We start from the raw sequence: 72,089 nt of genomic DNA, 5'->3' as shown, positions 1-72,089 counted from the left end.
ATGCACTAGACCTATTCTGGTTGAAATTTGTGTAACATTTGCGTATGCCTACCTCTGAATGGAGTCGGTATGGATGACCACCGGATTTCAGCCCGGTGGATGAAATCCCGATGCTGGCAGCCCGAAGGGAGAAGATCCCAACAAGGCAGGTAAGTACCCTATCCCTACCCCTCTCCCGCCCTAACCCTAACCCTCCCTTAGGGGTGCCTAACCCTAACCTCCCCCAGGGGTGCCTAAACCTAATCCTCCTCCCCACCCTAAACCTAGCCCTCCCAGGGGGTGTCTAACCCTATCCTCTCCCCGGTGTTGCCTGACCCTAACCCCCCCTTCCCCTAGCCTAACCCTAAGTACCCCCAGGTGACCTTAAACCTAACCCCCTCCCCGGGTGCCTAACCCTAAGTACCCCCAGGTGACCCTAAACCTAACCCCCTCCCCACGGCTATCCGCTCCCGATGCCCGGCTTAACTATGATCGGTATGCTGGGTGTCGGGATTACGTTGTGGGGCTAATGATAGGCCTCGGTGTTTTGACTCCTATCATTAGTCCCATGCCAGGATTTCACTGTCGGGACATCGGCGGTCAGCATTTTGACCGCCGGCTTCTAGACTACATACCCTCTGAATAGGCAGCAGTTCAGTGATAGGCCCACGACATGCCCACGGAAATATTATGATAATTGTTAATTCCCAGTTGCACTCATTAATCTACAAGTGGAGGTTCGTCTGACTTCTGTGCACAGTTACGAAAAATTGTAAATTGTAATTGCAGCCACTTTCAGTTCTGAATTATATTCACTCACATGTACATATACAGCTACATGAGCCCCTATATCTGCATAGTCTTCCAAGATGTGGAAAATCAGCATCTTACATGGAATTTAAGCAAAGACGGCAGCATCGGACTACATCTTCCATGAATGCTTGAAATGTACTGTGCCTTTAATAAGCGTAATCAGCTGCATCCTCCCCTATGTATCGGTGTATAGATTTTCCCCTTGCTATTTTATGGCCTATCACCCAAATGTGCTATTTTTGAGATACTAGAACAATCTTCCTGAACTCCTGCAGATAATCTCAAAGATTGATGCTTCTAATTACATTTCGATAATGGAAGTATGCACTATATTTAAATGCAGATCTTGCTGTTCACCTTAACGTGTTGCCGATTGTATCTATAGGAATGATATGTATCTTTTAAGACAATTTCATATTGAACACAGAGTTAGATTTTTTTTTTTTGTGTATTCTTCTCAGTTAATGTCTTGTTTGGGAAAAGGCCCTGGATGATATGATTCAGTGAACTAATGTGCATAAAGTATCTGAAAATTACCTTTTTTGGATTTTAAAATGTCAAAATTGAAACACTAGAGATATTCAGAGAGTCACAAGTCAAATAAATAAATGTTTCTTTATGAAGAGACATAGAAGACAGGTAGACTAGACTCAGTGGTTCTGCCGACATTACATATTTTGGATGCAGAACATCACAATACCCCAGAGACATAAAGTTCTCTAAGTCATTATAAAACAACCTATGCTTTCTTGTGGATGTCAAGTGCAGTAAAACATTGCTAGTTATATTTTCCAGAAAATTCTTCTTCAAGAGTCTGATGTAATCCAGGTTAAACATTTGGGCATTGGGGGAAGACTACAATAATAAAAAAGATATTGCAAGAGAGGACACAGATCCTATTGGTATTTTTCCTCATAACAAATAAATGCACTCAGACATTGAGACGAGAGTTGGATCAAGGTTTTGGATGGACCCAGGTACTGGAGGCCATGGCCACTGCAGGGTGCATGGCTAAGCGCCCTCTATTAGAGATGTGCTCAGACACCAGTGTTTTGGTCTTGGTTGTGGTCTGACTCCTAACTCTTTGTCATGTTTCGGTTTTGGGCAAGCCACCTCGTGTGTTTTTGTTTGGTGTCAGTGGTGAAATTCTTCAAAAATGCATAAAACAGCTAAAATTATGTAACGTGGATCTGGTTTTGTTCCTATAGTATTAATTACATCAATAACATTAATTTCCAGTAAATTTAGTCAATTTTGACCACCTCACAGCACCTGCAATCACACAAAATATGCAGTTTTTAGATAAGAGTTACAAACTTGGCAAGAAGACTCGAGCCCGGACTCAGTTCTACTCAGTACCCCCGAGAAAGGTCTGGTCTGGGACTCTGCTCGACTCGAAACCCCAAATTTGGGTGTGTTCAGCTTTCAGCAAAACCAAACCAGACATCTCTAAACATTACTATGATACAGGCTGCTGTTATGCATTGAGGACCTTGATCACAGTATCGCAGGGGCCATTATTACCTCTCCCTTGCACTCCCAGGGCCATGCAGAATGTTCCTGCAGAGGACAAAGTGTGGCTTTCTTTGGTAAAAAATACACACTTTCATACAAGACAAACAGGGTAGAAAACATTGGGATCAGTATATTCCTTTTCACTTCTGGACGATCTGTGAAACAGTCCACGTTTGTGTCCTGCGATAGATTTTCCATCACTTCTTCTATTTTTTGTTGAAGGGTTTGCCCTTTGACAATTGTGTTGTATATTAGGGAAATTCTGGCTACAGGTGAGCTGGGCAGAAGTGGTGCAAGAGATGAAGGAGCACGTGGCTTCTGTGGTTCAACCTCAGCCATGAAAGATGCACCACTAAGCCTATATGGCTTTGTATAATTTGCCCACTTATTCTTTGTAAAACAGAAACCATTACTTCCATTAAGACATTTTGCTTCTCTTCTGCAGTTGACAATCTACTGTAGGCAGAGCAGCCTCAACACCTGTAAAGGCAGAAACACAGTATTTACACAATATAAGTAAATTATGCAAAATGACAATATCTGAATCTAAGTATTTACCTAGTAGAGCTTTTGCTTGTCACTCTTGGTGTGCGAGTTCTTGATGTTGAATCTTCATGAGATGTTGATTGTATTCTATTACCGATGCTCTCATGGACTGGATCTCCTGGAGAATGTCCTAGAGATGTCAACAGGCTTTGTGACTGGTACAGTGTCTCTGTTAGTGGTATCTGTTATATGGGGCATTGAGGGTCCAGCCATGAGAACAGTGGTGAATTGTGTCCTTCCTCCACATCTTTGAAAATGAGAGAAACAATGAGACATTGCTAAAGTTTCTGGTTAGAGCTGTTAGCGCTATATGTGTGGATTTCAAGTCAATAATATATATCTGTTCCTGAATTACAAACAATATAAAACAACTTATATTGTTTATAAAAATGCATATGTCACGGCCAGCGTTTCTCGGCATGGTAGTCACCGGGTAATACCTGTGAGGTCGTTATGGTGGGGGGTCTCTGGCAACAGTGCTGGTGTTTGGCGAGTGGCATTGGCTGCGCGTGGTTCTGTGCGGGCACATTGTCTCTAGGCCTGGTGAGGTCTGGCGGTGTTTCCGTTCCGTTAGCATGGGCGCCGCCATCTTGCTCGTGGCCATGTGATTCCAGCTGTCCAATCCTGGAGGGACATGTGCTCATTCCAGCCAGTCACAGCGCGGCACTGAGTATTTAGGAAGGTGCAGAGCCTTCCTTCCTTTGCCAGTGCAACGTGTTTCTCAGCTCCGGCTGAGAGAGAGTACCAGTGCCTAACTGCCTGTCTGTTTACGCTACTAGCCTGAACCTTGCCTGCTCCAAACTGCTGGACTTACCCTGCACCCTCCATATACCTTTTCACCTGCCTGAGTACCTGAACCTGCTGTTTCCCTGCACCTTGCCTCCATTCACTCCCAGCTGGACTTCATTACCTCTGCCTGCATCAGTTACAGCTCATCATACCTGCATTCGTTACAGCTCATCATACCTGCATTCAGTTACAGCTCATCATACCTGCATTCTGTTACAGCTCACCATACCTGCATTCGTTACAGCTCATCATACCTGCATTCTGTTACAGCTCACCATACTTGTATGCTGGACTGTTTCTGCCTGTCACTATCTGGACATTCTCCCATTAACCCCCACTACAGTTATCAAGTGCACTTTAGTGCTATACCTGGACTTTTTCATTTGTCATTCCCATGCCTTCTAAGTCACTTATTGAAAACTCCACTTTTTAATTTAAGTCTGCTTCTGTGTCTGCTCCTATCACCACCCCGGATCCACAACAAAATCAGAACCTCACAGCATAATTTTTGGCACACTATTTTTGTTGAAAATGACACAAGGAGGGGGGCTACATTGGTCAGCTGGTTAGAGTACATTTTTGGACACTATATAGATGTGTCCTCACTTACTGGTTCCGTACACCATATGGCACAAGACATCCTGCATAACTAGGATGCTTAGCATACCATATATATCTTCCATCTTTGCGTACTAGAAGCTTTGCAGGCGCACCAAAAATGGCACAGGAATTGGTTTTCCACACGTACATTGTTGCATATGAAGCACAACGGAACTCAATGTGACCAAAAGCCGTGGCCGCTCACATCGGAGCCCTTTTTACACACCTTCAGACTCCGTCGTTCACAGATGTACAAATGTCACAAATCAAGTTGATCAGTGTAATTTAGCAATGTAGTTTTGTCACTTCTATGTCTTTTATTTATGTAAATAAGATGCACATTTTGAGTTTAAAGGACGCTCGGTGTGGCTGAGTCGACTGGCACTTGGCGCATTGAGAGGGGCTATTTGGCGCAACTGAATTAAAACTAGGGATGTGCAGGCTCGGATAGGTTCGAGTTTGCACGTGGAGTTCGGATTTTTCCCTCCAAAAAAACGGAACTCAGAACGAGGCAAAACGTCATCTTACATGGACGAACATCATCATTCCTGGACAAAAGACCAGGAATGATGATGTTCGTCCATGTAAGATGACGTTTTGCCTCGTTCTGAGTTCCGTTTTTTTGGAGGGAAAAATCCGAACTCCACGTGCAAACTCGAACCTATCCGAGCCTGCACATCCCTAATTAAAACAGTGAGAAAAGACATACAGCATATATAGTTACAGTCAGAATTAAAGAAAGATTATGCATTTTTTAGTCATGGTTAAGTTTCAAAAAGTTTGGGATTTTTTTGTACTCGACCAAAGTACACACCTTTCCTTTCTTGCTTCATTTGGCACAAGAAGCCAGCACGGTTAAGACACTCCACGACGAGTAGCAACTTGATGGATCCCAATATTTTTTTCCTGCAAAAGTATTCGTATAAAGTAGCAGATTAAAGTAGCACATTGTAAGAGAAATCACAAGGCGTGGCTACTTCACAGATTCAACGGCATGGCTAATTTTGCCATACAGAATGGCTAGATTTTAGGAAAGATGTATGTGGACACATCTGTATCACAGGGCCTGATTCATTACGGATCGCAACTGCAAATGCAATAGCGATTACGCACGCAGTTCAACTGTGATAGTGTGCTAATCCATTGCAATCGCTATGCCGTCGCAGCACAACATAAGGACGCCCACTTTACACACATCCGTACTGTTTAGCAGGACTGCGAAACCATCGGTAACATGGAGTACCATCAGAGCTTCACGCACATTTGCACAAGCTCTGACCTTACTCAGAAATTGCTAACCTCATCGCACGCTATGAGACCTCAGGCTGCATACGGCATCGCAGTGGCTAATTTATGCACGCCCCTGCAATGGCGTTAAAACACACTGACATGCCTGCGTTTAGCCGACTACCCTCCATCACCACCCACAAATGGCACTTGTTGTCAATCACTCTGCAAAGGGTCTGCATAGTCATTGTGATCGCAGTCCCGATCGCAGTGGCCGGTTCGCATACGCGCACTGTGATGCATGGGCAGAAAGCAACAATCAGCCAATTGCGTACGCATAAGCAACTGCAATCCAACCTAATCAGGCCCACAGTCACCACAGCCAAACCTTAGTAGCAACAGCCGTGTCACCATGATTAAGGTGCCATTTTGGTTCCTTTGTTTCTCTGTGTGTTTCTCTGTGTTTTACTCTGTATGTGTCTCTGTGTGTTACTCTGTGTGTTTCTCTGTGTGTTACTCTGTGTGTTACTCTGTGTGTTACTCTGTGTGTTTCTCTGTGTGTTACTCTGTATGTGTCTCTGTGTGTTTCTCTGTGTGTTACTCTGTGTGTTTCTCTGTGTGTTACTCTGTATGTTTCTCTGTATGTTACTCTGTGTGTTTCTCTGTGTGTTACTCTGTGTGTTTCTCTGTGTGTTTCTCTGTGTGTTACTCTGTGTGTTACTCTGTGTGTTTCTCTGTGTATTACTCTGTGTGTTTCTCTGTGTGTTGATATATGTAATGATAACATCAGCTGTACCCATAAGTGACGCATCCCAGCCATTCAATGTTCAGGACAGATTCATTTAATGCAAAAAATCATGTGGTTCTCCCATTTTGGGGTGATCATGTGGTTCTCCCATATTGGGGCAATCCTGTGGTTCTCCCATTTTGGGGTGATCATGTGGTTCTCCCATATTGGGGCAATCCTGTGGTTCTCCTATTTTGGGGTGATCATGTGGTTTTCCCATATTGGGGCGATCCTGTGGTTCTCCCATTTTGGGGTGATCATGTGGTTCTCCCATATTGGGCAATCCTGTGGTTCTCCCATTTTGGGGTGATCATGTGGTTCTCCCATATTGGGGCAATCCTGTGGTTCTCCTATTTTGGGGTGATCATGTGGTTCTACCATATTGGGGCGATCCTGTGGTTCTCCCATTTTGGGGTGATCATGTGGTTCTCCCATATTGGGGCAATCCTATGGTTCTCCCATTTTGGGGCGATAATGTAGTTCTCTCATTTTGGGGCGATCATGTGGTTTTCCCATATTGGGGCAATCCTGTGGTTCTCCTATTTTGGGGTGATCATGTGGTTCTACCATATTGGGGCAATCCTGTGGTTCTCCTATTTTGGGGTGATCATGTGGTTCTCCCATATTGGGGTCATCTGTGGTTCTCCCATTTTGGGGTGATTATGTGGTTCTCCCAAATTGGGGCGATCCTGTGGTTCTCCCATTTTGGGGCGATCCTGTGGTTCTCCCATATTGGGGCGATCATGTGGTTCTCCCATATACGGGCGATCCAGTGGTTCTCTCATTTTGGGGTGATCATGTGGTTCTTCCTATTCTGGGGCGAACCTGTGATTCTCCCATTTTGGGGCGATCATGTGGTTCTCCCATAGTAGGGCGATCCAGTGGTTCTCGCATTTTGGGACTATCCTGTGGTTCACCCATTTTGGGGTGATCCTGTGATTCTCCCATTTTGGGGTGATCATGTGGTTCTCCTATATTGGGGTGCTGAAGTGATTTGAGCCGCAGTCTTCCAGGTGTGCTGAGGCATTGTTGTACATGGGCAGGAGTAGTATATGAGGTATGTCAGAGTGCATGGAATTTTCAATGTGATTTTTCCAGAACACAAGATACATTTTACATAAAAAAATAATAATTTATCTTGTACTCGACTTCAAATATGTGATGAATATAATTTGGCAAAGCTTAGTTCAGCATGACAGATGACTAACAATGTCACCTTCAGTATAGAATATGCTTTCATCACAGTTTGAGAGGAAGTCTTTAATAGATAAAAAAAGCAAAAAAAAAACAATTGCATATGGGAAAAAATTATCTCTAGTGGTGGGATGTACTAAAGGGGAAAATGTGGTAAACCCCCCTGAAAATGCAGTTTCTAGACGGTTTACCGCATTATTCATTGGGTAATGCCATCTTCATCTTAACTACGGGTTTCTTTTCAGGATGCCTCCCCTGAGAGAGATCCAATCTGATACCTCCCAGCACCCCCCCATGATCCGCGGCCTACTGCGCATGCACAGAAGGACGACAAAGGGACTTCTGAGTGCAAAACCCACTAATACCTCTGTCTGGGGACATCACAAAGGTCAGCTCTTGTTGGGAGAGCTGTCCTTTGTGATATTCTAGGTACATGCTGTGGTATGTACCCAATGAGAGGCAGGAATAAAGGATTATGGACAGGAAAAAAATGTACATATATGTAAAAAAGTGCTGCAATAGATGTGCATCCAAAGTAATGAAAAATATACCTATAAAGCATTTTTTTAAAAATAACCGTAGACACAAAAGATAAATATAGTCGTATTGTTTTACTTTACTTCTCACTAATTACCTTCTTTAAACATTTTTATGACACATGCACAAATGTCTTATGCTAAATGATGATAAATCATGGTTAAAGAGTTTAGGATTCTAATTGCCACATTTGCTAAAGATAAATATAAAGTGTGTAATACAGTTTGCAAAGTTTGAGTAAATTAAGAGCAATTCATATTCCGCGACCTATATTGTGACAATATTAATCTTCTAAAACAAAGGCGCCTTAAGCTATGAGCCCAGATAAACTCCATCATTTGAAGGCCACATGTAAAGGGGGAGCACATATCCCCCAAGACCCAGAAAGTCTGCTGAAAGAATAATTAATTAATTTTTTTTATATATTTTTTTGTGCATTACTAGCACTGGGCAAATTTTTTTTATATGGTTATTTCAAAGTTACTAAACAGGATGTATTATGATTAATTTGTCAAATTAATAACCTGCAAGTCAGAGTCTCTATTTGTATCCATCTCCTTAACCCTTTACTCACATTACCCCACTTTACTTTTCACATTTTTCAAAAAACAGAGTTTTTTTATAACAATTTCAGGGCCTCATTTATCAATGATTGATATTCTTGTTATCACTCATTACTAATAATATTTAATGGTGCTCCAACCAGTCATCTCCTAACTGTCATTGGTTTCAAAAATGACAGTTAGGAGCTGATTGGTTGGAGCACCATTTTATATTTGTAATGAGTGATAATAAGAATATTTTATTTTATTTATTTATTTATTTACAGTTTCATATATAGCGCAGCATATTTCGTTGCGCTTTACAATTGGAAACATAAATAGAACAAAACTGGGTAATAACAGACAGATACATAGGTAGGAAGGCCCTGCTCGTAAGCTTACAATCTACAGTATAGGGAAATAGGCATTGATACACAAGGATAGATGCTATATATTGCATTTTGATCCAACCAGAATACAGAGTTTCTTGGTGGTGATTGCCTGTTTTTGGGAAAGCCAGTAAAGAGACTATTGCAATAGTCAATGCGGGAAATAATGAGTGCATGGATTAGAGTTTTTGCAGTGTCTTGTGTGAGATATGGTCGAATTTTGGATATGTTTTTTAGATGTATGTAACATGATTTTGAGACAGATTGAATGTGGGAAACAAAGGACAGTTCAGAGTCAAGTATGACACCTAGGCAGCGAGCTCTTGGGGCAGGGAGGATTGTTGAGTTATCAACAGAGATTGAGAGATCAGGTTGGTGTTATTGGCCGATGGAAATATTATTAATTTTGTTTTAGAAATATTAAGTTTCAGGTGGCGAGATGACATCCAAGATGAAATGGCAGAAAGACATTCAGTGACACGGACCAATACAGATGGTGATAAATCTGGGGAGGATAGGTAGATTTGAGTATCATCCGCATACAGATGGTACTGAAATCCAAAAGAGCGGATTAGTTTGCCAAGAGAGGTGGTATAGATTGAGAATAACAGAGGACCTAAGACAGAGCCTTGCGGTACTCCAACTGATAGCGAAGAGGAGTCAGAATCAGAAAAACGAACAGTAAAAGAGCGATCAGAAAGGTAGGAAGAGAACCAAGAAAGAGCTTTGTCCTTAAGACATAGGGATTGTAGTGTTTGTATGAGAAGAGAGTGGTCAACAGTGTCAAAAGCAGCAAAGAGATCTAGAAGAATTAGTAGTGAGTAATGCCCTCTTGCCTTGGCAGTGACCAGATCATTTACTACCTTAGTCAGTGCTGTCTCCGTGGAGTGTTGGGAACGAAAGCCAGACTGAAGTGGGTCCAATATAAGTTGTGTGAGTTAAGAAAGTGTGTGAGGTTTGTGTAGACAAGTCTCTCAAGTAGCTTGCAGAGGCATTAATGAGGCCCTCAGTCCTTTTACACTGATCTCAATATCTAGACGGCTCTTCTCTTTGTGAGCAAATATGAATGTAATAATAATATCTGTTAACACTAACAGACTTCAGAAGAGAACAATGCTTCTAAAAGACCTAAATACAGTATATGAAAAGTGCATATAGCTTTTATTCAGGAAACACATTTCACTCACATACTGTACATCCAGAATTGAAAAGCAAAAAAAAACATCAACTTACATTTTACTCAACCTTGGATGATAAAAATAAAGGACACAGCTATCCTAGTGAATAATCTCACAGCGCTCAGAATCGCTTTAATCATCGTGGACCCACAAGGTCTTTTCCTGATAGTAACTAGTAATTTGAAGTAAACTCCAATAAGTTTGGCATCATTATATGCCCTCATGTGAGACTGGATGCCTGTCTTAGCAAATTCTTCACTGAGCTCTCAAACGATGCTAGTGGGAATATGATTCTAGTTGATATAGTTTTTAATTCCTAATTTGAAACCATCAGGTGTTTTTTTTTAAAGCAAAGATTGCACTTTCTAAGGAAATTGCAAACTTTTGGGCCAGATGAAAATGTCAATCCCTCTGAGTATTCTACCTCTCAGAGAAAATCTTCACACATTTCTCTAAAAAAGAAGCTAGTTCCTTGAAATATGGGGGACCCCACATCATTTTACACCTGTAGTTCCTGAACCAGGGGGTAAATTTACTAAGAATCGAGTTTGGGTGAGTTTGTGTGAGTTTGCAAACTCACTTGAGTTTAGGCATGTTTTTCATCTCGCAGATTTACTAAAGGCAAACTCGAGTGAGTTCTCTGTTTTCACTGTTAAAACTCATGTGAGTTTGAAAACTCAACTAAGCTCACCATCTTCAAAGCTAGCAAGTACTTTACATGAAAAAGATGCAACTCGCAAATTTACTAAGAATCGAGATTACAATCTCGAGCGAGATTGTAGCAAAGTCACTGATAAATTGATGTTTCAAATAGACCACCTCCCGAGCTGTGAGTTTGGCAGAAACATACACAGATCAGTGTGATTTGTGTATGTTTCTGGCTGAATACCTAATATAATGTGTTTTTTTTAGTAAAGAAATGACATAGCCCCCCCCCCCAAAAAAAAGCCTAACCAGCTCAGGACTTGCCAGCCAGTCCTGGTACCTAAAATTATGGGGAACAAAATGAGTAGGGTTCCACTGTAATTTAGGAACCAGCACCAGGTTTCAGGGCCAGTCCTGGATTTAATTATAGGGGGGGAACAAATGCATAGGGGTCCCCCTATAATTAAAACCAGCACCGGACCCAATTCAACCGGGGTGTAATGCCAAAGCCCAGAGACCCTATTACTGGGTCTCCAGGGCAAAAGCATTCTCACCGCAAGCCAGTCAGGCCGAGCATGGGATCTCAGTGGAGTTGGGGACCCCCCTAAAAAAGGTGTCCCCTCTCCCAAAACCGCAGGCTTGGTCTGAAGACCGTGGCTCTTCCCCGCACCCCTGGGCTGTGGGCACGGGGGTAATAAAGTGGAAAATAGTAATAAACTATTGTATTTTACAGTGGAACTATTGGTGCCAGCATGCCTACCCTTTGGCACTTGTGGAACTACAAGTGCCAGCAGGCGGCCGGAACCCATACCTCCACTGTAAAATAAACAGTTAAGTTTAATACACACCTACCCACTCACACATACTTATCTGCTGCCAGGTGATCACGTTTCTTTGTCCAATGTAGAAACCCATAAGGAGTACCTGCAATAAAGATGCTATACTCACCTCCTCTATCGCACTGGTCTCTGTAGCATCCATTGTAGTCTTTGCAAAAAAAAAACTGCACCCGATCTATGTACTAAGGTTAGCATTGTACGTATGTGACCATCTACAGAGCTAACCTGCTCCCGACTAACAGTGAGTCAGGAGCCACAAGCCAATCAGCAGCTGCTAACTGTAGAGTGGCCACTGATTGGCTCCATCACCTGACAGTTCCCATGTGGGCAGTTCAATGAGTCAGGAGCCGGAGCCAATCAGCTGCCACTCTATAGTTAGCAGGCACTGATTGGCTTCTGGCTCCTCACACACTGACCATCCCACACGGGAACTGTCAGGAGCTGGAGCCAATAACGGGTGCACTACAGTTTGCAGCTGCTACTTGGCTGGCGGCTCCTGACAGTTCTCACTGAACAGTCGAGAGCCGGTTAGCGGTGTATGTGGTCACACACATACACCGCTAATGGTAAGTATATGGATCGGGTACTCAGTTTGTTTTTGTGCGAAGACCCTCCTGGATGCTATGGAGACCAGCACGAGGATGGAGGTGAGTATAGGATCTTTGTTGTAGGTCATTCCTCACAGATCTTGACATGGGAACATCTGGCAGTAGGTAAGTATGTGTGAGTGAGGTATGTGTGTATTAAACTTTTACTGTATATGGTGTGTGTGTTTTGTCTTTATTTAACTATTTATTTTACAGTGGAGGTACAGGTGCCGGCCGCCTACTGGCACTTATGATTCCACAAGTGCAAAAGGGCAGGCATGCTTGCACCTGTTGTTTCACTGTAAAATACAATAGTTTACTACTATTTTCCATTTTATTACCCCCATACCCAGAGCCCAGGGGTGCGGGGAAGAGCCCCGGTCTTCAGAACAAGTCTGGGGTGTTGGGAAAGGGGGGACCCCTTTTTTGGGGGTCCCCACCTCCCCTGAGATCCCTGGCTTCGCCTGAATGACTTTGGATGAGAATGCTTTGGCCCTGGAGACCCGGTAATAGGGTCTCCAGGCTGTGGCATTACACCCCAGTCGTTTTGGGTCCGGTGCTGGTTTTAATTATAGGGGGACCCCTACACATTTCCCCCACTATAATTAAATCCATGACTAGCCCTGCAGCCTGGTGCTGGTACCTAAATTATGGTGGAACCCTACTTGTCTTGTTCCCAGTAATTTTAGGTACCAGGACTGACTGACAAGTCTGGGGCTGGTTAGGTTTTTGGGGAGGGACCCTACGTCATTTTTTAAAAATATTTTAACCCATTTTTTACAAGTACAAAACACAATCAGCTTACACATATCTCACTGATATGTGCAGGCTGCTTGTTCAGGGGTGAGTTTGGCATAGAGAAAACACTGCAATCTCGGGTGAGTAATCTCATCTAAACTCGCAAATAGGGGGAGAAATCTCGATCTCCTTCACCATTGGAAAACTCACTTTCAGCTAGCAAAGCAAACTTGATTCTTAGTAAAGTTACTCCCAGGACTGCCTCAAAAAGCCTGGTACTAGTAATGCTTTAGGGTGGGACCCTACACCATTTTTTTACACTCTTTTTACACTATACACACACAGATGCCTTCATGGATCTCACAGATCTGTGCAAGCTTCATGTTCAGGAGTGTTTGGCTGGGATCAAACACAGGGAACTTGAGGGAGAAAACACGGTTTAAGAAAACACGATTCAGCAAAATACGATTCTTGGTAAAAATGAGTGTTTCAGCTGACAAAACTCTCCTGTGCCCCTGTGATCCCGAGCATGTTTAAACTCAGCCCAGACACGATTCTTAGTCAACTTACCACCTAGACTTTCTATACAAATGAAATATTTGATTTACAAACTGATAATTGATAATTACCCTCAGAAAGATAGACACATGCATAAATGGGAGTAAGACATGTCAATGAGCTCAAGAGTAATAGGCAAGAATTGGAAAAAAATTATTTTGTTCCAAATATAAAAAAACACGTCATATATTTTTATAAGTGATAATTGGTCCCCATTAGAGTTTATGAAAGTAACCCAAATAATTCTGCCAGATGTTGGAGGACATGTAGTGTCAATAGGCAAGCTGTATTATTTCCGGAATCGGTATGACATACCGCCGGATCTAAGCCCAGCAGATGAAATACCAACAGCGGAAGTCCGGCAGATGAAGATCCTGATGGTGCCTGGTAAGTATCCTAGCCCTCTCCTCTCCCCCCTAACCCTCCCTTAGGGGTATCTTACCCTAACCTCCCCCTAGTGCCTAACCCTAACCTCCCCCCAGGGATGCCTAAACCTAACCCCCCATCCCTAAACCTAACCCTCCCAGGGGGTGCCTAACCCTAACCTACCCCTGGGAGTGCCTGACCCTAACCCCCTCTTCCCCTAGCCTAATCCTAACCCTCACAGGGGGTGCCTAACCATAAGTCCCCCCCGGGAGTCCCTAAACCTAACCCCCCCGGCTAACAGGTCCTGATGCCCGGCTTAACTCATTCGGTATGCCAGGCATCGGGATTTCGGCGTGAGGCTGATGATAGGCAGCGGTATTTAGACGCCTATCATTAGTTCAATGGCAGTATTTCACAGTCGGGAAGCTGGCGGTCGGCATTTTGACCGCTGGCTTCCTGACTACATACCATTATTTCTAGTGGGGATGTCAAAAAAAGAGTTGCTTATCTGACATGTCCATCCTTCTCCCATATTCTTTAAGGGGAATGTAAATGTTAGGTTGGTAAATCTGATACATATTGTAGTAAAGAAATCTGTACATAGGCTGTTTGCTTATAATGTATGTTAGATGATGAATAGGCATAGGATTTTTGTGAATAGGTCATTAAGTTCAAGTCCTTTATTACGACCCAGAGGGTTCAGTTCTCAATGATATAAAAACACTCAAGATGTCTATTGGCTCCACAGATTAAATGCACTGAGGGCCTGATTCATAGCCGCTCGTAAGCGGCCGCTCGTTCGCTCCGAGTGATGTTCGCACATCTGCGCATGCGTATGGGTCGTAATGCGCATGCGCCAACCAGTCAGTGCGGTCGGAAATCGTGTGTTCGCAAAATAGCGAGTGCCTGCTAATTTGAGTGACAGGATGAGGCGTTTGTGGGTGGTAACAGGGGAAGATGCTTGAAAACGGGGAGTGGAGATCCGAACGCAGGCGTGCCAAATGGTCAAAACGGGCGTTTTAAGGGTGTGCATAATTAACAAAGCAGCGTCATCGGCCACGTCACTTGGTTGTCTCTTAGCCTGAACTGTTCGCATGATTGCGGTAGGAAAATCCAACCACAAGCACTGCGAGCAGTTCAGACGCCTTTCGATGTACTCGATTAATCTAATAAATAGCGGAGATGACGTATGATGCGAATGGCCAGGGGGCGTCTTTACAAAATAGCGAGCGCATATTTCATTCGCTCGCTCAGACATAGAGGCGTCAACAGACCGCAAAGAGCGAGCGCTCTATTAAAATATCCGTCCCCTTTTTCTGAACGAGCGAGCGCAAATAGCGTCCGGCTCTGAATCAGGCCCTGAGTCCCATGGGTCTAAATGGAGGACTAGAACTCAATGAGCTATTCACCTAAATCCCCAGACTGTAGATGATTCTTTTGCAACTGTGCCACACATAGCTCACAACCGTAGATCATAGCATTAAGGTGCATATGGTTAATTGTTTAATTGATGTGTATTGTGATTAGGAGGACAGCAGGAATTTTTTTTTGCCTGTCTGAATTTAAACTACTATGATTTGTCAGAATACATGTAGGAGCTAGGGTTAAAAATGTAAAGAGTGTCCCCTTTTATCATCTGGTTTGTGTAGTCCTATTACAGTTAAGGGTGGAATTTTGGTTCTGAGCTGCTGGTTTATAATAGTGATTTCATAGTTGGAAGGTCTCTTGCCTCTTTGGAAGTGAATCACTCAACCACCTGCTTATTTTGATTGTCGGCTTTATTGTTTTGCAGGAAAGAATGGTAACAGTGACTGTCTTGTTAGAAGTTTTGGGTGCTTTCCCTGCCATTTCATGGATTTAGGCTGATTCTAACCTACTTATGTTATTGACAATGCTGGTCCCAGTAGGCCTTTTTGTGTGTCGTTGTCAGGGGAGTTTGAATACTTTGAGTTGTTGGTGAAGGACTGGCAATTGGCCCCCATCAAGCCTTGAATTGTTGGTGTTTGGCTAGGCGTTAGCCCCAATCTACTGTAAGCATTGAGCTGTTGCGATGGGCTGGTAGTTAGCCTCCATCTAAACCCTGAGTTGTTGGTGATGGGCTGGCAGTTGACCTCCATCTAAGCTTTGTGTTGTTGTTGGTGATGAGCTGACAGTTGGCACCCATCTAAGCTTTGTGTTGTTGGTGATGGGCTGACAGTTGGCACCCATATAATCATTTTGCTGTTGGTGATGGTCTGGCAGTTGGCCCCTATCTAAGCCTTGAGATGTTGGTGATGAGCTGGCAATTGGCCCCATCTACACCTTGGCAAGATGGCGATTCTGTTCTTTATTCACCACCACACTTTTTCCCTTTCAATAAATAACTATTTAGAAGTGGCAGTGAAACATTTTTGTTCCATTCTCTTGTATAGACATTCACTTTCAATTATGGTTTCATTGAAATGTTGACAAAGGATCTGGAGTAACATCTTTTTTTGATGCTGATTGTCGACCCAATTGATTTTGTATTTTGTCTGTGGCTTATGTGGTCCCAGTCTGTAAGGGCACCAGACCGAGTTATCATAATTGTATGGAGTGCAGTACCCCATGGATTTATATATATATATATATATATATATATATATATATATATATATATACTTTATATATATTTAAATATACTATATATTAAGATTTAAGATGCAGTACACAGTCTTTTTAGGCAAATTTAGCAAAATAAAAAAATTTCCATGATCCTTCCATTAATGTGGATGAGGTGGTCCTCCGCTATTACTACCCAGCTACACTATAAGGAGCGGTCTCTTAGCCTGTATGGCCCGCATTGTACTGGGACTCAGAACTTACTGTTGTGTGTCATAAAGTTGAGGCATGTGTCTATTCATGAAACCATCAATGATAACAGTCTGGCAGTGAATCAGAAAGAATCAGTTGCACTCTGTTACACTTCCAGATGGTCTAGCACATTCAATAATTTATTGTTGAGCTATTAATCTCTTGAACAAAACAATTTCAAAGTCTTATCTTGCATGAAGACGTTTTGTAATGGACATGACTGTCCAACTCGTTGATTGCATTTTCTGCTGGACGCCATCTCAACACAGCTGAGTACAGATAATGTGTGTTGGGATCATTTCAGGTTGGATGATCTGGGAGAGAATCAATTATTTGGGGGATACCATGGTTTGATAAAAAAAAAGAGCATCAATAAGAGGAAGTCAACCAAAATTTCTGAGAGAAGCAATTTGAGGGTGATCAAGACGGGGACAGAAAATTAAAAATAAAGGAACACATGTATTGTATGCCCACAATGCAAGAGCAGCTTAGGCTGACCTTGGTTTTAGGATCTTGAATCCAAAAATATAATTTTGTGGTAACAGTAACACTTTAAAAATAAAATAAAATAATTTTCAATATCAGTTTATTCTATATCTATATTCTATTTATCAGTTTAAGGATAAGAAATGTACAGGGTGACTTATTGAAATGTCACAACCAGTACTATATTTAAAAAAGTAAATGTATCAAATATGTTTCTTGCAAAGTTCGACCTATTAAGAGATGCATATAATGTTCCATATATTAAATGTAGATCTTTAAAAAACGAGTACACTCCATACTTTTCTGGATTAAATTGCTTTGAAGCTCATTGCATACTGCAGAACATATCCAATTTTCCTCAGTTTTATTCTATTTAAAATTCATTATGAAGAAGCTTTATTACTTATTAATATTATTACATTGTTTCAAAATCTCCACTCTTCAATTACAGTGTAGGAGAAAGAGGGCTTACAGCAATCAATAGGAGAGATACTGAGAATACTTGAATGATTCAAGTAAAATTACTTTAGACTGGCAGCAATCAATAGGGATGGAACAGGGAATAGTTAAGAGAGGAGTAACAAAATAGTAACTATAGAAAATCAATATAGAAAACAAAATAATATTAATTGTAGTGTACTCCAATGCACTACGGTCGTTGTGTAGTCGTATAGTGAAGCATTTTTGGGGCTTAGCTATGAAGCTTCAGTTCTCATGCAGATCCCAGCATGTATTTTAATATTCCATTTCTAAGTTTCTTTGAAGTGCACTTGTCACCATGATTTAATAACAAATAAGCAGGTGGCATGGAAAGCATACAGATGTACCGTAACTTGGCAGGGGTGGCACTGACTGATATTCTCTGGAAAAAAAAAATTAAATAATGTTATCAAAAGCTAGTATTCTCTGCATAATGGATACTGATAGACCAGTACATACAGTAGGTCACAAAGCAGATGCACTACGTATGTATTGCTGCTTGTAGGTTGGGTGACAAGAAGGTTTGAGAATCTGTACAGCAACTCTTCGTCTCATGAAACAAAGGGGTGTTTGCAGGACTTTAGAGATAGTTAAAGAAGCATTTAGTACATCTGTATTTTCCATCTTTTTTTTTATTTGAAGGTCTACTGTTTAAGGTGCCTTCTCAATACCCTTGGCATTGCAAGCTACATAAATTAGGTGTAAAGATAAATTCAGCAGTTAGTACAGTATTTGAAAACATTAAACCAAATGTATGTCTACATATACAGCAATGGGCAAAAGTTTTGAGAATGACACAAGTATTGGTTTTCACAAAGTTTGCTGCTTCAGTGTTTTTAGATCTTTTTGTCAGATGTTACTATGGTATACTGAAGTAAAATTATAAGCATTTCATAAGTGTCAAAGGATTTTATTGACAATTACATTAAGTTTATGCAAAGAGTCAATATTTGCAGTGAGGACCCTTCATTTTCAAGACCTCTGCAATTCGCCCTGGCATGCCATCAATCAACTTCTGGACCACATACTGACTTATGGCCGCCTAATCAATGCTTGGAGTTTGTCAGAATATGTGGGTTTTTGTTTGTCCACCCGCCTCTTTAGGGAGTTTCATGGCTATGGACCCAAAATTTTGATGTTTTGCTCCCCAAGCCACTTAGTTATCACTTTTGCCTTATGGCAAGGTGCTCCATCATGCTGGAAAAGGCATTGTTCATCAACAAACTGTTCTTGGATGGTTGGGAGACGTTGCTCTTGAAGGATGTTTTGGTACCATTCTTTATTAATGACTGTGGGCCTGATTCAGAACCGGACGCAATTAGCGCTGGCTCGTCCAGAAAATAGGGGTGGCTATTCAAATGAACCGTTCACTCTTTGCGGTCTGTTCACGCCTCTAGGTCTGAACGAGCGAACAAAACTTGCAGTCGTTTTTTGGGAAACTACGCCCCCTGGCCACTTGCATCCTACGTCATGTCCGCTATTTATTAGATTAATCGAGTACATCAACCAGGGTATGAGCTGCTCGCTATTCTTGTGGTTGGTTTTTGCTACCACAATTTTGCGAGCAGTTCTGGCTATAAAATAACCCAGTGACGTGGTCAATGACGCTGCTGTTTTAATTATGCACACCCATAAAACGCCCATTTTGACCATTAAGCACGCCTGCGATCGGATCTCCACTCCCCGTTTTCAAGCACCTTCCCCTGTTACCACCCACATACGCCTCTTGCTGTCACTCAAATTATCAGGCATTCGCAATTTTGCGAGCACTTGAATTTCAACCGCACTGACTGGTTCGCGCATGCGTATAACAATCCGTACACATGCGCAGTTGGGCAAACATCGCTCGGAGTGAACGAGAGGCCGCTTACGAGGGGCTCTGAATCAGGCCCTGTGTTCTTAGACAAAATTGTAAATAAGCCTACTCCCTTGGCTGAGAAGCAACCCCACACATGAATGGTCTCAGGATGCTTTACTGTTGGCATGACACAGGACTGATGGTAGCACTCATCTTTCCTTCTCAGGACAAGTGTTTTTCACATGCCCCAAACAATCTGAAAGGGGATTAATCAGAGACAATAATTATCCCAGTCCTCAGCAGTCCAATCCCTGTACCTTTTGCAGAATATCAGTCTGTCCTTGATGTTTTACCTGGAGAGAAGTGGTTTTTTTGCTGCCCCTCTTGACACCAGGTCATCCTCCAAAAGCCTTCATCCTGTGTCATGCCAACAGTTGCCAGTAAACCTATTTCCTACAAAAGTACAGTAAATTAAACAGTTGTACTTTGATTATTCCACATAAATGCAATGTTTTATTAGAGTCTGCTTGACCTCTACTGTCTTTGTAGAATATACTGCTATTTCTTATAACATTCCATTTATTGAGTTTATTAATTATGACTTAAATTTGAAAGTGAGCCATGGGCTAATGTTCTTATATTAGGAATAAATAATAAAAAGGGTGTTCTCCTCACCACTGCACTATATTGCAGCAAAAGTCTACAGTTTGCCTGTGTTAATTGTTACGTACATACTGTAAGTAGAAGTAAGCCCTTGTGTGTGTGTCTGCAATTCTATATCTTGAAAGGAATCCTTGAGAATTCAGATAAATCCCAAACCAGATCATGGGTTATGTGGTTTCCCAATTATGTGCTTTCCTAAGAAAGTATTTTTTATCCATCATTGTCTATTTTCAACAGGTAAACTCATGTATACTTGCGGGGGTGATGCACAGTTTAACGTAATTTTATTTGCTGTGTATTTATTGCATGTTGTTATTGAGTGTTGTTGCTCTGCACATGAGCCAGAATAGTTTTATGCAACAACAGGTGATGCAGAGTCATACACAAAACGAATGGTATGCAGTCACATTATCAACTTTCACTATGTCAACACCAGAATGTTGACAGTTATGATGTTGACATAGTAAAAATGTTGACAATAGCATGTGAGTTAGACTTAGGTTTAGGGGTTAGCATTAAGGTTAGGATTATAGTTAATGGCTATGGTCAAGGGATAGGGTAAAGGTTATGGGTTAGAATTTGGGTTAGGATTAGATGGTAGGGTTAAGGTTAGCATTACGGTTAGTGCTATTGTTAGGGGTTTGGTTAGAGCTAGGATTAACATATAGGGTTAGTGCCAATGTTAGGGGTTAGGATTAGGGTTAGGATTAGATGGCAGGGTTAAGGTTAGCAATAGGGTTAGTGTTAGGAATAGGGGTTATGGTTAGAGTAAGGATTAACATTAGGGTTAGTGTCAGTGTTAGGGGTTAGGATTAGTGTTAGCACTAGGGTTAGGATTTGTGTTAGGATTAGGGGTTGGGGTTAGGGATACCAACAAATGCATTGTCAACATTATGACCTTGTCGACATGTCATCAGTGTCGACATGCTGAATATCAACAGGATGATTGTCAACAAGATAAACATTGTTGTCTGTCAACGTTATCACTGTGTCGACATTGGTATGTTAACTTGATAAATGTCAACATGGCCAGCGTTGACATAGTTTCCAGTATTCAAAATGACACATCTACTCTAGCGACTTCAGGGGCATAACTGGGTTACAACGGAGCATTGTTATGTAGCCAGTGGCAAATCGTTAATGGGTGCAGGGTTTGAGGTGCACATGCACGCCTGTGCACCTCAAACCCTGTTGCTAAAGATGTTACCTACAGAAATGTATATAGATAAAAAGTTTGTCTCTCCGTGACTGACCAGCATCATCCCCGCCTTCCTCCTGTGCACCTGGCACTTTACAGGTACTCTTTTCAGATACAGGCAGAAGATTCAAACCCTCTAGAGAGGACAAGTGAACGTGTTGCCCATAGTAACCAATAAGAATGTATCTATCACTTATTAAGTACAATCTATAAAACAATCACTAGAATCATTCCACCCTATGTCACCAAGTTACCCTAACAGCGCAGAGAGAGTCACTCCCAAAGTGACACCTCTCAGTTTAGAGGTACTGCATGAAAAAAAGTTCAAAAGTAGAGTAGAATTTAAGAAAAGAAAAAGTGTAATTTCTTTAAAAAGTTCAGTGTTGTACACTCTAATGCTTCATTTCCATTTATTTACCACTCCCGAATTCTTCATTTATCATTATTCCTCATTCTGTGCACCAACAGTAACTGAGCCATCCGTATTAACTGTTCCCTCAAAATGTGCAATCTTTCCTCTATGTTCGGTTGGGTTCTTACATGCTTAAGGGGTCTATTTTCTAAGGAGACAGAGTGTAAAGTGATAAGAAAGTGATAAGGTGCCAACCAATCAGCTCCCAACTGTTATCTCACAGTCTGTGTTTGAGAAATGACAGTTGGGAGCTGATTGGCTGGCACCTTATCACTTTCTTATCCCTTTTCACTCTGTCTCCTAACACTGCTTAGTAAATAGACCCCTTGATCTTAATCGTTATCTTCCTGCTTTTCCGCTGTCATTCTCTCCCTTTATCGCCTACTTCACTGTCTGCTGCAATTAAGGACTACATTACCAATGCAACCAAACTAGGAATGAGTGTTTTTTCATTCTCTTTATTTATAATAGCAGAATACAGGCTAGTACTGACTAGTAACATTAGTAACTGGAGACAACATTACACGTACAATAACTTGAGCAACAAAGACCAATGTACAAAGAGCATGTTTAACAGATGAACAATAAGAAACAGCAGAACACAAAGTAATAACAAAGTAATAATAATAAAATAAAACTGATGTTTGACGGGGACAAACAGGGAAAACAGCCCATTGCGAATCGTAGGCGAGAGGAATGAGTGTTTTTATTACACTACCTTAGTTATACTTTAAATTTGCCATTTGACGCGCCTGTGAATCTCTTTGCAGCAAACCAGAACAGTTATCTCTCAATGGAAAGGCAAGCCTCTAAAATTCCACAGTGAATTAATTACATCCTTATAGCTTAAAGTAATGTTACTAAAATGTAATCTACTGCACTTAAGTGAATTACTTGTTCATGTTTTCTGATTAAATAAATTATTTTAAATGAACTACTGCTTGCGTATTATTGAATTATGCTGTTCAAAATTAGCAATTTTCTATTACTGTATATGGAATAGCATACTGCACATCATGAAGGACATTAGAGTTCAACCTTTAGTCTCTGCCAGATGAAGAAGCATTCAGCCTCCTGTATAGTTACCAAACTCCTTTGTGACTTGATGTTTAGAATTCAGTAGAGGGAAGTACGTAAAATGACTATTAGCCATACTGTACAATACGAGCATTTAATGGACACGTTTTTTTCACAAACTTGCATAAAGCGGTTATTTAGCATGTTAACCCTCCTATTGCTGAACAGAGCTTTGCTGATAAATGCAGCATATTTTTCTTCTCTCACTGGGGGACTCATGAAGAGTTGGGCATACACATACAGTATATATATTTTTTTTGCAAAAGATATGAATTTCCATTCCACATCTAGAATAAAAAGTATCTACACTTATGTCTGTATGAAGCTGTGTCTTACACTTGCAATTTCTTATAATTAAGGGTCGATTTACTTCAACGGCTTTGAGCAGTAGGTTTTAAAACGGCAATAGGTATAAATGCTATACCAGGCATGCCGGCTCTGGCAACCATACCATCTCCTTAGTAAATTTACCCCATGGAGGCAGAGCTGGGCAGGGAAGGCAGCGTGCAAGTATAGGACAAATATAGTAAATGCATGTTTCTGTATAGTAAAAGGAGCAAGAGCAGAACACAGAAGCATATAGGCCTGCCTGGAAGTGTTTTCATAGCAGGTGCAAAATACTGAATATATAGCAATCAGCAGCATCAGCTAACAGCTTCTCATTGGCTGCCTCCTGACTGGCTGATTGCGGATTGCCCTCTCCAGCTGATTATGCTTAATTCACTTGCACTGTGGCTAAATGTACAGTATACGCTCTTTGTGTAGCAGCAATTCTTAATTTTAAGCTTTAAAAACATTGTGCTGAAGAAGAAGCATATTCTGCTTGCACTAACATGCGGTAAAGGTCCAGGTGTGTTGGTGTTTACAATTCATGACTATTTTATTGCTAAAGTGCAATCCACGTCTTTTAATAATAACACTGCAAGCACACGCTATAGGAAAAATATTCAAGAAATATTGGCTCTGGAAAGAGGAATAGCAAATAGCTTATAACGGTAAAACTGATTGCACTGTATGCTAGGTCATTCATTATTGTAAGTAGGGGCGTAGAGAGCGCCGCCAGGCCCCGGTAAAGAGGGGGCGTGGCCTAATCGCAAGAGGCGTGGCCATGCCCCCTTGAAAATAAAACATACTTTTGTAGCGACATGCACTGGAGAGGGGGCGCTGTGAGCCCCTCAGCCTGGCACAAAGCCAGGGGGGGGGGCGCGATCAGTGTGATCACTCCCCCCTCAGGCATAGGAGATTGCTGTGGCTGCTGCTTAGCAGCTACGAGCAATCTCCCACTGCATCCCAGCACATGCTGTGTGCTGCGCTGCTGTGAGGGAGGAAGGGAGGGGGGGCGGCGCCGGACCCGGGCCCCCGCTGGGCCCCTCTGGAAGCCCAGGCCGGGGTAAATTGTACCCGCTCCACCCCCCATCTCAGCACCCCTGATTGTAAGGGTGTCATAGAAAATAAACACATACTGTACTTGCAGACTCTGGGGGGTGTATTTGCCAAAGTGCAGATTTTTAGAAGTGTAGATGTTGCCCATAGCAACCAATCAGATTCTAGCTATTATCTTCTAGAAGGTGCAGAATGAATGTTAAGTAGAATCTGATTGGCTGCTCTGGGCAACATCTGAACTTCTAAAAACCCGCAATTTAGTAAATATACCTCTAGGTATCTCCTCTCCGGTAAAAGCCTGGAGAAGAGATGGAGCTGACCACTTTGGGGGGTGGAGCAGGACTCTCAAGCTATTAGCCTCTGCCCCTGATGTGGCAAAATACCAGGAATTGTGGGCCGTGGGGGAAGGGGCTGGCTAAAACCTTGTGATTTGCATAATTTTAGACCCTTCCCATGGAGCCGTGATTCGCAGTGTTATCTCCCCATTCTGCCCACTTCACTAGGAAGTGGTGGAGTGTGGGAGACTCACTCACTCTTCCGGGGGCCTGGTAAGTATTTGTATACAGTCCTAGGTTCATGAAAAGGAGTAATGTAAGAAACAGTACCCATATTGGGTCTAGTATGTAACACCGCCGGCCGCATGGTTCAAATCCCGACAGCCGAAGCCCGGAAGCGGTGATGATCCTGATCGCTAATAAGGTAAGTATAACTAACCCTATTTCCCCCCTAACCCTAACCCTTCATTAGGTGTGCCTAACCCTAATCTCTGCCCAAGTGCCTAAATCTAACCCCCCCCGTCCCCGCAGTCTAAACCTAAGTACAGGTTTAGGTCTAATGACAGGCGTCGGGTTTTCAACACCTGTCATTAGTACCTTGCCGGGATTTGAATGTCGGGAAGACGGCGTTCGGCATTTAGACCGTTGGCTTCCTGACTATATCCAATAAACAATGGAGTGAGCAGTATACACGGGCGCCTCACACGCCCTCTTTGCTGCAAAAAACTTGTCACAAACAGCACCACCCTTCGGTACTAGAACATATGTGAAATAACAAGTAGTGACTAGTCAAGTGCGCACGGTGCTTTGAAAGAGAAAACAATATATATGGTACTTCCCAAATAGTTTCCTGTCAAGGTCCTGTGGCAAATCCCACCAATGTAATTGACATGCAAAACATAAGAATCATCCAAACATAGTGTAATAAAGTCAAAAATTCCAAAATTTATTCACAATATTATATAAAAAATCCAAGTGATGTTTTTTCTGTAATGCTATGTATGCACAGAAATCAACCTACAATCTTATTAAAAACTCTATAGCATAAACATTCACATATGAGGATTACTACTCCTCTTTCCAATAAAATGGGAAATTACCAGAAGTCCCAAAATTAAGGGCTCGTAGTTTATTAAAGGTGGAGGTCTCCGGATGGCCTCTCCCTTTTGAGTCCAAACTGAGGGAACCTCTTTCCGTAATCCCACTCCAGGCAATGATCCTGTCACAACTTTACCACCAACGCGTTTCAGGAGTTCCTGCTCCCTTCCTCAAGGCAATGTGACACTCATACAAATGGATCATCTTATATACCCTGTTTTCTATTGACTTCCGGGTCATAGGTCATACTAATCATATCCTCTAAAAAATACTTTTCATTATACTCGTACTTTTCCTATATTCAAAGATGTTATAGCGCTATCTTATTTCAAGATATAGTTAAAAAAGTATCAATTCATTCTTCAAAGGTTGTCGCCGAACCGGAAGTGCGTCTTTCCGATTTCACTAACCCTGTGTACATCAACAGTACAGTCCTTCCGTCCCATCTCTTATGCGGCGGATGGTCACGTGTTCCTGTCCTCTGGAAACTCCATCTGTTTCTCCCTTCTGATTCAACTGCGTCTTTACTTCCTGCCTATGGAACGCACACCTGACTCTCCACACTTCCGACTTCGTCAGCCATCTTTTGTTTGGCATGTGTATTTCTAGTAGGGAAGATCGGCATCCATTTTAGAGGAGAAAACGTTCTTTTGTGAAGTCTTTGCATTTTATTTCCCAATAAATATATATCATAAACTGATTTAAATGATGTTTCCTTTCGTTGTTGATGATTCTCATATCTGTATTCTCTCGAATCTCTTATAAAAAAAATAAATACGTATTGAAAAAAGCAGATATAGAAGAAAAAAGGGTGGGGGTGAGGGGGAAGAACAGGTAAAATCACATCCTATAATATGTATTTAATCAATCACCTACAATATGATAGAGTGGAAATAAAATGTCCCATGCAGAAAAGTGACTGGTGCAGATATAAAACCACACATAGCAATAATAATAAAAGAGGTATCATATAATAATATAAAAATATAAATATAAAAATATGCAAGAGATAAAACTGAGGGGAGGGGTTTCATAAAAACCATTTCAATTCAAAATCTGTATTTAGCCCTTTTGGTATCAGTGTTTTAAGCTTAAAAATCCATTGCATTTCACTCTTGGCTAATCTTTTATCTTCGTTTCTATCTCTCCATGTGTTTCTGATATTATCGATCGCCATAAATCGTATTATTCCTTTTGTGGAGCAGTTGTGTACATGTTTGAAGTGATTTCACTGGGAGTGTGTTATCTTATCAACCCCTTCTTGATGTTACGGAGGTGTTCTCCTAATCTTGTTTTCAATGCTCTGCTAGTTTTTCCCACATATAGAAGATGACAACTACACTCAATTAAATAAATTACATTGGTGGTATTACATGTCATGAAGTGATTCAATTTGTGTATCTTCTCTCCTACTTTGAAATCCACATATTTCGATTTCTCCATTTTTATTTCTTTACATGCAACACAATTTCCACAACGGAAAAAACCTTTACTCCTTACAGGGTGAGGATTTTCTGTATTTATTGCACTTCGTATTAATTTATTTTTCAAGTTGGGAGCTCGTCTATAAATAAAAGTCGGTTTCCTTGGTATAGTTTTTTTTAAAACAGGATCTTTCATTAACAGGTGCCAATGTCTTTTAATGATACCCTCCACTTTCCTGAATTGTCCTGTATATTCTGTTATAAAAGCATATTTAAAAGTATCATTCTCTTTATTATTTTTTGGTTTTCCTTGCAGTAAAGTTCTTCTATCTTTCTCTAGGATTTCCTTCTTGAATTTATCCAATGTAGCACTTTTATAACCTTTATCTTTAAACCTTTCTTCCATAGTTGCAATCTATTCTTCACATACTTCTCTTTTGCTGCAGTTTCGTCTTAATCTTAAAAATTGGCTGTTGGGTACACTTTTGAGCAAATTTTCATGATGTTCTCTTAAATTGGATATATAGTTATTAGCGTCCGTTGGTTTATTATAATACCTCATCTCCAACCTCTCATTTTCCACGTACAGTGTTAAGTCCAAAAAATTCACTTCTTCTTTACTTGCTTGGAAGCTAAAATGGATGTTAAAATCATTGTCATTAAGAGTCCTAAAAAATGATTCCAATTCTTCTTGTGTTTTCTCCCAAATAAAAAGGACATCGTCTATGTAGCGGTACCAGATCTTCAGATTTTCATCGAAGATTTCTTTCATTTGTGTCTCCTCCCAGTACGCCATAAATAGATTGGCGTAACTGGGAGCGAATTTCGTCCCCATAGCTGTACCCGTCATTTGTGCATAATATTCTCCGTTAAAATAGAAATAATTATTTCTTAAAATGAAATCAATACTCTTTATTAAATATTCTTTTTTACCCTCATTAAAATCTGTTTTATTAAGATACCATTTCACCGCCTCTATACACTTTTCATATGGTATATTGGTATAGAGAGCTGTAACATCCGCCTTTATTAATGTCATCTTCTCATTCCATTCAATGTCCTCTATTTTTCTAAGGACATCTGTAGTATCCTTCAGATGTGACTTTGTTGTGCTTACGATTGGTTGCAGGTGAGCATCTATATATTCAGATAAGTTGGTAGTTAAACTTCCCACTCCTGCTACAATCGGTCTTCCCGGTGGGTTGGTTGGATTTTTATGCACTTTAGGCAGGACATATATGGTGGGTATTGTTGGGTCTTCCACTTTTAAAAAATCGCACTCTTCTTTTGTGATGATCCCCTTACTTTCTGTGTCTTCTAAGATTTTCCACAGGTTATTTTTAATCTTCATTGTAGGGTCTCTGCGATATAGTCTTCTTTCCCTAAATATCTGAAGGGTTCAATGATAGACAGATTCCAGAAATCAGCAATAGAGGACATAGAGAAATTAGAAAAAATTGGACTAAAGAAGGTCAATTTGACGAGAAAAGAAAGGATGGCATTGAAAGAATTACAGAAAGACGATAATATTATAATCAAGCCATGTGATAAAGGAGGCGGTATCACCATCATGAATAAAGAAGACTATATCGCGGAGATTGAGAGACAACTCCAGGAAGGAGAAGTATATCAGAAATTACGTGGAGACCCTACAATGAAGATTAAAAATAACCTGTGGAAAATCTTAGAAGACACAGAAAGTAAGGGGATCATCACAAAAGAAGAGTGCGATTTTTTAAAAGTGGAAGACCCAACAATACCCACCATATATGTCCTGCCTAAAGTGCATAAAAATCCAAGCAACCCACCGGGAAGACCGATTGTAGCAGGAGTGGGAAGTTTAACTACCAACTTATCTGAATATATAGATGCTCACCTGCAACCGATCGTAAGCACAACGAAGTCACATCTGAAGGATACTACAGATGTCCTTAGAAAAATAGAGGACATTGAATGGAATGAGAAGATGACATTAATAACAGCGGATGTTACAGCTCTCTATACCAATATACCACATGAAAAGGGTATAGAGGCGGTGAAATGGTATCTTAATAAAACAGATTTTAATGAGGGTAAAAAAATTTTTTTAATAAAGAGTATTGATTTCATTTTAAGAAATAATTATTTCTATTTTAACGGAGAATATTATGCACAAATGACGGGTACAGCTATGGGGACGAAATTCGCTCCCAGTTATGCCAATCTATTTATGGCGTACTGGGAGGAGACACAAATGAAAGAAATCTTCGATGAAAATCTGAAGATCTGGTACCGCTACATAGATGATGTCCTTTTTATTTGGGAGAAAACACAAAAAGAATTGGAATCATTTTTTAGGACTCTTAATGACAATGATTTTAACATCCATTTTAGCTTCCAAGCAAGTAAAGAAGAAGTGAATTTTTTGGACTTAACACTGTACGTGGAAAATGAGAGGTTGGAGACGAGGTGTTATAATAAACCAACGGATGCTAATAACTATATATCCAATTTAAGTGAACATCATGAAAATTGGCTCAAAAGTGTACCAAAAGCCAATTTTTAAGATTAAGACGAAACTGCAGCAAAAGAGAAGTATGTGAAGAACAGATTGCAACTATGGAAGAAAGGTTTAAAGATAAAGGTTATAAAAGTGCTACATTGGATAAATTCAAGACGGAAATCCTAGAGAAAGATAGAAGAACTTTACTGCAAGGAAAACCAAAAAATAATAAAGAGAATGATACTTTTAAATATGCTTTTATAACAGAATATACAGGACAATTCAGGAAAGTGGAAGGTATCATTAAAAGACATTGGCACCTGTTAATGAAAGATCCTGTTTTAAAAAAAACAATACCAAGGAAACCGACTTTTATTTATAGACGAGCTCCCAACTTGAAAAATAAATTAATACGAAGTGCAATAAATACAGAAAATCCTCACCCTGTAAGGAGTAAAGGTTTTTTCCGTTGTGGAAATTGTGTTGCATGTAAAGAAATAAAAATGGAGAAATCGAAATATGTGGATTTCAAAGTAGGAGAGAAGATACACAAATTGAATCACTTCATGACATGTAATACCACCAATGTAATTTATTTAATTGAGTGTAGTTGTCATCTTCTATATGTGGGAAAAACTAGCAGAGCATTGAAAACAAGATTAGGAGAACACCTCCGTAACATCAAGAAGGGGTTGATAAGATAACACACTCCCAGTGAAATCACTTCAAACATGTACACAACTGCTCCACAAAAGGAATAATACGATTTATGGCGATCGATAATATCAGAAACACATGGAGAGATAGAAACGAAGATAAAAGATTAGCCAAGAGTGAAATGCAATGGATTTTTAAGCTTAAAACACTGATACCAAAAGGGCTAAATACAGATTTTGAATTGAAATGGTTTTTATGAAACCCCTCCCCTCAGTTTTATCTCTTGCATATTTTTAGATTTATATTTTTATATTATTATATGATACCTCTTTTATTATTATTGCTATGTGTGGTTTTATATCTGCACCAGTCACTTTTCTGCATGGGACACTTTATTTCCACTCTATCATATTGTAGGTGATTGATTAAATACATATTATAGGATGTGATTTTACCTGTTCTTCCCCCTCACCCCCACCCTTTTTTCTTCTATATCTGCTTTTTTCAATACGTATTTATTTTTTTTATAAGAGATTCGAGAGAATACAGATATGAGAATCATCAACAACGAAAGGAAACATCATTTAAATCAGTTTATGATATATATTTATTGGGAAATAAAATGCAAAGACTTCACAAAAGAACGTTTTCTCCTCTAAAATGGATGCCGATCTTCCCTACTAGAAATACACATGCCAAACAAAAGATGGCTGACGAAGTCGGAAGTGTGGAGAGTCAGGTGTGCGTTCCATAGGCAGGAAGTAAAGACGCAGTTGAATCAGAAGGGAGAAACAGATGGAGTTTCCAGAGGACAGGAACACGTGACCATCCGCCGCATAAGAGATGGGATGGAAGGACTGTACTGTAGATGTACACAGGGTTAGTGAAATCGGAAAGACGCACTTCCGGTTCGGCGACAACCTTTGAAGGATGAATTGATAATTTTTTAACTATATCTTGAAATAAGATAGCGCTATAACATCTTTGAATATAGGAAAAGTACGAGTATAATGAAAAGTATTTTTTAGAGGATATGATTAGTATGACCTATGACCCGGAAGTCGATAGAAAACAGGGTATATAAGATGATCCATTTGTATGAGTGTCACATTGCCTTGAGGAAGGAAGCAGGAACTCCTGAAACGCGTTGGTGGTAAAGTTGTGACAGGATCATTGCCTGGAGTGGGATTACGGAAAGAGGTTCCCTCAGTAAGGTCTCAAAAGGGAGAGGCCATCCGGAGACCTCCACCTTTAATAAACTACGAGCCCTTAATTTTGGAACTTCTGGTAATTTCCCATTTTATTGGAAAGAGTAGTAATCCTCATATGTGAATGTTTATGCTATAGAGTTTTTAAGAAGATTGTAGGTTGATTTCTGTGCATACATAGCAATACAGAAAAAACATCACTTGGATTTTTTATATAATATTGTGAATAAATTTTGGAATTTTTGACTTTATTACACTATGTTTGGATGATTCTTATGTTTTGCATGTCAATTACATCGGTGGGATTTGCCACAGGACCTTGACAGGAAACTATTTGGGAAGTACCATATATATTGTTTTCTCTTTCAAAGCACCGTGCGCACTTGACTAGTCACTACTTGTTATTTCACATATATTCCTGACTATATCCCCCCATATCCTATGACATAGCAGTGCCTTGCTCATACACAACATCTTATATGGAAATGTTATGTACACAAGAGATAATAGTGTATTAACTTAGAGATAACTTCGATGAGGGGGATATCTGTTTGCATAGCTCTATGAGCTATTTTGAGAAATATGGCATATGCTCTACAGTACATCCTGCTTTGATTTCTAACCCAGCAATATTTAGTGCTGGCTGAAAAGGCGGAGATGGGCGTACAGTAAGTACGTTTAATGCATGCCTGATGTCAGCTTGGATCATTTACAACTATGGCAGAAAGCCCATCTCAGCTTTTATTGTGCCACTCTACAAATGGCCCTGAGACTTCAGCTGCTGCCACTTTATTCTGCTTCCATCCCCAGGAGCTAAACAACAGGGAGAGGAGAATTCACGGCAGCTCTAAGTAGTGACGTAGAAGTGCAATTTACTGTATACTAATGTATATAGTGCAGTGTATATCTCTGGCTGTCTGGATGTGCTAGGACTTATCTACACCAGCTGAGGACACAGGTTGCCAATTAACTACCTAAAAACAATTACTGTGCCATAAAGATGTGTCCTCATCATATACCAAGCCTCAATACGCCATGTATCGCGAGATGCCGGGCATGATCGACAGCTCGTCCCGTTTTGTAGGTGTGGCGGGGGGGTGGTTTCACAAACAGAGGCGTTCCTTAAGGAATGCCTGCCGTTTTGTGGGTGACTGCACTGACATCCGCAGTGATGTCAGTGAGGACTTCCTGTTCGATCAGAGCAGGAAGCTCCCTGGGGCTTGTGGTTGCCAAGACCCAACCTTAGGGTCTCATCGCAAGCCCCGATGGTCGCGATGGTCTTGACCATCAACCTGGTCGGTCGTTAAAGCTGTGGGTGGTAACCCACAGCTTAGCTAGTGACCAGGAGGCCACACTTCAAAATACAAGCGGCCGCCCTCATTCAGAGCGACCGCTTGCATTTTGCGACCGCCTCTGAATGAGGGCCAGAGTTTTAGAGGAAGGGGGAACAAAGGGCCAGGCACAGCTGCTCAACCCAGCCCCCAGGAGATGCACACAATAGATGGTATTTATTTATAGCTCTTTGTCATAATAATTTTACCCTCATATGCTTCATTTGCTATTTAAACCAGACGCACATTACGGAAACCATGTCACACCAAATTTTACATTGCATTTGCTAGTAGAAAAACTGGGCCACTTGCTTGTGTCTGCCCCCCAGGCTGAAAGTTGCAGCCAGTCCCTGGTTTTGTCCCATCTGATTGTTTAAGTAGTGAGACTAAAACACACATTCACAGCTAAAAAGACGATCGGCGCAAGTCAAATCTGGCATTGCCGAGAGGGTCTGTTTGGCGCAATTGTGGCACTAAGGCCCTGATTCAGAGCCAGACGCTCTTTGTGAGCGCTTGCTCTGAATCACTGCCTGGTCACCGACCCACTTGCAAGCGCTATGCGCTCGCGAACGGGTCTGAATCAGGCCCTAAGTGTATGAGGACACATCTGCACATGTCATGCTGATTAGTAAAATTCAACTCATAGTATATGACCTATAAAAGGTCGGGACAATATATTTTTTGCCAACGTTACTGTACTGATCTCTGTATAAGCTGGGAAATGCTATTTAACATACCCCTCACCTCACATGCTGCATGCTTCTTGCCTGTGAAGCTATCAGCTCCTCTGTGGCAGTGTTATAGTGATATCCTGACAGAAAGCAGCAGGATTTGGGAACTTCTCATCACTGCCATTTAGAGAAGAAGCCATGGTGTGCAGGGGGCACAATGCCTGAGAGGGGGCAAGTAGGGCATCTGGAGCGCTTCCACTAGCCTTTGGGAGTCATGGGATTTTTTTGTAACTTTTATGGTATTTATAAACTAGCATACTATACAGAATCGGTATGATTTACCGCCGGACCCATGCGCGGTGGTTTCAATCCCGACAGCGGCATCCCAGCAGAGGAGGAAATCCCAATCGTCCCCAGGTAAGTATATACTAACCTAATTCTACCCACTAACCCTTCCTTAGGGGTGCCTATCCCTAACCTTTCCCCCCAGTGCCTAACCCTAATCCCCCCTCTAAGTGCCTAAACCTAACCCCACCTTCCCCGCTGCCTAAACCTAAGTCTCCTGGGGGTGTTCCTAACCCTAAGTCCCCCCTGGAGGTGCCTAATGCTAACCCCCCTTCCCCAGCCTAAACCTAACCTCCTGGGGGGTTGCCTAACCCTAAGTCCCCCCCCGGGAACCCTAAACCTAAACCTCCCCCCCGCAGCTATCAGCGCTCAGCGCCTGGCGTCCCTTCGATCAGGATGCCAGTCACCGGTCTCCCAGCATTGGTAAAATGACAGGCATCTAGATTTAGATGCCTGTCATTTAACCCTCATTGGGATTAAGCATTAGGTCCGCCGGCTTCCAGAATGCATACCTACTATACACAATCATCTAGATAATCATATTTAAAGATGGTTCTTTGCCAAACACTGCTAGAAGACACTGCCCAGGCATAGGGAGATACTCTATCGGGTCTTCTGCCTTTTGTGGAGCCTGTAACCCTTAATTTAGACTACCAGGACATAGGAAGTCATCAGAATAATGAGCAGTCAAATTAGAATAATGGGAGTTCAAGATATGAATTGTCTAAGAGGTCAAGTTGATAATAATAGCCCAGAACTACAGCACAAAATCATGACAGTAGGATAATCAACATACTGTATTGTACATGGAAGAGGTGAGCATAGGTGATGGAGGCTGACAGGGATGGTCATGGTCATCAGCAATTTATAAATGATTGGGGGTTCATAAGTTTCCCCCTCTCCCATATGACTACATGGACATGGTTAGTTGCAGCAGCAAGAACAATATTATGAGAACTTAAGCACCTATATTCAGAGTACAGTGACAAAATGATCAGTGAAAAGATCATAGTACTGATGACAGTATACTCAATAGCAGAATACTATAATTACATGAGCCTTTGAGAAAGTAGGTTTGTATAGTAATGAACTAAACAGAACAGAAAAAGATGGTGTGATTGATAAGTGTGGAATTAATCCTCAACCCAATCTGCATAGAGCAAGAAAAATAGAAAGTTGCTTCGGAAATCCATCAAAGATGAATCCCTTACTAACCAAAACTATGTTTATATGCTGTCCAGCTGCTGAAATGTAACAGTAATATAGTAATAAATACAAGTTCAATAAATAATATAAACATAGGTTCATGCTAGGGATAAATGCTGTTGATCCAGGTTATTTGATGTAGCTGGGATCTTGGAGGCTTGTCAATAGTTGCCCAACTACAGTATTGGTGTGTTGGGGACATCATAATAATTAGAGATGTGCTTGAACCCCCGTGTTTTGGTTTTACAAAACCACCCTCTAAGCTTTTGCTTTTGCCAAAACCACCCTCAAGTGTGTTGGTTTGGATTTGGCTTTGGATTTCTTTAAAAATTTATAAAAAAGCAGAAATAATTTAACTTTGACCTGTTTTTGTTCCTATACTATTACTAACATCAATAACATTAATTTCCAGTCAATTTTGACAACATCGACTTACAGTAAATACAGTTTGAGTTCTGAATGTGCAATAAGACCCTAGTCAAGACACCAAAGTGATTCCAAACTAGGACTCTGTATGACTAAGTAACCCATAGTTCGGGTGTGTTCAGTTTTCTCAAAAACCAAACAACTCATCTCAAATAATAATGAGCCAGGGAATTACCTAAAGAACTGATTGTGGTATGTGTTGGGGGCCTAGGTCTAGCACAATTTTGGGGTCCTACCTTAACCATGCAGACAGCAGGGGATGCAACAAAGAGAGAATCACCTGCCCCCTCTGGTGACAGATTGTAAGCAGAATTACAGTATGAACAAGGAGCTGACTTTTATGCCAGTTCCAGGGTTCTCCAGAAACTATATGTTAATAGAGTAAATATAGACAACCAATCAGAGAATGATGGTTCTTCTGTTGTATCTAAATGGTGGAAAGGTAAGAGAAATGGTGGGATAGCAGCAATGTGGTAGTGACACATACTCTATCTTTATTTGTTCATTTTCTTTTTTAATTTAGTGACACTGAATTAGAGACAGTCCCTATTCCAGGTCACCACAACATAGTGCAGGTTCAGGGCAAACCCTAAAATTGATAGATGATAGCTGATAAATAAGGGACACACTGTACAATGTTTTATATTACAGTAAATGTTTTTAAATTGTTATGTTTATATATTTTTTTGTATGTTTTGTTCTTCCAGAATTACATTTTAAGTGGCATGTTTAGCAATATCAATTATATATCATTAAATACTTTTCTCTCATTCTTACTCTGTATCTTGGAAGGTACAAAAGTGATTTTCCAGATGAAAGTATTACTAAGGTATGAAAAAAAATCAGGGCTACGAGATGATATACTGTATAACGTGTTTTATAGTGTCTGCGTGCAGCTACCTTTTGTAACGTAAGTCGAGACATAAGAGACTGTAAAAAGCTCCATCATAGCACAAAACTAATACATTTTCTTTCTGTTTTGGAAAGATTGTAGGTTGTGAATGGACACCATTAAAGTATTTCACTAATATCTTAATAATACCATAATACTATTCAGTTATTACCACATCAACAGTAAAAATGTCAAAATCAACCAGTAGACAGTTTCTCGTAAAATATTCTAAAATTCCAAAGTGAAAACACCATAAACAGTAAGACACATGCATAAATCACATTACAGTTTAGTAATAATGTTCCTTTATGGGCATATCACTGCAATGCCTCATATTACTGGTTTACAATCCCAATATTATTCCCGCAGTGTGCAGGTGATTAAATTCAGTATCTAGGTCCAATAAACTAATCTCTGTGTAGACTCTCATAATAAAAAAAAAAGTTAAGTTATAATATTAGTATGTTTTTTCTCTTGAATGTATTGATGCCAAAGTTATTCAGTTAGAGATACTCTAAAATCTAAAACTTTTTTGAAAATGTAATTCAATTTCACCCTTTCGATGACCTTGCATAATTGTGCTACACTTGTCTGTGGACCCCATTTAAAACTTGCATCTTAGTTTTCTTAAATAAAACTCTGAATGCTACTGTGTGTTACAGTTGGCCACTCATCCTTTTCCAGGTTCACCAATCTCAATGAAAAATATGCCAATTATGCAAATTTAACTCGAACATGTGCAAAATGGTTAGTAAAAGTGAAAACCTGCTAGGACACGGACAAACAGGCTTTAACATTGTCAGGTTGTGCTCATGCATAAATACAGTCTGGCCAAGTGTTCTCAAACATCAAACAACGTACCACAGTACCTGATAAGATTGATTTAAATGAACTTGGTTGTGAAGCCTATATTGACTTGCGGTCAATGACTGTAGGGCCTAGACTTACTATCACGCAGTTTGTCAAAGCCGCCGATAATCAGCGGTTTTGCCAGACTGATTTAAAGCGGCAACAGAAATAAATGTAACACCAGCCTGTGTGATAGCCCTTCGGGAGCAATTCAATTAGTGAAGGTGGTTACAAAGTAACAGGTATGTGGTTGGAACTCGCCATGCTATTTGGTGATGCAGCCACCAATAAAGCACATTTTCCCCTGCACCCCATAGAGGTGCGTAAGAAAATATGGGTTATACACAGGGGTGCTTTAATTCTCCGGTCCACCGAATTTATGTTTTTTAACTGAACTGCATTAAAGAGAAAATGTATCTGTCTCACGTTGCAATTGATAAGAAATTCTTAAAGTGAGTTACAGATGGGTCTCACCTGATACATTTAAATACATTAAGCGCCTAATTCAGAGGTGCACATAATGTTGATGTTTGCGCAGTTGAGCGAGTATTTGCTACTGTGCATGAAGAAAATATTCTGAAACCCTTACGCTGCATGCATTACCCAGCGTGTACGTACAAATGCGTTGTTCCGTACGGAGTTCACTGGCATTAGAAATGGGCGTTCATGGGTAACAGTAATTTATTAGGCTGTGGGAGGAAACCAGGGATCTTCTGAGTGGAAATCCCAAAAATCACAGGGGAAAAACATTTTCCGCCTATTACATTGCATTGACTTTTCACCAACACGAAAAGTCTTTGCAATAGAATACAGCGATACTTTTCCGCCTGGCGAAATACCGTCATCAGCAATACTTTTTTGCAGATTTTGACTTTTCGCCGGCAATTGAATACAGGCCACAGTTGGCAGCTATGTCAATGTGATGGTGGGAGCTGAATTAGAGATGCCTATGGCTTTGCTGTAATGTGCATGCACGGGTGAATCTTCTTTAATCTGTACATGAGCAGCTGCAAACCTTCAATGGTTTACCCAAGTATAGGGCCTGATTCCAATGTGGATGGTGGTGCACAGCTGGAGGGAAGAGACTGTGCCATACCGTCCAACTAATAGGCTAACACAGCAGGAGGGGCCTGATACAGAGGGGTACAGTAGTGCACAGCTGCAGGGAAGAGACTGTGCCATACCGTCCAACTAATATGCTAATGCAGCAGGAGGGGCCTGATACAGAGGGGTAGGGTAGTGCACAGCTGGAGGGAAGAGACTGTGCCATACCATCCAAATAATATGCTAACACAGCAGGAGGGGCCTGATACAGAGGGGTACAGTAGTGCACAGCAGGAGGGAAGAGACTGTGCCATACCGTCCAACTAATATGCTAATGCAGCAGGAGGAGCCTGATACAGAGGGGTACAGTAGTGCACAGCAGGAGGGAGGAGTCTGTGCCATACCGTCCAACTAATATGCTAACACAGCAGGAGGGGCCTGATATAGAGGGGTACAGTAGTGCACAGCTGCAGAGAAGCGACTGTACAAAACCGTCCAACTAATATGCTAACACAGCAGGAGGGACCTGATACAGAGGGGTACAGTAGTGCACAGCTGGAGGGAAGAGACTGTGCCATACCATCCAACTAAAATGCTAATGCAGCAGGAGGGACCTGATACAGAGGGGTACAGTAGTGCACAGCTGGAGGGAAGAGACTGTGCCATACCATCCAACTAATATGCTAACACAGCAGGAGGGACCTGATACAGAGGGCTACAGTAGTGCACAGCTGGAGGGAAGAGTCTGTGCCATACCGTCCAACTAATATGCTAACTCATCAGCAGGGTGGGCCTGATACAGAGGGGTACAATAGTGCACAGCAGGAGGGAAGAGACTATGCCATACCGTCCAACTAATATGCTAACACAGCAGGTGGGACCTGATACAGAGGGATACAGTAGTGCACAGCAGGAGGGAAGAGACTGTGCCCTACCAACCAACTAATATGCTAACACATCAGGAGGGACCTGATACAGAGGGGTACAGTAGTGCACAGCAGGAGGAAAGAGACTGTGCCATATTGTCCAACTAATAGGCTAATGCAGCAGGAGGGGCCTGATACAGAGGGGTAGGGTAGTGCACAGCTGGAGGGAAGAGACTGTGCCATACCATCCAAATAATATGCTAACACAGCAGGAGGGGCCTGATACAGAGGGGTACAGTAGTGCACAGCAGGAGGGAAGAGACTGTGCCATACCGTCAAACTAATATGCTAATGCAGCAGGAGGGGCCTGATACAGAGAGGTTCAGTAGTGCACGGCAGGAGGGAGGAGTCTGTGCCATACTGTCCAACTAATATGCTAACACAGCAGGAGGGGCCTGATACAGAGGGATACAGTAGTGCACAGCTGGAGGGAAGAGACTGTGCCATACTGTCCAACTAATATGCTAACGCAGCAGGAGGGGCCTGATACAGATGGGTACAGTAGTGCACACCTGCAGGGAAGAGACTGTGCCATACCGTCCAACTAATATGCTAATGCTGCAGGAGTGGCCTGATACAGAGGGGTACAGTAGTGCACAGCTGGAGTGAAGAGACTGTGCCATACCATCCAACTTATATGCTAACACAGCAGTAGGGACCTGATACAGAGGGCTACTGAAGTGCACAGCTGGAGGGAAGAGTCTGTGCCATACCGTCCAACTAATATGCTAACTCATCAGCAGGGTGGGCCTGATACAGAGGGGTACAATAGTGCACAGCAGGAGGGAAGAGACTGTGCCATACGATCCTACTAATATGCTAACACAGCAGGTGGGACCTGATACAGAGGGGTACAGTAGTGCACAGCAGGAGGGAAGAGACTGTGCCATACCGTCCAACTAATATGCTAACACAGCAGGTGGGACCTGATACAGAGGGATACAGTAGTGCACAGCAGGAGGGAAGAGACTGTGCCATACCGTCCAACTAATATGCTAACACAAAAGGAGGGACCTGATACAGAGAGGTACAGTAGTGCACAGCAGGAGGAAAGAGACTGTGCCATATTGTCCAACTAATAGGCTAATGCAGCAGGAGGGGCCTGATACAGAGGGATAGGGTAGTGCACAGCTGGAGGGAAGAGACTGTGCCATACCATCCAAATAATATGCTAACACAGCAGGAGGGGCCTGATACAGAGGGGTACAGTAGTGCACAGCAGGAGGGAAGAGACTGTGCCATACCGTCAAACTAATATGCTAATGCAGCCGGAGGGGCCTGATACAGAGGGGTTCAGTAGTGCACAGCAGGAGGGAGGAGTCTGTGCCATACCGTCCAACTAATATGCTAACACAGCAGGAGGGGCCTGATACAGAGGGGTACAGTAGTGCACAGCTGGAGGGAAGATCCTGTGCCATACCGTCCATCTAATATGCTAACACAGCAGGAGGGACCTGATACAGAGGGGTACAGTAGTGCACAGCAGGAGGGAAGAGACTGTGAAAAACCGTCCAGCTAATATGCTAACACAGCAGGAGGGACCTGATACAGAGGGGTACAGTAGTGCGCAGCAGGAGGAAAGAGACTGTGCCATACCGTCCAACTAATATGCTAATGCAGCAGGAGGGGCCTGATACAGAGGGGTAGGGTAGTGCACAGCTGGAGGGAAGAGACTGTGCCATACCATCCAAATAATATGCTAACACAGCAGGAGGGGCCTGATATAGAGGGGTACAGTAGTGCACAGCTGCAGAGAAGCGACTGTACAAAACCGTCCAACTAATATGCTAACACAGCAGGAGGGACCTGATACAGAGGGGTACAGTAGTGCACAACTGGAGGGAAGAGACTGTGCCATACCATCCAACTAATATGCTAATGCAGCAGGAGGGACCTGATACAGAGGGGTACAGTAGTGCACAGCTGCAGGGAAGAGACTGTGCCATACTGTCCAACTAATATGCTAACGCAGCAGGAGGGGCCTGATACAGAGGGGTACAGTAGTGCACAGCTGCAGGGAAGAGACTGTGCCATACCGTCCAACTAATATGCTAATGCTGCATGAGGGGCCTGATACAGAGGGGTACAGTAGTGCACAGCTGGAGGGAAGAGACTGTGCCATACCATCCAACTAATATGCTAACACAGCAGGAGGGACCTGATACAGAGGGCTACAGTAGTGCACGGCTGGAGGGAAGAGTCTGTGCCATACCGTCCAACTAATATGCTAACTCATCAGCAGGGTGGGCCTGATACAGAGGGGTACAATAGTGCACAGCAGGAGGGAAGAGACTGTGCCATACCGTCCAACTAATATGCTAACACAGCAGGTGGGACCTGATACAGAGGGATACAGTAGTGCACAGCAGGAGGGAAGAGACTGTGCCCTACCAACCAACTAAAATGCTAACACATCAGGAGGGACCTGATACAGAGGGGAACAGTAGTGCACAGCAGGAGGAAAGAGACTGTGCCATATTGTCCAACTAATAGGCTAATGCAGCAGGAGGGGCCTGATACAGAGGGGTAGGGTAGTGCACAGCTGGAGGGAAGAGACTGTGCCATACCATCCAAATAATATGCTAACACAGCAGGAGGGGCCTGATACAGAGGGGTACAGTAGTGCACAGCAGGAGGGAAGAGACTGTGCCATACCGTCAAACTAATATGCTAATGCAGCAGGAGGGGCCTGATACAGAGAGGTTCAGTAGTGCACAGCAGGAGGGAGGAGTCTGTGCCATACTGTCCAACTAATATGCTAACACAGCAGGAGCGGCCTGATACAGAGGGATACAGTAGTGCACAGCTGGAGGGAAGAGACTGTGCCATACTGTCCCAACTAATATGCTAACGCAGCAGGAGGGGCCTGATACAGATGGGTACAGTAGAGCACACCTGCAGGGAAGAGACTGTGCCATACCGTCCAACTAATATGCTAATGCTGCAGGAGGGGCCTGATACAGAGGGGTACAGTAGTGCACAGCTGGAGGGAATAGTCTGTGCCATACCGTCCAACTAATATGCTAACTCATCAGCAGGGTGGGCCTGATACAGAGGGGTACAATAGTGCACAGCAGGAGGGAAGAGACTGTGCCATACGATCCTACTAATATGCTAACACAGCAGGTGGGACCTGATACAGAGGGGTACAGTAGTGCACAGCAGGAGGGAAGAGACTGTGCCATACCGTCCAACTAATATGCTAACACAGCAGGTGGGACCTGATACAGAGGGATACAGTAGTGCACAGCAGGAGGGAAGAGACTGTGCCATACCGTCCAACTAATATGCTAACACAACAGGAGGGACCTGATACAGAGGGGTACAGTAGTGCACAGCAGGAGGAAAGAGACTGTGCCATATTGTCCAACTAATAGGCTAATGCAGCAGGAGGGGCCTGATACAGAGGGATAGGGTAGTGCACAGCTGGAGGGAAGAGACTGTGCCATACCATCCAAATTATATGCTAACACAGCAGGAGGGGCCTGATACAGAGGGGTACAGTAGTGCACAGCAGGAGGGAAGAGACTGTGCCATACCGTCAAACTAATATGCTAATGCAGCAGGAGGGGCCTGATACAGAGGGGTTCAGTAGTGCACAGCAGGAGGGAGGAGTCTGTGCCATACCGTCCAACTAATATGCTAACACAGCAGGAGGGGCCTGATACAGATGGGTACAGTAGTGCACAGCTGGAGGGAAGATCCTGTGCCATACCGTCCAACTAATATGCTAACACAGCAGGAGGGACCTGATACAGAGGGCTACAGTTGTGCACAGCTGGAGGGAAGAGTCTGTGCCATACCGTCCAACTAATATGCTAACACAGCAGGGGGGCCAGATACATAGGGGTACAATAGTGCACAGCAGGAGGGAAGAGACTGTGTCATACCGTCCAACTAATATGCTAACACAGCAGGAGGGACCGTATACAGAGGGGTACAGTAGTGCACAGCAGGAGGGAAGAGACTGTGCCATACCGTCCAACTAATATGCTAATGCAGCAGGAGGGGCCTGATACAGAGGGGTACAGTAGTGCACAGCAGGAGGGAGGAGTCTGAGCCATACCGTCCAACTAATATGCTAACACAGCAGGAGGGGCCTGATATAGAGGGGTACAGTAGTGCACAGCTGCAGAGAAGCGACTGTACAAAACCGTCCAACTAATATGCTAACACAGCAGGAGGGACCTGATACAGAGGGGTACAGTAGTGCACAGCTGCAGGTAAGAGACTGTGCCATACCATCCAACTAATATGCTACTGCAGCAGGAGTGACCTGATACAGAGGGGTAAAGTAGTGCACAGCTGCAGGGAAGAGACTGTGCCATACTGTCCAACTAATATGCTAACGCAGCAGGAGGGGCCTGATACAGAGGGGTACAGTAGTGCACAGCTGCAGGGAAGAGACTGTGCCATACCGTCCAACTAATATGCTAATGCTGCAGGAGGGGCCTGATACAGAGGGGTACAGTAGTGCACAGCTGGAGGGAAGAGACTGTGCCATACCATCCAACTAATATGCTAACACAGCAGGAGGGACCTGATACAGAGGGCTACAGTAGTGCACAGCTGGAGGGAAGAGTCTGAGCCATACCGTCCAACTAATATGCTAACTCATCAGCAGGGTGGGCCTGATACAGAGGGGTACAATAGTGCATAGCAGGAGGGAAGAGACTGTGCCATACCGTCCAACTAATATGCTAACACAGCAGGTGGGACCTGATACAGAGGGGTACAGTAGTGCACAGCAGGAGGGAAGAGACTGTGCCATACCGTCCAACTAATATGCTAACACATCAGGAGGGACCTGATACAGAGGGGTACAGTAGTGCACAGCAGGAGGAAAGAGACTGTGCCATATTGTCCAACTAATATGCTAACACATCAGGAGGGACCTGATACAGAGGGGTACAGTAGTGCACAGCAGGAGGAAAGAGACTGTGCCATATTGTCCAACTAATAGGCTAATGCAGCAGGAGGGGCCTGATACAGAGGGGTAGGGTAGTGCACAGCTGGAGGGAAGAGACTGTGCCATACCATCCAAATAATTTGCTAACACAGCAGGAGGGGCCTGATACAGAGGGGTACAGTAGTGCACAGCAGGAGGGAAGAGACTGTGCCATACCGTCAAACTAATATGTTAATGCAGCAGGAGGGGCCTGATACAGAGGGGTTCAGTAGTGCACAGCAGGAGGGAGGAGTCTGTGCCATACCGTCCAACTAATATGCTAACACAGCAGGAGGGGCCTGATACAGAGGGGTAAAGTAGAGCACAGCTGGAGGGAAGAGACTGTGCCATACCGTCCAACTAATATGCTAACACAGCAGGAGGGACCTGATACAGAGGGCTACAGTTGTGCACAGCTGGAGAGAAGAGTCTGTGCCATACCGTCCAACTAATATGCTAACACAGCAGGGGGGCCAGATACATAGGGGTACAATAGTGCACAGCAGGAGGGAAGAGACTGTGTCATACCGTCCAACTAATATGCTAACACAGCAGGAGGGACCGTATACAGAGGGGTACAGTAGTGCACAGCAGGAGGGAAGAGACTGTGCCATACCGTCCAACTAATATGCTAATGCAGCAGGAGGGGCCTGATACAGAGGGGTACAGTAGTGCACAGCAGGAGGGAGGAGTCTGAGCCATACCGTCCAACTAATATGCTAACACAGCAGGAGGGGCCTGATATAGAGGGGTACAGTAGTGCACAGCTGCAGAGAAGCGACTGTACAAAACCGTCCAACTAATATGCTAACACAGCAGGAGGGACCTGATACAGAGGGGTACAGTAGTGCACAGCTGCAGGTAAGAGACTGTGCCATACCATCCAACTAATATGCTACTGCAGCAGGAGGGACCTGATACAGAGGGGTAAAGTAGTGCACAGCTGCAGGGAAGAGACTGTGCCATACTGTCCAACTAATATGCTAACGCAGCAGGAGGGGCCTGATACAGAGGGGTACAGTAGTGCACAGCTGCAGGGAAGAGACTGTGCCATACCGTCCAACTAATATGCTAATGCTGCAGGAGGGGCCTGATACAGAGGGGTACAGTAGTGCACAGCTGGAGGGAAGAGACTGTGCCATACCATCCAACTAATATGCTAACACAGCAGGAGGGACCTGATACAGAGGGCTACAGTAGTGCACAGCTGGAGGGAAGAGTCTGAGCCATACCGTCCAACTAATATGCTAACTCATCAGCAGGGTGGGCCTGATACAGAGGGGTACAATAGTGCATAGCAGGAGGGAAGAGACTGTGCCATACCGTCCAACTAATATGCTAACACAGCAGGTGGGACCTGATACAGAGGGGTACAGTAGTGCACAGCAGGAGGGAAGAGACTGTGCCATACCGTCCAACTAATATGCTAACACATCAGGAGGGACCTGATACAGAGGGGTACAGTAGTGCACAGCAGGAGGAAAGAGACTGTGCCATATTGTCCAACTAATATGCTAACACATCAGGAGGGACCTGATACAGAGGGGTACAGTAGTGCACAGCAGGAGGAAAGAGACTGTGCCATATTGTCCAACTAATAGGCTAATACAGCAGGAGGGGCCTGATACAGAGGGGTAGGGTAGTGCACAGCTGGAGGGAAGAGACTGTGCCATACCATCCAAATAATTTGCTAACACAGCAGGAGGGGCCTGATACAGAGGGGTACAGTAGTGCACAGCAGGAGGGAAGAGACTGTGCCATACCGTCAAACTAATATGTTAATGCAGCAGGAGGGGCCTGATACAGAGGGGTTCAGTAGTGCACAGCAGGAGGGAGGAGTCTGTGCCATACCGTCCAACTAATATGCTAACACAGCAGGAGGGGCCTGATACAGAGGGGTAAAGTAGAGCACAGCTGGAGGGAAGAGACTGTGCCATACCGTCCAACTAATATGCTAACACAGCAGGAGGGACCTGCTGTGCCATACCATCCAACTAATATGCTAACACAGCAGGGGGGGCCTGATACAGAGGGGTACAATAGTGCACAGCAGGAGGGAAGAGACTGTGTCATACCGTCCAACTAATATGCTAACATAGCAGGAGGGGCCTGATACAGAGGGGTACAGTAGTGCACAGCAGGAGGGAAGAGACTGTGCCATACCGTCAAACTAATATGCTAATGCAGCAGGTTGGGCCTGATACAGAGGGGTTCAGTAGTGCACAGCAGGAGGGAGGAGTCTGTGCCATACCGTCCAACTAATATGCTAACACAGCAGGAGGGGCCTGATACAGAGGGGTACAGTAGTGCACAGCTGGAGGGAAGAGACTGTGCCATACCATCCAACTAATATGTTAATGCAGCAGGAGGGACCTGATACAGAGGGGTACAGTAGTGCATAGCTGCAGGGAAGAGACTGTGCCATACTGTCCAACTAATATGCTAACGCAGCAGGAGGGGCCTGATACAGAGGGGTACAGTAGTGCACAGCTGCAGGGAAGAGACTGTGCCATACCGTCCAACTAATATGCTAATGCTGCAGGAGGGGCCTGATACAGAGGGAAACAGTAGTGCACAGCTAAAGTGAATAGACTGTGCCATACCATCCTACTAATATGCTAACACAGCAGGTGGGACCTGATACAGAGGGGTACAGTAGTGCAAAGCAGGAGGGAAGAGACTGTGCCATACCGTCAAACTAATATGTTAATGCAGCAGGAGGGGCCTGATACAGAGGGGTTCAGTAGTGCACAGCAGGAGGGAGGAGTCTGTGCCATACCGTCCAACTAATATGCTAACACAGCAGGAGGGGCCTGATACAGAGGGCTACAGTAGTGCACAGCTGGAGGGAAGAGTCTGAGCCATACCGTCCAACTAATATGCTAACTCATCAGCAGGGTGGGCCTGATACAGAGGGGTACAATAGTGCATAGCAGGAGGGAAGAGACTGTGCCATACCGTCCAACTAATATGCTAACACAGCAGGTGGGACCTGATACAGAGGGGTACAGTAGTGCACAGCAGGAGGGAAGAGACTGTGCCATACCGTCCAACTAATATGCTAACACATCAGGAGGGACCTGATACAGAGGGGTACAGTAGTGCACAGCAGGAGGAAAGAGACTGTGCCATATTGTCCAACTAATATGCTAACACATCAGGAGGGACCTGATACAGAGGGGTACAGTAGTGCACAGCAGGAGGAAAGAGACTGTGCCATATTGTCCAACTAATAGGCTAATGCAGCAGGAGGGGCCTGATACAGAGGGGTAGGGTAGTGCACAGCTGGAGGGAAGAGACTGTGCCATACCATCCAAATAATTTGCTAACACAGCAGGAGGGGCCTGATACAGAGGGGTACAGTAGTGCACAGCAGGAGGGAAGAGACTGTGCCATACCGTCAAACTAATATGTTAATGCAGCAGGAGGGGCCTGATACAGAGGGGTTCAGTAGTGCACAGCAGGAGGGAGGAGTCTGTGCCATACCGTCCAACTAATATGCTAACACAGCAGGAGGGGCCTGATACAGAGGGGTAAAGTAGAGCACAGCTGGAGGGAAGAGACTGTGCCATACCGTCCAACTAATATGCTAACACAGCAGGAGGGACCTGATACAGAGGGCTACAGTTGTGCACAGCTGGAGAGAAGAGTCTGTGCCATACCGTCCAACTAATATGCTAACACAGCAGGGGGGCCAGATACATAGGGGTACAATAGTGCACAGCAGGAGGGAAGAGACTGTGTCATACCGTCCAACTAATATGCTAACACAGCAGGAGGGACCGTATACAGAGGGGTACAGTAGTGCACAGCAGGAGGGAAGAGACTGTGCCATACCGTCCAACTAATATGCTAATGCAGCAGGAGGGGCCTGATACAGAGGGGTACAGTAGTGCACAGCAGGAGGGAGGAGTCTGAGCCATACCGTCCAACTAATATGCTAACACAGCAGGAGGGGCCTGATATAGAGGGGTACAGTAGTGCACAGCTGCAGAGAAGCGACTGTACAAAACCGTCCAACTAATATGCTAACACAGCAGGAGGGACCTGATACAGAGGGGTACAGTAGTGCACAGCTGCAGGTAAGAGACTGTGCCATACCATCCAACTAATATGCTACTGCAGCAGGAGGGACCTGATACAGAGGGGTAAAGTAGTGCACAGCTGCAGGGAAGAGACTGTGCCATACTGTCCAACTAATATGCTAACGCAGCAGGAGGGGCCTGATACAGAGGGGTACAGTAGTGCACAGCTGCAGGGAAGAGACTGTGCCATACCGTCCAACTAATATGCTAATGCTGCAGGAGGGGCCTGATACAGAGGGGTACAGTAGTGCACAGCTGGAGGGAAGAGACTGTGCCATACCATCCAACTAATATGCTAACACAGCAGGAGGGACCTGATACAGAGGGCTACAGTAGTGCACAGCTGGAGGGAAGAGTCTGAGCCATACCGTCCAACTAATATGCTAACTCATCAGCAGGGTGGGCCTGATACAGAGGGGTACAATAGTGCATAGCAGGAGGGAAGAGACTGTGCCATACCGTCCAACTAATATGCTAACACAGCAGGTGGGACCTGATACAGAGGGGTACAGTAGTGCACAGCAGGAGGGAAGAGACTGTGCCATACCGTCCAACTAATATGCTAACACATCAGGAGGGACCTGATACAGAGGGGTACAGTAGTGCACAGCAGGAGGAAAGAGACTGTGCCATATTGTCCAACTAATATGCTAACACATCAGGAGGGACCTGATACAGAGGGGTACAGTAGTGCACAGCAGGAGGAAAGAGACTGTGCCATATTGTCCAACTAATAGGCTAATACAGCAGGAGGGGCCTGATACAGAGGGGTAGGGTAGTGCACAGCTGGAGGGAAGAGACTGTGCCATACCATCCAAATAATTTGCTAACACAGCAGGAGGGGCCTGATACAGAGGGGTACAGTAGTGCACAGCAGGAGGGAAGAGACTGTGCCATACCGTCAAACTAATATGTTAATGCAGCAGGAGGGGCCTGATACAGAGGGGTTCAGTAGTGCACAGCAGGAGGGAGGAGTCTGTGCCATACCGTCCAACTAATATGCTAACACAGCAGGAGGGGCCTGATACAGAGGGGTAAAGTAGAGCACAGCTGGAGGGAAGAGACTGTGCCATACCGTCCAACTAATATGCTAACACAGCAGGAGGGACCTGCTGTGCCATACCATCCAACTAATATGCTAACACAGCAGGGGGGGCCTGATACAGAGGGGTACAATAGTGCACAGCAGGAGGGAAGAGACTGTGTCATACCGTCCAACTAATATGCTAACATAGCAGGAGGGGCCTGATACAGAGGGGTACAGTAGTGCACAGCAGGAGGGAAGAGACTGTGCCATACCGTCAAACTAATATGCTAATGCAGCAGGTTGGGCCTGATACAGAGGGGTTCAGTAGTGCACAGCAGGAGGGAGGAGTCTGTGCCATACCGTCCAACTAATATGCTAACACAGCAGGAGGGGCCTGATACAGAGGGGTACAGTAGTGCACAGCTGGAGGGAAGAGACTGTGCCATACCATCCAACTAATATGTTAATGCAGCAGGAGGGACCTGATACAGAGGGGTACAGTAGTGCATAGCTGCAGGGAAGAGACTGTGCCATACTGTCCAACTAATATGCTAACGCAGCAGGAGGGGCCTGATACAGAGGGGTACAGTAGTGCACAGCTGCAGGGAAGAGACTGTGCCATACCGTCCAACTAATATGCTAATGCTGCAGGAGGGGCCTGATACAGAGGGAAACAGTAGTGCACAGCTAAAGTGAATAGACTGTGCCATACCATCCTACTAATATGCTAACACAGCAGGTGGGACCTGATACAGAGGGGTACAGTAGTGCAAAGCAGGAGGGAAGAGACTGTGCCATACCGTCCAACTAATATGCTAACACAACAGGAGGGACCTGATACAGAGGGGTACAGTATTGCACAGCAGGAGGAAAGAGACTGTGCCATATTGTCCAACTAATAGGCTAATGCAGCAGGAGGGGCCTGATACAGAGGGGTAGGGTAGTGCACAGCTGGAGGGAAGAGACTGTGCCATACCATCCAAATAATATGCTAACACAGCAGGAGGGGCTTGATACAGAGGGGTACAGTAGTGCACAGCAGGAGGGAAGAGACTGTGCCATACCGTCCAACTAATATGCTAACTCATCAGCAGGGTGGGCCTGATACAGAGGGGTACAATAGTGTACAGCAGGATGGAAGAGACTGTGCCATACCGTCCAACTAATATGCTAACTCATCAGCAGGGTGGGCCTGATACAGAGGGGTACAATAGTGCACAGCTGGAGTGAAGAGACTGTGCCATACCATCCAACTAATATGCTAACACAGCAGGAGGGACCTGATACAGAGGGTTACAGTAGTGCACAGCTGGAGGGAAGAGTCTGTGCCATACCGTCCAACTAATATGCTCACTCATCAGCAGAGTGGGCCTGATACAGAGGGGTACAATAGTGCACAGCAGGAGGGAAGAGACTGTGCCATACCGTCCTACTAATATGCTAACACAGCAGGTGGGACCTGATACAGAGGGGTACAGTAGTGCACAGCAGGAGGGAAGAGACTGTGCCATACTGTCCAACTAATATGCTAACACAACAGGAGGGACCTGATACAGTGGGGTACAGTAGTGCACAGCAGGAGGAAAGAGACTGTGCCATATTGTCCAACTAATAGGCTAATGCAGCAGGAGGGGCCTGATACAGAGGGGTAGGGTAGTGCACAGCTGGAGGGAAGAGACTGTGCCATTCCATCCAAATAATATGCTAACACAGCAGGAGGGGCCTGATACAGAGGGGTACAGTAGTGCACAGCAGGAGGGAAGAGACTGTGCCATTCCGTCCAACTAATATGATAATGCAGCAGGAGGGGCCTGATACAGAGGGGTTCAGTAGTGCACAGCAGGAGGGAGGAGTCTGTGCAATACCGTCCAACTAATATGCTAACACAGCAGGAGGGGCCTGATACAGAGGGGTACAGTAGTGCACAGCTGGAGGGAAGATCCTGTGCCATACTGTCCAACTAATATGCTAACACAGCAGGAGGGACCTGATACAGAGGGGTACAGTAGTGCACAGCTGGAGGGAAGTGACTGTGCCATACCGTCCAACTAATATGCTAACGCAGCAGGAGGGACCTGATACAGAGGGGTACAGCAGTGCACAGCTGGAGGGAAGAGACTGTGCCATACCGTCCCACTAATATGCTAACACAGCAGGAGGGCCAGATACAGAGGGGTATAGTAGTGCACAACTGCAGGGAAGAGACTGCCATACCATCCAACTAATATGTTAGCGCGGCAGGAGGGACCTGATACAGATGGGGTCAGTAGTGCACAGCTGGAGGGAAGAGACTGTGCCATACCGTCCAACTAATATGCTAATGCAGCAGGTTGAGCCTGATACAGCGGGGTACAGTAGTGCACACCTGCAGGGAAGAGACTGTGCCATACCATCCAACTAATATGCTAATGCAGCAGGAGGGGCCTGATACAGAGGGGTACAGTAGTGCACACCTGTATGGAAGAGACTGTGCCATACCGTCCAACTAATATGCTAATGCAGCAGGTTCGGCCTGATACAGAGGGTTACAGTAGTGCACACCTGCAGGGAAGAGTCTGTGCCATACCGTCCAACTAATATGCTAATGCAGCAGGAGGGGCCTGATACAGAGGGGTACGGTAGTGCACACCTGCAGGGAAGAGACTGTGCCATACCGTCCAACTAATATGCTAACGCAGCAGGTTGGGCCTGATACAGAGGGGTACAGTAGTGCACACCTGCAGGGAAGAGACTGTGCCATACCGTCCAACTAATATGCTAACGCAGCAGGAGGGGCCTGATACAGAGGGGTACAGTAGTGCACACCTGCAGGGAAGAGACTGTGCCATACCGTCCAACTAATATGCTAACACAGCAGGAGGGGCCTGATACAGGGGGGTACAGTAGTGCACAGCTGGAGAGAAGAGACTGTGCCATACCATCCAACTAATATGCTAACGCAGCAGGAGTTGCCTGATACAGAGGGTTACAGTAGTGCACAGCTGGAGGGAAGAGACTGTGCCATATTGTCCAACTAATATGCTAACACAGCAGGAGGGGCCTGATACAGAGGGGTACAGTAGTGCACAGCTGGAGGGAAGAGACTGTGCCATACCGTCCAACTAATATGCTAACACTGCAGGAGGGACCTGATACAGAGGGGTACACTAGTGCACAGCTGGAGAGAAGAGACTGTGCCATACCGTCCAACTAATATGCTAACGCAGCAGGAGGGACCTGATACAGAGGGCTACAGTAGAGCACAGCTGGAGGGAAGAGTCTGTGCTATACCATCCAACTAATATGCTAACTCATCAGCAGGGTGGGCCTGATACAGAGGGGTACAATAGTGCACAGCAGGAGGGAAGAGACTGTGCCATACCGTCCTACTAATATGCTAACACAGCAGGTGGGACCTGATACAGAGGGGTACAGTAGTGCAAAGAAGGAGGGAAGAGACTGAGCCATACCGTCCAACTAATATGCTAACACAACAGGAGGGACCTGATACAGTGGGGTACAGTAGTGCACAGCAGGAGGAAAGAGACTGTGCCATATTGTCCAACTAATAGGCTAATGCAGCAGGAGGGGCCTGATACAGAGGGGTAGGGTAGTGCACAGCTGGAGGGAAGAGACTGTGCCATACCATCCAACTAATATGCTAACACAGCAGGAGGGGCTTGATACAGAGGGGTACAGTAGTGCACAGCAGGAGGGAAGAGACTGTGCCATACCGTCCAACTAATATGCTAACTCATCAGCAGGGTGGGCCTGATACAGAGGGGTACAATAGTGCACAGCAGGATGGAAGAGACTGTGCCATACCGTCCAACTAATATGCTAACTCATCAGCAGGGTGGGCCTGATACAGGGGGGTACAATAGTGCACAGCTGGAGTGAAGAGACTGTGCCATACCATCCAACTAATATGCTAACACAGCAGGAGGGACCTGATACAGGGGGTTACAGTAGTGCACAGCTGGAGGGAAGAGTCTGTGCCATACCGTCCAACTAATATGCTAACTCATCAGCAGGGTGGGCCTGATACAGAGGGGTACAATAGTGCACAGCAGGAGGGAAGAGACTGTGCCATACCGTCCTACTAATATGCTAACACAGCAGGTGGGACCTGATACAGAGGGGTACAGTAGTGCACAGCAGGAGGGAAGAGACTGTGCCATACCGTCCAACTTATATGCTAACACTGCAGGAGGGACCTGATACAGAGGGGTACAGTAGTGCACAGCTGGAGAGAAGAGACTGTGCCATACCGTCCAACTAATATGCTAACGCAGCAGGAGGGACCTGATACAGAGGAGTACGGCAGTGCACAGCTGGAGGAAGAGACTGTGCCATACCGTCCAACTAATATGTTAACACAGCAAGAGGGGCCTGATACAGAGGGGTACAGTAGTGCACAGCTGCAGGGAAGAGACTGTGCCATACAGTCCAACTAATATGCTAATGAGGCAGGAGGTGCCTGATACAGAGGGGTACAGTAGTGCACAGCTGGATGGAAGAGACTGTGCCATACCGTCCAACTAATATGCTAATGCAGCAGGTTCGGCCTGATACAGAGGGTTACAGTAGTGCACAGCTGCAGGGAAGAGACTGTGCCATACCGTCCAACTAATATGCTAACACAGCAGGAGGGGCCTGATACAGAGTGGTACAGTAGTGCTCAGCTGGAGGGAAGAGACTGTGCCATACCGTCCCACTAATATGCTAACACAGCAGGAGGGGCCTGATACAGAGGGGTACAGTAGCGCACAGCTGGAGGGAAGAAACTGTGCCATACCATCCAACTAATATGCTAATGCAACAGGAGGGTCAAAATACAGAGGGGTATGGTAGTGCACAGCTGCAGAGAAGCGACTGTACAAAACCGTCCAACTAATATGCTAACACAGCAGGAGTGGCCTAATACAGAGGGGTACAGCAGTGCACAGCAGGAGGGAAGAGACTGTTCCATACCATCCAACTAATATGCTAACACAGCAGGAGGGGCCTGATGCAGAGGGTTAAAGTAGGGCACAGCAGGAGGGCAGAGACTGTGCTATTCCGTCCAACTAATATGATAACACAGCAGTAGTGCCTGATACAGAGCGGTACAGTACTGCACAGCTGGAGGGAAGAGACTGTGCCATACCATCCAACTAATATGCTAATACAGCAGGAGGGGCCTGATACAGAGAGGTACAGTAGTGCACAGCTGCAGGGAAGAGAATGTGCCATACCGTCCAACTAATATACTAACGCGGCATGAGGGGCCTGATACAGTGGGGTACGGCAGTGCACAGCTGTTGGGAAGAGACTGTGCCATACCGTCCAACTAATATGCTAACACAGCAGGAGGGGCCTAATACAGAGGGATACAGTTGTGCACACCTGCAGGGAAGAGACTGCCAATACGTCCAACTAATATGCTAACGCAGCAGGGGGGGCCTGATACAGAGGGGTACAGTAGTGCACAGCTGGAGGGAAGAGACTGTGCCATACCATCCAACTAATATGCTAACACAGCAGGAGGGGCCTGATACAGAGGGGTACAGTAGTGCACAGCTGGAGGGAAGAGACTGTGCCATACCGTCCAACTAATATGCTAACACAGCAGGAGGGGTCTGATACAGAGGGGTACAGTAGTGCACAGCTGGAGGGAAGAGACTGTGCCATACCGTCCAACGAATATGCTAACGCAGCAGGAGGGGCCTAATACAGAAGGGTACGGCAGTGCACACCTGCAGGGAAGTGACTGTGCCATACCGTCCAACTATTATTCTAATGCAGCAGGTGGCATCTATTGGAAATAGACCCCTCCTGCATGCATGTGCGATCCGAGTGTAGCGTCCATACATACTGCGTGGGATCACCATTGCAACAATGGCAAACATCAGTCATGATGGTCGCTGCGTTCGGCTAGGCTTTGCCAGCTGCAGTTGATTCACACAAGCCATGAGAACCCCTCTGCCAGGTCCCAGGAAGTCTACATCTGATGACGCATACCCTGGGCTTGGTACACCTACAAATCGGTCCCGGTCGCCCTCCCCCCCAAATGCTGCAGCATGTTAATCATGCTGCAGCTAAGGCTGGACTGCAAGCAATCATGCAGGACCCGTTCTGCACAGAACGGGTCATGCGCCTGTGCAGACTCCCAAACATCGGATACGTACATAAACCATCAGGTTTGCGTACATATGTGAATCAGGCCCATAGTTTCCTCCCAATGGTCAATGACAGGAAAACCAGTGGCAAAATGACCAATGCTTTGTTGTAAAGTGGATGCACAGGCGCACCTTCTTTAATCTACATATGAACAGCTAGAAACCATCAATGGTGCATTTCCCCCGATAGCAAAAAAACCCATCAACCATCGATGATCGATATTTAACCTCTCCAAGGTCAACTAAAAGAAGCTAAATATCGTTGTTAAAATTAAAATGAAGTCACCTGACGAAAAACACAAGGTCTACATAGCGCTTCCTGATTGGCCCAGAGCTTGCTATGTACACACCTGCAGAATGCCTTATCACGACAGTTGCTTAACTAGTAGGACAGTTTATTGGAGGATATGTGATGTACACCCATACTCACTGTGATGCAGTGGTCATTATGGAGTGGAGCTTGAGCGGAGCAGGATGTGATACAGCTCACCAGCTGGTGACTGTATATAGCTTGCAGGTAGCGGCGCAGGATGCTGGAACAGCGATCATTGCAGGATAACATAATTGGTCTCTCAGAGCGAAGTGTGAGTCATCCGTCTCCCACTGTGTCACTCTGTCACAGTACAGACAAGATGGCACCGCACATGCTCAGTAGTATCCCCGGCGGCCTTCATAGAACAGGGAATGAAGTTTCCCTGTAATATCAAAATGGAGTCTCCCTTATCAGCATTTTCAAGGCCAGCTGTCTCCCTATCAGGTCTTGGTTTGTCGTATCTTGACAGTGATACATATTGTAGCCAAGATTTTATTTTCATTTTTTTCCAGTGTACAGTTCTGGGGACTGAGGGTCTCATTCAGACCCACTCGCAAGCGCTTGAGTGCTCACAAGCAGGTTGATATTGGGCTCTGTGCATGGGCAACGGCCGCACTACGCGTGCACAAGCCCCGGAGCGAGAGAGAAATTCTCTCTCTACGGGGCTCACTACAAAAGGGGCGGCTGTCGCCCCGTTTTGTAGGTGTGACAGGGGGTGGCTTCACAAACGGAAGCGTTCCCAAACGAACGCCTGCCATTTCTGGGTGGCCCCACTGACATACCAGTGATGTCAGTGGGAGAGCTTCCAGCTCTATTAGAGCCGGAAGCTCTCTGGGGTTTGCGGTAGATGAGACCCTACCACAAGGGTCTTGTCGCAAGCCCCGATGGTCGCGATGGTCTTGACCATTGCGACCATCAACCTGGCCACTCGCTAAAGCTGTGGGTGGTCACCCACAGCTTAGCGAGTGTCCAGGAGGCCGGCTCTTTTTAGAGATGCGGCCTCCCTCATTCAGAGCGAGCGCTCGCAATTTGCGAGCGGCTCTGAATGAGGTCCTGAGACATCAACACTAAGACTGACCCTGGTATGCGGAGACTATTGTTGACCATATGTGATAGTAATTTTATCAAAATATGCAAAGATTACATGCATATGTGACCATGTATTCTAACCACAACATCATGGATAAACAGAATTTTCTGAGGGTAAACCCATTTGTTGCAGAGCACTGATTCCATCATTGAATACTAGTGGCACTCATAATTGAGAGATGCATAAAAATGGCTTCAGGTTGATTTCCTTTAGCCACATTCAATCTACTGAGCCTGCTCTCTCTACAGAGCTACTGTAGATGTATTCTCCAAGTAAGAATGACTTGGTTCCCAGTGAATAACTAAATATGGCATGTTGCTAGGCAACAAAACAAGGAGGAACTAGTGACAGACGTTCTTACTTTTTGGAAGGAAATACACAAACTGAAAATTAAATAGCAGATTTATGGATCATATTAAAGGAGTGTTGTCAATTTAAAAATGTAGATTGTGAAAATAAAATATGAAGCCGTAAAGATTTTACAGTGATTTTAATATACAACCCAGTTTAAATTCAAGGCCATAAAATTAAGATGCAGTCTAGTCTTCACTATAATATATTGTCAGTTTTAAGACCACTGAGTTCACCTGTCTTAAAACTAACCTGAATTGGCCTTTAACATTGACAATTAAAAAGTAAAATATACTATGAATTAAAGTGAGTCCGTTGTGCATTAATTTGTTAATGAGCTTTCAGTTAGTACCGTACAGTACCTTATAAGATTGATTTAAATGCACTTGATTGTGAAGCATATACTAATTTCCGGGGAATTGATTCTAGGGACTAAACTTACTGCTGTGCAGTTTGTCAAAGCCATCGATGATCGGCTGTTGATGGATTTAAAGCAGCAACAAAAATAAATGGTGAACCAGGCAGCATGATAGCTTTAAGGGAGCAATTCAATTAGTGGAGGTGGACACAAAGTAACAAGTAATTCCCCTTTTACACTTGCAGCAATAACCCGGGTTGCTGTGCAGTGTGAAAGAGCCAGGTTGAAATAAGACAGGTTGAGCGACCCGGCATTTCAACCCTGGTCACGAGAAGAGTGGAATGTGTATTCAACCCAGGTCATGGTGCAGCATGGTCAATGCATAGGAAGAGCCGGTGCCAGCTCATCATGTGATGCCGATGATGTCATGGATCTGGCGTATAGCAGAAGAAAGTGTACATGCATAGACATGATAGTTTTAGAAATTACGGAGCTGAATCTATATTCTGAATGAGATGAATGTATGGAGTGAGAAGGATGTTGAAACGAATGGGAAGATTGGTGGCACTGAGTGGGATGTATGTGCCACATAACTGCTCAAACCTCAGTTTCATAGACTGCCTGTGTGTATCCCAATGAGCACACAATTCTGTGAATTAGCAGCTCCACCATTTTGTGATTGAATTAGCAGTTACACCATTTTGTGAGTGACAGCAATCTCACTCTGTAAGAGTGCTGAATCTGCCGTTAACCACAGGGTGTGATGGCATACCATATCTGTATTGCGCAAGGAATATGTCCATTAAGGCATCAGCCTTAAAGATCAGAATTTCATTGCTTTTTTAAGTTTGAGTGGCAGAAATTCAATAGGTTTTGTGAAATTTCAGATCATGTCTAAGAACTGTACGGTTTATCATGTATGGAATTTCATTGCTTTTTATAATTTACTAACCATCAGGGATGGCAGCAGCAAACCGGGCCACCTGAACGGGAGAAGGGTAACAAAATGAATGGTACTCTAGCTTTAGTGGTGGAGGGGACAGCACACAGGAGGTGTTTCGTGGATACAGAGGGAGAAATGGCTGAGCGGGCAGGCTGCAGGCATGCGGGGCAGTGGCAGCAGTGGGGCAGTGCACAGGGGCAGCAGCGGGGGACAGAAAGGCTCACTGGTGCTGATAGTCCAGAACTGATAGATAGAACTGGTTCATAAGACCCCTACACACGGAACTATGGCCCTGATTCAGACCCACTTGCTGCTGCAGGCAGCTCACAGGGTCTGTGGGTGTTTTTTTTTCTCCTGCCACTCGCAAAATGGTGGGAGACCTCCCACAGCTTGTGTGAGTTGCCTGGAAACCGTCTTGATTATCGCGACCATCGGCCTTGCGACAAGACCCTGTGGTAGGTTCTAGGCTGCTGCAAAGCCGAGTGGACTTCGTGCTCTAATAGAGCAGGAAGTCCACTACTGACATCAGTAGTGATGTCAGTAGGTCCTCCCTCAAATCCCAGGCATTCCTAAGGGAATGCCTGCATTTGTGCAGCCACCCCCCTACCCTCATACAAAATGGGGCGAGCTGTCACTCACCATCGACAGCCGCCCCATCTTGTAGCGAGCCCATTAGCGACTGAACTTCAGTCGCTCGGTGGGGCTTGCTCATGCACTAGCCGGATGTGGCACATGCGCAGTGGCCAAACATTGAGCCACTTGCAAATGCTGTGTGCTCTGAATCAGGCCCTATGTGCTCACGATGCAATATCATGAATGATTTCCCTTGAACACTTTCCCGGCACTCAAGGACATGATATGGTGCATAAACATCACAGTTTAACTTGGGAACTATCACGCAAGATGTAAAGATTGCTGTCTGCACACACAGATCAGTGAGATCTGTAATACAGGCATCTGTGTAAAATAAATGATTCAGAGATGCAAACTCGGATCAGTGCTATCTGTGTGGTTTGCATCTGAAAAAAAAACAATAAGACATAGATGCATGGACAGATCAGTGAGATCCATCCATGCATCTATGTTAAAAAAAATTAATAAAAGTATATATATATATTTTTAAAACTGTGCACCTCCCCCCCAAAGGAACAAACAGCCCTGGGCTCTGGAGACCCAGTACTGGTTGGGCTAAATACAGGGGACAAATAATGTAGGGGTCCCCCAGATGATGCACAACCCACACTGGGCTTTTCAGAACCAGTCCTGGTTGCCAAAATACAGGGGGGACAAAGTACAAAGGGAACCCCAGTTTCAACGCAACCAGCACTGGGATCTGAGCCAGTCCTGTTTCTGGAAATACAGAGGAAAAAATGAGTAGGGTCCCCCTGTATTAACCAGAACCAGCACTGAACTTTTTATAGCTGGGGGGGTAATGCCACAGCCAGAGGAGCCCATTCTCTGGGCTCCCCAGCCAAAACATCACTCCTGACCGCTAGTCAGCCAAGGTCGGGGATCCCAGGGGAGTTGGGTACCCCCATAAAGTGGTCCCCTTCTACAGGGCACCCCAGGCCTGGACTGATAGCCCTACACTCTCCTCGGCGGTGCCAGGTTGATAGTGTAGTGTAGTGCATATGAAAGTTAAAATATTGCTTTTTGCAGTAAGAATACAGGTCTCAGCAGGCCTCCCCAGCATGCTGGTAGTTGGAGAACCACAAGTACCAGCAAGCAGGTGACTAAGGGCCCACTGGTACCTATAGTACCCCTGTAAAAGAAATATTAAAATAAAATAAGGACACTGATTGTTTTAATATTTTATTTTCCTGCACCTTCACCTGGGGGGCGGCAGCCTTTAAACTCTTTTACATGGCTGCTGCCTCCCCCAGGACTTCCCCGGCATCTTCACCTGGAGGGTGTCGCCCATCCAGGACTTGTGTCTTCTTTCTTCGGCAGCTCTTCTTTGCTGCCTCCCGGCCGGCAGATTGCCATGCCATAGCCTCATGCTGGCTTATTTAAGCCAGCCAAGGGGGCATGGCGATGATGTTGCAAGCCATCATTGGCTTGCGGCGGCCATCTTTAAATGTAAAAAATGGCGCTGAGGTGCCATTTTTGAAATGGGCATGGAAGTAACCTCAAGTTACTTTTGTGGTTCTGACCATTGAATTCAATGGTAAGAACTGCTCATTGGCTGAGAGGCGGAAGGCTCGCCTCTCTCAGCCAATATGCGCTCCGCACCAGGATTTCTATAGTGAAATCCCGCTGTGTAGCTGTTATTCAGGTAGTACTGTCAGTGGGACCGCCTACTTCGTTTCGTTTTTTTTTCCAAGCCAGGGGATGCCTACATGGAATGAAGAGGATGTGATCCCCGCATAGGAGGAGGTGAGTATGGATTTTTTATTACAGGTAACCTATGGATTATCTACTTGGACATCTGGACGTTATTGGCTTCAGGAATACTTGGTGAGTACAGTTTGTGAGATAGTGTATGCATGTGTGTGTGCATGTATGTTTTAATAAAATGTTACTATCAACGGTGTGTGTGTCTTGTGTTTATTTTAAGATTTCTTTTGCTGAGGAACTACAGGTACCAGTGGGCTGTAATGCCCCGCATGCTGGTACTTATGGTTCTCCAAATACCAGCATGCGGGTGAGGCTTGCTGGAACTTGTAGTTCCACAACAAAAGACAATATTTTTAACTCTTTACTTGCACCACACTTTACATAATCAACCTGGCACCCTCCAGCCAGGGATGCCGTTGATAGCCCCGGGCTATCAGACTGGGGTGCCCTGGAGACGGACTCCATTATTGGGGGGGTCCCCAGCTCCCCAGTATTCCCGGCCTCGGCTGACTAGCGGTCAGGTTTAATGCCTCGACTGTTGGGCCTGGTGAAAGGGCTCCCCTGGCTGTGGCATTAACCCCACTAGAAAGGGTCTGTTGCTGGTTCTGGTAAATACAGTGGGAACCTACGCATTATTCCCCATTTATCCAGAACCAGGACCGGCTCAGAGCACAGTGCTGGTTGTGCTGATTACGGGGGACCCGTACTTTGTTTGTCACTTGTATTTAACACCACCAGGACTGGGTCTGCAAAGTCCTGTGCTGGTTGTTCATTTTAACACTTTTGATGACCACACTGCCACCCAAGTGAAGCCACAGTGAGTTCACCTGCTGCAGGCACCTACTGAGGCTGTGCAACAAGTTGAAGCTTTCTATCTCTATAATGGCCCAATTGTCAGGTAATAGATTATAAACTGTAACATTCTCAATTACCTGAACCCCAAAAGGCCCTACCCTGTAACAATAGCTACCTAATAAAACAAACCCCAAGTCTAAATTCGCCCCTTTACCCTGAGTTATGCCTTCCCAAAAATCCCCCATAGAAAACAGCAGAAAAGTTGTCCTAACTGAGTGTCAGAAATAACTGAGTGTTGGATCTTTAGATTACTCCCAAATTCTCATTTTTTTATATACACATATATACAATATATATACAGGCTCTACCACTGACAATCACATAAAACTAAGTTGTGCTGAATAGATTAGAATAAATCTCCGGTTGACAATATATCAGTCCTCCTCCCTTGGTACTTCCCCTGCTCCATTCTCACACTCTAGACTATATGTAAGCGTACGTTACTGGGTTGTTTCCCTTTGATTACAGTCTGCTAGTATTTGCTGCCTTTAATATTCACTGAAGAGAATCTGAAAGGATTCCCCCAAAATGATCCCCTAACTGTGCCCAGGGTAATTTTCCCTATTACATCCATTTGCCCCCACACTCTCCTCACTTGTGCTGCTGCTAAGCCCTGGGTGAGGGCAAATGTAAGTAGATCACTCACTAGTGGTAGGGCGCAACTGCCACTGTCAACCTGCCACCATGAGCGCCAAGAGGGAGTGGGAGAGGGTACAGTTTACCCGGGCCAGGGCTTGCTAGAGGGGCCCGGCGGGGCCCAGGTCTGGCGTGGCACCCCCTCCCTCACAGCAGCTCAGCACACAGCTTGTGCTGGGCTGCTGTGTGAGACTGCCCGTGGCTGCTGCAGCAGCCGGAGCAGTCTCCTACGGCTGTGGGGGGGAGCGATCACACTGATCGCGCCACCCCCCCTGCTTAGCACCGGGCTGGGGGGCTTATAGTGTCCTCCTCCCCGATGTGCAGCGCTGCTACACAGCGCTGAAAAAGTCATAATTTTTTTCAAGGGGGCGTGGCCATGCCTCCCACGATCAGGCCATGCCCCCTCCATTACCCGGGCCTGGCCAGGTTCTCAACGGCCCTGCCTGCCACCAGCAGTACTTCCAGCAGCTGCCTTGCTTAGGGCTGGCCCAGCCATTTACTGAAGCCAACTGGAGCCTTCATCAGATAGGATAGCCAATCAGCTGTATGACAAAGAGCTATGCTGCCTTCACCAGATAGGATAGCCAACCAGCTATATGACAAAGAGCTATGCTGTCTTCCCACTACAGCTTTCTACCCCTGGTCACGGGATGCTACAGCTGCTGCATCCTCACTGCCAGCAGCTTCCACCATTGCCACTACTCACCAGCCCAGGAGATGGCTTTTTCAGAGCTGCCAGCCAGGGTGCCGCTGTCCTGTACCCACTCTTGACACACATTAGCACCAACAGCCGCCTTTTCAGCAAGGCTGGAACCATTGCTCCTACCAGCTTCCATGCTCCTTCTCCGAATCCACCCCACTGTGTCCAGGAGCCTATCCACCACTCAGCTGCCACTTGGTACACAGGGGGGTGAGCACTCCAGGGCACTCTCAGTCTGCTGGCAGCTCCTCTTATTTCTCTCTGTTCCTGCCCTCCTTTCCCTGACAGGAACCAAATCACACCCAGCTAGATCACTCCACCCCTTCTTCTAGTGTGTGTGTATCCCATACCATTAGACACATCCCCACCAAAGAAAGAAGTACCTTATAAACTGCCATGTAACTACACAAAATAGATATACCTGTATATATAAATTCTAGAATGGCCATGTACATGAACACAATTAAATACATATAATATAGCTATATCTATATATATCTATCTATCTATATATATATATATATATATATATATATATACTTTTACTTTACCTCACAAATTGTACATTTATAAATATTACAAACATTTACTGTATGTGTACAGTACTTATTTTAACCTTTATCCAGGGTTACATCAGATGCATAGCCACAGCCACAGAGGCCATGTTTACATGGAGTTTAGAAGGAGACACCACTTGCCATAGGTTGGATTGCTCAGAACCATTGGTATTGAAGCATCCATGGGCATTGGAAGGGGGCATCTCAGGGCCAGAACAAGGGATAGTCTGTAATAAGCAATTGCATATTATCACTGCTGGACTTCACAAAAAGCAGCAATCGCCACTGCAACAGAATGCACAATTGAGTCCGACCCTCAATGTGGCACATTTTGCATAAGCAGTTTATTCATATTACCTAGTTGCTTCCAGTGAACTGTCAGTAGGGGGCAAAACATTTTATTATTATTTTTCAAAACAAACTTTTTTATTGAAGCATTAAGTGTCATATATACAAACATTGTGATGATTGAACAAAAGAGCAATTGTTCATGGTAAAAAGGATGGTAATTACAAGTAGTACTACAATAATACAGAGGGTTTATAGCATCATCCAGACAATAAAGGGAGGAACCAATAGACTCCATCGCATATAGATTTAGTACAATAAGTAGGTAAAACTATATAACAAATTTGTAAAAACAGCATAAAAACTAGGTACAGTAGCTCACCATAACCACCAAGCCCCACCCTCGGCCCACTAAGAATGCATGTAAAATATATAAAAATTCTTTATAGACATATCGGTGGGTTTGGGAATGCATAGGGGTAGAAAGCGTATCTATATAACTTTCTCACATAAGGACATACTTGTCTAAATTTTTTATCTCCTTGCTGGGAGAACCCGGGGAGGAGAAAGATTGGGTAATGATAGGGGGTGGGGCCTGACATCTTGCATCATTAAACCCCGCCCCCTTAAAATGCCACGATCGGTGCAAATCTACATAAGGGGCGGCGCTAAATGACACGATTCATACAGAATCACATCATTAGGCCCTGCACCTTACACAGGGACCGGCGATCACCACGGAAGTTCTCCCCATTCTGCCCACTTCACTAGGAAGTGGGCAGAGAGTGGGAGTAGTGCCTACCTTTCCGGGGGTGCGGGTGGGTTACCCAAAAAATCATGAGCCTCCTGCAAAAACCGAGATGGTAGGCATGTATGCATAAGGAAGAAATTTGCCATTTTAAGATACTTATCCAAGGTGACCTCAACCCAATTCATTCAGAACAAATAATATAGCTTAGCTTTGAAAAGCGAAAGTGAGGGTTGGAGGGGGTGTATCCAGCTCTGCAGCATGAATGTGCAGTCAGGGTAGGCAGGGGAGACAGAGCCTCCCCTGTCATACTCCTGAGATTTTTTCTAAAAATGATTAGAATAATAAAAAGAAGATATTTATAACTTATAAAACTCTTCTTTGTTTATTGTAATCATTTTTATAGTTAACACTCATCAGCTTTGTGGAGCTCCCTGGGACTGCAGGGAGATGAGAGATGAGGCAGCAACAGCTCAGCCTTGCTTCTGTAAGGTCAGACTCTGCTTGCAGAGCTGGGGTCAGGGCCACAACATGGGCAGTAAGCTGCACATAAAGAGAGCTAATAGAGGCATGACTTTGAGTATGGGGGGCGTGTCTTGAGCACTGAAAGACACTTTGGATGTGTCATATAGCACAAGGGCGACTTCCTGGTCATGAGTGTGAAGAAAGCTAATGAGATCACGGCCTCCAAGGATATCCCTTTCACGAGACGTATTGGCATATAGGTCTTGGTCGCATGACCAATCCATAACTTATTTTTTAAATATGTAAGTGAAAGGAGAAAATCAAATGGTGGAATAATAAGACTTAACATAGTGAGTGAGAGTCTGGTGGAGGGAGATAAGGCAAAAGCAGGCCATCTAAATAATTATTTTTGCTCAGTATTCAATACAGAAGGAGAAAAGAGGTCCACAGTTACCCTGTTACTATTTCCTAACAGAACTCTCAAAACAGAAGTGGAAAAATCACACAGGAGTCATTCCAGAGGACTGGAAAAGAGCTAATGTAGTCCCACTGCACAAAAGTGGAAGCAAGAAAGAGGCAAGTAACTACCAACCAGTGAGCCTTACATCAATAGTAGGGAAAATAATGGAAACACTATTAATAGGAAAAGTGGTGGACATCTCAAATACAGCTATTTACAGGATCCCAAACAGCATGGGTTTACTAGGGGAAGATCATGCCAAACATATCTTATTGACTTTATTGCCTGGGTGACTAAAGTAATAGAGCAGGGGGGCAGGGGGCATAGATGTAGCTTTTCTAGGCTTTTGAAATGGTCCCACATCGCAGACTACTAAATAAACTCAAAAGAGATGGTCAAGAACTTGACAACTACTGTTTAATGCAAAAAAATGCAAAATCATGCACTTGGGTCTCAAAACCCAAAGGAGGAAAGTAAAAAGAAAGGAAAGGCTTCACCACAGAATACCTTTTCTTACATATGCTCTATTTATAAACATATTTCCAATGGCTAGTCCTAGTGATCATATTGCATCACAGTGTTTCAATATGATATAGTGTAGTGTAAAGTACTGTAGTAATTCAATAAAAAATACTCACCTTCTTGCCATCCTGGTCCCTCAGCAAATTTTCTAGTAAGCTCTCGGAAGGCCATATGTTCAAATAACTGCGGCCCTTGTTTTCATACTTAGTATGAGTGAGGTGCTAATGTCACATATGCCTAGTAAACACCTTAACTGTCAATAGTAATGCGCTTGTGCTACACAGGAATCACTACTTTTGCCCAGGATTGTGGATTGCAAACAGGTAAGTACAGCATAGCGCCATTCTGAAAAGGGGTCATGATTTTATCTAAACTGGCTTCTTAATTAGTACACTGCTGTGAAAAGCCCTTTTATCAAAGGTGAAGAATGAGCTTTATAAACAGAACCCATGTTGAGAATTGGGAATAACCCCTTTTTCTGGTGAATACCTAGAACAGTTGTCACCACTGTGCTGTCCATCCGTCCCCCCTCCAATTAATGGAGCTGATGCTAGTCAATAACAAGTTGCAATGTGCACGGACCTTGCAGATTTCAGCATACTGCACATGCACCAAAGAAAGAAATAATCTTCTGAGCATGCAATGCGCCAGGTGTCTGCTCACAGATAGAGGTTACTGTGTATGGATTGATCCATCCCTCAACAAACCTTCTTAATTCCCTCAGAAAAAATATACAATAGATTTGTGGTAAAATGAACACTACAAATAGGGGCACAATGTACACTGAACAGAACCAATCAAACGCGTGTTTCATTTTATATAACTTGCATTACAGAGATAAATGCTAATTGCTGATTGGCTGCTTCAGCGCTAACTGTGTGTCCCAAAGCTGTGTTTGCAAGTGAGCCTTGTACAACAATGTTTGGGGTCAATCCAATTATATGGGATTATATATGCGGGTGTGAGTTATCGCGACAACAGGCGCACTTGACGGCAGCCCGAATTCGCATAAAAATGCTCGCAGACCCATTGGGCTCTGAGCAAAATTCTGCAAATTCGCACTCGAAGTGGTCCGCGAGGGGTGCAAGATGCTGTGCAGTTGCCGGCGATTTTAACACCGTGGCAATGGCAACTTGCACTCTTCGCAAGCCCCTTTGTCTTTACTCTCCAGCCACAAATCCCTCTCAATTTTTTCTTTTTAGAACTAAGATAGTAAGAAAGTAAATATATTTATATTTCTATATTATATGTTAATTGTACATTTAGTATCTAGATCAATGTAAACTACATATTATAATATATATTTAAAGAAAACCACTTGAATTCCCACTAAAGAACAATGCCATACTAGTCAGTTATAGTAACGAAACAATTGCACATTTAGCTACAAACCTGTAAAGAAAAAAAACTAAATAAACGCATTGTATTAAACAAACTAGTTTGAATAGTTGTTCGGTATGAGAGCAGCAATGCAGCATTTGTGTGAGACACTACTGTGTGACATAAATATATTATATTGTAACACAAAAATAATGGTAGCTGTTGAATAATCAATTGTGAAAACAGTTAGCACAGAAATGTAAAGAATAGCAAATGCTCTAGGCTGTACAGTACAGAGTATAACAATGAACTTCTGCACAATCACAGACTCAGCAGGCACAGATCCGCTCTGTATTATCAGCACAATCTTTGCAGTGTTAGTTGTGAAGTGGACGGCATTCTCCGAAAAGCCCACAAGGAGTCCTACAACACAAAAGAGAGCTGAGTGAAGTCAATGACAACTGGCATAAAATAAGTAGCAATATCATTACCACGACAGAGTATGACCAAGGTTACATACAATGAGGCAGCATTAATGAAGTGCCAGAGGCTTACTGAAACCAGTGATGGTTTTGATTATGTACAGTACCTGTACTTACACTCAAACGCCCTCACATTTAAGTCTATTTAGTAAAAAGTAGATTGCCTACTCAGTGTTACAAAAACACGGTATAGTGAAATGCAATGATTTGTATGTAAAACTACAGTGCTTATACCATAGTGTTCCTTCTTAATATTGCATGCTAAATAAACAAATTAAAACTAACACATACAGTACTTAACTTTGTCTGTGTAATTTACTAAATATTGTATATTTGATTAAGAAAATTGTCACTGAGATGACACCAACTTCTTAAAAAAAATTGTTCAGGTTCAATTTTTTTTATTTAGCACATCAAATTATTTTGCTTAATGAATAAATTTAATGTTGTATATTCATTAATTTCCTTGAAAGTCAATAGGAATCTTTGCAAGTGAACAAAAAAATTATAAAGATTTTCAGCGCAAAGTGCTGATAGCAAAATTATAAATATTATAAAACATATAGCAAAACATGCTATCAGAATAATAATAATAATAATAATAATAATAATAATAATAATAATAATAATAATAAATAAAAATATTTTTATGTATATTTATTATTATGCTGATAGTATGTTTTCCTATATGTTTTATAATATTTATTATTTTGCTATCAGCATAATAATAATATTAATAACAATATACATAAATAAAAACATATTTATTTATGTATCTTTATTGTTATGCTGATAGCATAATAATAAATATACATAAATTAAAAGATAGCAGCCTCAAAGAGAGACAAGGGTCACCAATCACGATAAGTTAAATTTGATAAACTAAGTACTGTTGAAAAGATAACTACCTATGCGTACCAAAAGAAGAAGAATAGAATGCTTAAAACATCATATTTGCATATCTCATAAAAAAATTAAGCAAAACCCATCAGATAATATGCGTACGGCTGCAGAGTATTCCAACCATTAATCTCATGAGGGACAGCGATAACAAGTGCTTAAGATGACTCACGTACAAACAAAAGTTATTGTCTCCCAGTAGGCTTTCTTCCACCTTCCCTTGGAAATAAAACTTTTTGAAATCTTTGTATATGCACAGTAGCTTTTTTATTATTATTTTACCAACACAGTCAGAGTTAACTATAATAGTAATATTTTGAAAGGCCAATTTGAATTGCCTTTTTTATTATTATTATTATTTTTCTAAGATTGTTAAAGACACTTTATGGAAATATATTCTCTACCTATAGTGTTCACCCAAATGCAAGTTTGTAAGGGAAATGCTAATACGCGAGATTTCTGGTATGTGCTCTGTTCCTTCACCATCTCTGAGCGCTCTAGACCAATGAGTAGTTCAGAAAAAAAACGATGTTGTAGAAAGAGAAGTGACGACCACTGTCTAGTGAGTGGTGCTTTAGTGGTCTAGGCAGAACAATTGTATAAGGTGGTCCTAAACGGATTAACCCTTTCACCTACTAGCCCCAATCTTAAAGTACTAAAAATAACTGTGTTGCCAGACCACATCTTCCCCCTGTCCCACTGTCCCTTCCCTCTCAACTGCACCCAAACTTTCTCTCCTATGAGCTACAATACTTACACCAAGCACATCTACACATCCTTAAATCTAGAACCAACATGGGTGCACTAGTATTCTCATATGCAGCCCCTAAACATTCAAACACTTTACACTTTGTCATGGCTGCTGACACATGAGACTACTGGGAGGAGGCAGGCCTACTAGGCATAATAAACTGGGGTGGCTTTAAGAATGACCTTTTCATGAAATCTCGATAGCACAGAATAAAAGTAAATAGAATTTATTCACAGGAGAAATATAATAGCAATGTCTCACATAAAGTCTCAACAACCTTGAGGTTCACATAAACAATAGTGAGTATAGGAGAAAACCCACCATATAGTCTTTAATACAGAAAAGTTAATATGACTAACACCTCAGGGTGGTATAGAGGAGCTTTACCTGGGTGGAACCTTGTAGTGATGGAGATCCGGAGCAGAGTGAGCCCTGTGATGTGGTAAAAGTTGGAGCAGGGTTGAGCCCTGTGATGCGATGAGATCGGAGCAGAGCAGGGTTGAGCCCTGTGATACGATGAGGTCAGAGCAGGGTTGAGTCCTGTGATGCTGTGAGGTCCGAGCAGGGTTGAGCCCTGTGATGCAGTGAGATTGGAGCAGGTTTGAGCCCTGTGATGCGATGAGGTTGAAGCAGGGTTGAGCCCTGTGAAGCGGTGCAGTTCTGGAACAGGGTTGAGCCCTGTGGTGTGACTAGAATCAGGAATGGGGTTGAGCCCCGCAAAGAGGCGATGATAACTGTAACGGTGCAGTTGACAACTGTAACAAAGATGGGGTTGATGTCCACCGGAGTGAGAGGCAACATGCAAAGTAAATAGTGCAGATGAAAGATGAAACCACAGTAATGGAGCAGAAAGCAATACTTAGGCAATGGTTATGCTGAGCTCTGTAGTGTGGCTGGTAACTGGCATCAGCAGCTAAGCTGGAACATGAGCGGAGATATAGCAAAGTCCACAGCAACCCTCAGGCACAGCAGGGATCTGGCAGGAGTCCAAGAAAGACCTGAAAGTAACGTTGCACAGACACTGAGACACAGTTAGTAACAGGCTTTGTACTAGAGGTCTGTGATCCATAGGAAGTTCAGAACATGTGACCCAAATGGAATCAGGTTTGAAATAATGAGCAATCTAGGAATCCCACAACCTGACAACACCTTGGAAACAGATGATCACTTTAACTCTCTATCTCCTGTATGTGAAGAATGCCAGCAAGCAGGATAGCTCCTCCAACGAACACAAAGGAACTTTGGAAAATGTATTCTATCTTTATGTACTGAAATAGTCGCAGTCCTGACAGTACCCCCCCCCCTTTTTGGGTGGTCTCTGAACACCCACCAGGTTTTAAAGGGAATTTAGCATGAAAATTACGTATCAACTTAGGAGCATGGACATCAGAGTCTTTAATCCAAGATCTCTCCTCCGGGCCATAACCCTTCCAGTCTACAAGGTATTGTAATTGATTTTGATGCTTATGTGAATCCAGAATCTTATCGATCTCAAACTCCACACCTCAAGCAGTTGTTATGGGAGGTACTTTAGGCAAGCTGTCATGAAATCGATTAAGAATCAATGGTCTAAGCAAGGAGACATGAAAGGAGTTAGGTACATGCATAGTTGGAGATAACTGTAACTTACATGCCACTGGGTTTTTATAATACGAAAAGGACCAATATACCGGGGAGCAAACTTCATAGTAGGTACTTTAATTCGAAGATTTCAAGTAGACAACTAGACATGATCCCCAACAGAGTATTTAGGAACAGCCGAATGGTTCCTATCAGCAAAGACTTTATAATTATGAGAGGCTTTCCTAAGACACTTATGTACCTGTCTCCAAATTCCAGAAAAATGTTGGAGGGTAGCTTTAACTGCTGGAACATCCACTGTAGGAATTGATTGAAGCTCAGAAACTCGAGGATGCCGACCAGAATTGGCGAAGAAAGGACTTACACCTGTAGCAGACGAATAATGAAAGTTATGAGCAAACTCAGCCCAAGGCAAGAAATCCATTCAATCATCTTGAGAAGAGTCTCCAACTCCTGGTTCACTCTTTCGGTTTGTCCATTTGACTTAGGGTGATATGCAGGAGAAAACTGTCATTTAATTTGCAATGATGAACATAAAGCCCTCCAAAACTGAGCAACAAACTGGACACCCTGATCAGACACTATCTCAGAAGATGAAATATCTATTTGATAAGTATTTGTGCTAATTTGGGGGCTGATGGAATTGGAGCCAAATGACAAAAATGAGCCATCTTGGTAAAACGATCCACCACTACCCAAATAACTGCTCACCCCCCTAGACTCAGGAAGATCTGTAATAAAATCCATGTAAAGATGGGGTCATGGTTGAGTGTGAATGGGTAGTGGATGGAGAGGACCAACTGGAGACTGCCATGAGGACTTATGTTGTACACACTTAGAAGAAGAACGTATAAACTCTTGGACATCTTTTTTCATGGAAGACTACCAATAGGAACGTTGCAAAAATGAGTATATTTTACAAACCCCTGGATGTCCAGAGAAACGAAAATTATGAGCGCAGGAAAAAAGTTTACCTCGTAACTCTGGTGCCACAAATATCTTCCCAGGAGGAGGATCAGGAGAGATGGAATTTGAAGAAAAAGCTAGAGGGTTTATTATAGGGTACCTTTGATCCTCATTTTGTTCTTTCTCTTCCAACATTGAGCGTGAAAGTGCATCTGCCTTTTTATTCAATGAACCTGGACGATACCTGAGGACAAAATCAAAATGAGAAAAAAAGAGTGCCCATCGAGATTGTCGTGGGTTCAGACAATGGGCAGTTTTCAAATACAATCATTTT

Source organism: Taudactylus pleione, unplaced genomic scaffold (assembly GCF_031769625.1).
Source record: "Taudactylus pleione unplaced genomic scaffold, aTauple2 ptg000360l, whole genome shotgun sequence".
Lineage (NCBI taxonomy): Eukaryota > Metazoa > Chordata > Amphibia > Anura > Myobatrachidae > Taudactylus > Taudactylus pleione.
This window is presented reverse-complemented; position numbering follows the sequence as displayed.